General features: G+C 37.2%; 1 protein-coding gene across 1 annotated transcript; it reads left to right on the forward strand.

The window, feature by feature from the left end:
- Window positions 1–16997: 16997 nt before the first annotated feature.
- Window positions 16998–39400, forward strand: MCPH1 (microcephalin 1). The gene is made up of 9 exons (XM_018088952.2): window positions 16998–17074; window positions 17452–17879; window positions 19606–19697; window positions 22033–22151; window positions 26279–26363; window positions 26868–26988; window positions 27281–27421; window positions 29839–30837; window positions 38840–39400. Exons 1-9 carry the CDS (start codon window positions 16998–17000, stop codon window positions 38902–38904), a joined length of 2127 nt encoding a protein of 708 aa, XP_017944441.2. The 3' UTR covers window positions 38905–39400.
- Window positions 39401–62795: the final 23395 nt, after the last annotated feature.

Raw genomic sequence — 62795 nt, forward strand, 5'->3', positions numbered from 1 at the left:
CTGAACTGGAGAATATATAATCTTGGAGTCTTGGAACTTTTTTAACCACTCGTGGGATCCAGAGGAAGACTGCAGACCACCACTCTCAAACAAACTGCAGATCACCACTCTCAACCAGACTGAGACCACCACTCTCAACTGGACTGCAACCACCACTCTTCAACCAGACTGTAACCACCACCCTCGGCCGAACTGCAATCACCACTCTTGACCAAACTGCAATAGCACTCTCACCAACAGGTTTTTTCCCTCTCCCTTTACTTTGGACTCAGGGGGCCCAAAGAACACCACTCTGTTCATGCCCCAGGGTGCTGGGTTATGCATTTGTGTTTTGTGGGTTAAAACCAATTGTTTGTCTGTATAATCATACTTATTGTATTATTTTATTAAATTGTTATTCTGACTTATAATCTCTCCTTTGAGTTGAGTTCATTTCCCCTGCTGGTTTACCTTTAAACCAGCACAGTACAAAACAATCTTTGATCTAAAACTTTAAGATGTCTTATAAATGTCAAATAACAGGTCTGTTATCTGTCTGTGGGTTTCAGTATTTTCCAGTCTGTGGATCTCTACAGCTTTTCCAGCAGATCTATATGTCACTTTAAATTTTCACATCCACTGGGTTATTGCATAACAAATCCAGTTCATATTGCAAAGCCCTGCTAAGTGATCTCTGTATCTGTAGCTCACCCAACTGCAGAGCACCCTTTTATCTTGTTTTGTTATGTTTTGAACATTCTGACAGAGTTGCTTACTCTTCTGATAGGTTTCACTGTATTGTGATGATCCAAATATATTCTATCTCTGCCTTGATGAAAGAGAAATTAGAATCCAACTTCAAACAACTGAAATGCAAATGGGTTAATCTTTAGCACTCTCAAGTCTCCCATCTGCCATTTAAGTTCTTCCTTATAATCCATTCCTAAATTTTATTCCATTTAATATTAGATGGACCATATTAACTACTGGCTTCACTAGAATTGCATAAAAGATTAGTTTCATCCCTGATTACCAAAAACATATGGTGAGCAATCAAAGAAATCAAAATGGGTTTCCTCTACTTGAACATAAATGGATGTTTATCTAACATTTGTCATTTGCTCCTTTGCTGCTTGCCTACACCCTGAAACAACATCTCAGCCTTGGCCATATTGACCATCATGACTGGTCTACTCTGGCCTCCAATCGGGAGGTCTGGAGACACACCATCTATAACACTACTGATGCTTTTGAGAAAGCATGCAGGATCACTCTCGAGGAGAAAAGGTAACGCAGAAAGAATCGTGCCTTGCAGAATATACCACCTAAGGAGTCTTTCTGCTGTCCCTTTTGCAACCAGACGTGCCTGTCTCGTATCGGCCTTTTCAGCCACCAACGTGCTTGCAACAAACGTGGGTAGAGCCTTTCCCAAATCTTCGTTTGCAAAGCCTAGCCATGATGATGACAATCTACTTTCATGTGTAGCAGCACTGAGAGTTACACTTAGTTCTGCTGCACTTCTTCCACTTCTTCAATTTACTGTGATAACAGATTAGCTAAGCAGAGCTAGAGGCATGCAAAAAACTTTTTTGCAGGTCTTAGTCTAGATGCTGTTGAAACACATTTGAAAAGGAGAGGGGTGTAAGGCTTGATATGCACACAGGTAACCCCAGGCACCAGGCTGTGGCGGAAAAGACAAAAGGCGAAAGTGGAAACCCACTTTGGTGCTTTTATAACACCACCTTTTGTATGTGCAATAAAACCTAAGGCTGTGTTCTCCCCTTGTGCTCTACGGCCTGCCTGGCCCCCCTGCAGGGGCCCCTAGGCATGTCTGTGAGAATTTTATCACTTGTAGCAAGGGAGTTACCTCTCGGCAGACAAAGATACGCAGCATCCTGCATGAGAATGAATTCCTTCCCATGTTAAAGCCTTTTCCGGGCAGCAAAAGTTTCTTTGAGCAGGTGTTACCCTCTCCCTTCTCACCATTTCTTCCAAAGGTCTCTGCACCTACAGGGGGAAACCAACAAGCAGAATTAAAACAAACAAACAAACCAATTTTCCAGATCAATAATTTTATTAGAAAATACAGCACAAAAAATTATGAAATAATGAGAACTCCAGGTGACTCTATCCAGTAATTTTTATAAATATTGCGCTAAAAACTAAGTACTTTATAGCATCCTGGAAGACACCATTTCCAACGGTAAAGTATTCACAGAATTATAGAATATCCCAAATTGGAAAGGACCCATAAGGATCACTGCATGCAACTCCCCGCTCCTCACAGGACTACCTAAAACTGAACCATACGACTAAGAGCATCAACCAGTCACTTCTTGAACAGGCTCAGTGCTGTGACCACTTCCCTCGGGAAAGGCTGTTCCAGTGACCAATCAATCCCTCCATGAAGAACCTTTTCCTAATTCCAATCTGAACTCCCCCTGACACAGCTTCATTCCATTTCCTTGTGTCCTATCTCTGGTCAGCAGAGAGATGAGCATCTCCCTCTCTGCTGGCTGCCTTGACAAAGTTGTAGACTGCCATGAAGTCACCTCTCAGCTTTCTCTTCTCCAGGCCAAACAAGCCAAGTGACCTGCTTCTCCGAAGTCTTGCCCTCAAGATCTTTCAGCATGTTGGTCACCCTTGTCTGGACACTCTCTAATGCTTTTATGTCCTTCTTATATCGAGGCACCCAAAACTGCATACAATAGTGTGGAGGCTACACATTTGCAGCATTGAGAAGGAAAATGACCACCCTTGACCATCTGGCAATGCTGTGCTTGATGCAACCCAGGACACAGTTGGCCCTTTTGGCTGCCAGGGCACTGCTGACTCATATTCAACTTGCCATCAAACCAAATCCCCAGATCTCTTTACTCTGGGCTACTCTCCACATCCCTGAGGGACACCACAGCTCCTTCTAATTTAGTATAGTTGTCAAACTTAATGTACATTTGATTCATGCATCCAGATTATTTATAAAAACATTAAAGAGCACTGTCCCTAAAACTGACCCCTGAAGAACCCCACTGGTGACTGGCTGCGGGACTGATGTAACCCCATTTACTACAACTTTCATGTTGACTCATGAGCCAATTGCTTACCTAACCTATTATGGACTACTATGCTCTATGCTGGACATTGTATTCAGAAGGACACTGTGAGAGATGTATCAAAAGCCTTGCTAAAATCTCAAACCACCATATCTACTGGCTTCCCTGGGTCAACTAGATGGATGACCTTGTCATAAAAGGAAATTAAGTTGGTCTTTCCCCTCATGAACCTGTGCTGGCTGTGGTCAATGACTGTATTGTCTCTGAAGTGCTTTTCAATAACCCCCAGAATAACCTTCTCTATAATCTTACCAGACTCTGAAGTGAGGCTGACAGGCCTGTAATTACCAGGCTCTTCCTTCTTGCCCTTTTTGAAAAGCTTCCAGTTGACTGCGACCTCTCCAGACTCCCAAGTTTATTGAAAAATAAAAGAGAGAGGTCCTACAGTGACATCAACCAGCTCTTTCAGTACTCTGGGATGAATCCCATCAGGCTTCATAGATCTATGCATATCCAGCTGGAGCAGGAAGTCTCAAACAAGTTCATCATTGGCTGGGAGTTCATCATCCGCCAGTCATGCCCTTCCAACACGGAGCTCCAGGGGTTCCAGGGACCATCATCAGTGTTGAAAACAGAGGTAAAATAGGCATTAAACATCTCCACTTTATCTGTGTCCCTATTAAAGCAACAGACCAACACATCTTCTGATTCTCTTTTTGTTATTAACATATGTTAAAAAGCCCTTTCTGTTGTGCTTCACAAATCTAATCAAGTTTTGGCCACGAGAATTTTCTCCCTACAGTGGTGAACAGAATCTCCATACTCCTACCATGTTGCTTGTCCTTGTCTCCAATGTCCATATACTTTTCTCCTCTGCCAAAGTTTTAGAAGAAAATCCCTGCTCATCCAAGCCAGTCTTCTGTACCACTTGTTTGACTTCTGATATTTTGGAATTGTTTGCCCTGCCTAATCATCCTGTCCATCACAGTCATGGAGCTCATTCCACCAGGTTTTGCTCCAGCCAATGATGTCATAGCTCTGAGACAGGGTCAAAGCTTCTAGCTCTTCTTTCTTATTCCTCAGGCTGTACACATTTGCATGAGGACATTTCAAATGTGGTCCATGTACTGAACACCATCGCTAGCAGACCATCCCTCAAACATTGGCATACCACCCTCATACTTATCTGTAGGGAGCCTGGTTCAATTGGCTCTGCTAACTCCTATGCAAAGATCATTTTCCCCTTTGAGACAGGTGTAACCCATCTGTTGCCAACAGGCTTGGTGCCACGTAGACCGACCCATGATCAAAAAACCCAAAATTCTGTCAGGTACACCAGGCTCAGAGCCAGCTTACTGACATGTTGGCTCTTCCAGTTTCTTCCCTCATCATTTCCTGCAACTGGACGGACAGAGAACACTACTTGTGCTTCTGATCCCTTAATCAGTTGTCCCAAGGCCCTGAAGTCTCTCCTGATTGCCCTTGGACTTCTTGTTGGAACTTCACTGTTTCCTACATGAAAAATCAATAACAGATCTCATCGCACCTTTACTCAGGTCCAAGGAAGGCAGCAGACTTGTTCTCTACAAGATCAGGTTGCAGGTAGTGTTGTTCCAAGTGGTTTTTTCCACCTTTAGAACACTGTCCTGATCCACAGCACAAGTCAGACGAGCTTCAGCTCCTCCTTTGATAACATGGCCCTGTCCCCTGCTTCACACAGACACTGTTGCTCAGAAGTCATGTGCTGACCTAGATCAGAGAGTTAATCTGGTTGAAAATTCATAGAATTAAAGGGTATATCCAGTGGCAAGGGATCTTGGGAGTTTGTCTAGTCAGATGCAACACTGAACTCAGATAATATTTGCTTGGATCTTTGTGCATTTGGCTCTTGAAAACTTCCAAGAATGGATATACCACAACCCCTCTGCGCAACCTGTTCCACTCCCTCAGTCTCTCCTCAAAGGCCACATATTCCAGTCATCCTGATGGTCCTTAACTGAACTTACTCCAATCTCCCCATGTCCTTCTTGTACAGGAAGAACCCAAACCACACTTTATTATTGTCAGGTATCCTTCTTGTCCAGATCTAGGACTTTGGATATATCATTGTTGAATTTAATGAGGTTCCTATTGGCCCATTCAGGTCCATTTGAATGGCAGCCTTAAACACTGTCAGGAGTACTGACACTACCCCCCAACTGGAATCATTCACAAACTTAATCGATTCCTTTCTTACAGTATCAAGGCTCTCACAAGTTGGAACTTTAGAAACATAAAAATATATATTCTCAGCCAGAGTTTACCTAATCTGGTAACATATCTCAGATAGAGTCTCAACCTACTTATGGTTTTAGGATTTCCCGAACTAGGCATAACTGTGAAGTATCTAGTAACCCACTTGAATTGTGACCACTTCCGTCAGCCACAACAACCAGCTGCCAGGCGTTCCACAGTTTAAGTTCCTCTTGTGTGGAAAAAAACCTCACATTTTCTTTTTGTTTTGAATATGCCTTCTACTGAACTCTTCTTCATTGGGAAGAGAGAGTGAACAGCCTCTCCCCAATATCATTCTCCAGGTCACTCCTTTTTACACACCCACATCCCCAATCACTCCCACTTGGCTGTTTTTCAGGCCATTTTGAGGCCCACTAAACTATATGGAATCTATCACATACCTCTACTCACACCAGTCACACTTCTCTGAACCCGAACTCTACTATATCCTACTTAACTTGGGAAACAAGCTCTGCTGATGGGATATGGGCAAAGTATAATACAAGTATAGTAATAGTCCTTGTTTTGCTGTCTATTCCCAAAGAGATGGAAACAGAAGGCTCCTTTCCTGTGTGTACCACTCCATCCTTAATACAAGTTAGAAGATCTAGTCAGCAAGTAATGCACTTCAGATGCCTTCAAATGAGTTTTGGTCATTTGTGTCAGGGAGATATAAGAAGTCCACACTTAATATTGTTCTCTTTGCTGTGTGCACTGCTTCAGCAGCTGAGTCAGCTGTAGCAGATCTGAATCAGCACCTTTTCTGATTTAGTTCACAGCCTGAACTCCAAATTCACCCTCTGGAACACTTTTCCAGAGACTCACAAAAGCTGTGGAGCTCACAGCAGAGGACGGAAATCACTTAAATTGGTCTCACCTATACAACCAAGACTTGCCTGAACATATGCAACAGGACCGTGCTTCTAAACAGTACCATTTGGGCTGCTTAGCCAAGAGACAATAGGATCATGAACCATTTTGGATATTTGTCGTTAATTCTGTCTTCCATAGTCTGGATCTCCATCTCCACAGAAATGTATGACAAGCAAGCAGCCCGTGTTCAGCAGTCCAGTTCTACATTGCTTGAGAAAATCACAAAGCTTCAGCACAGAATTTCAGTACAGAGGTCAGATAAACTGTCTTTCCCACCCCTTCACAGCTGCAGTCATAGCCTGAACTGAAGGCAGTGAAAACTGTTCAGAGGGCAAATGCATAAGCTTTCCATGCCAGCATGAACAACACAGACACCTGCTTATTAGCATGTTGTTGAGTCATGCTCTCAGCTACATGATAGGCTGTTACTTTTCAGCATGGTGCTGTGTTTTTATTCCACAGTAGGCCTTCATAGTAGGGGTCATAGTGTGTCAAAGACATTGTCTTACTGGGAGAGATAAAACTCCACAAGGATTAGTCTCTATCCTATTATCAGTGTTTCACAAACTCAGAATAAAGCTGTGTTGTGTCAGCACATTAGCTGTGGATTTAAAAACAGTGATTTCTTAAATTACAGGGTAGAAAGAAAAAATAAAATTGGTGTTACCGCCTCAGCTGAAAGAAGAAAATATTAACTGTTTTTTCATTTCCTGAAGGTTTCATACTTACTTACTTCATGTCATTTTCTTAATCATGAATATCACACTGGAAAATGAACAAAATCATCTCATTGATGAGAACATTCAACAATTTTGTAAGACTACATGATCAATAATATTATACTTCCTTCACGACAGCCAATAAATGTCCCTCAAAATTTTTTCCTTGTTCCATGAAATATAAATAAGAAATGAGAGCAGCAGTAAAGGTTTTTTGACAGTGATAAATACACATCCATCTGACAAGCATACGTAACTGTTTTTTCCCAATATTACTCACAATGTAAGTGTGAGTAATATTTCTTTGTTTGTTTTACTAATATATACTAATAGTCTACATAATATATATTAAAACAAACAGGGAAAATACGAGATAAGAATTTCCTCTTGTCTGTTTAGATTAAACTACCCTGGAAAACAGAAGTGGTAAGTTGAAACATGTTTTCAAACATCGGTCAAAGGAGGAAAACAGGAAAACAAACAAGCCACTGTTGGCAATCTCAGGAGGCTTTCTTCTTATGGAGAAGCAAAGAGACTAGAATGCCTCTAAGGCTACTGAGGCGTGACTCCTGTATCTTACTTACGGCAGTTCAGCACAAGCTATTGCCAGCCTGTATGTCAGATCACTATGTGGTATGAAAAATGGCAACATGAGAGTTTATTTCACTAGTATAGTCCCAATTTTGACCTATATTAGCACCACTTTCAGCTGGCTTCCTGGTCTGTAATTCTACTATGCATCATCAAAAGTCTAATCAGCTGGAAGTGGCCATTTCTGGGCCCAAAGATGTGTTCCTAGTGCTAACTGGTCAGGAACAATTTTGCTGACTTATACCAACTAGGATAGGAGAAAGGAAAAGGCATTTAGGGGCACCATATGGCACAGGGAAGGGAAAAAACCTGTCAGTTGCATAAATCGGGATTCCTGAGATCATGCTAGCATATACCACTTTTTCATAAGAAAACTGTTTTCTAGACGGAGGTAACAAAGATTAAATCTAAGTTCCTTTAATAAGCCACCTGATATATGTTACGTTACTACTACATATGAAGAAGAAGAAGAAGGGGGTTTGTTCAAGTCCTAAATGGGGAAAGTAAATAGGCATAAGATAGATCACAGGAGAGGGAGAACTAAAGAATATTCTAATGGAGATCCTGAAGGTGCAGTTAAGACCCAGTCATAGCTCCAGCTAGATACAGTTAAGATTTCATCTTACTTACTATTTTAATTATGAGTTTGGAAATAAAAAAGTGTGTACTAATGAAATCTGCAGATGGCCTGAACGGAGGCTTTATTAAAACAGAGGCAGACCGGAATACAAAAACAATTGGATGAGCTCACATATTGGAATGCAATGAAATTGAAAACTAATAAACAAGCAGTTACGATGCCATAACTCATGAGCTGGAAATATAAGTCTATCACAGAATAATTATGTGGTTCCGAGAAAAAGATCATAGGGTGAATTATGTAAAGTGTGTCTAGCAGTCCAGTGTGAATGGCATAGTACACAACAGATACACTGTACAATTTTGTGTGCTACTTAACAAATCAAAATTCAAACTGAAACAGGAACAGACAAGAACTGCTGGGCTCACTGAGAAAATGAGGAGTCTACTTTTTCAGAGGAGACAATGATAGTGGATGTGGACACTCACAGCTGCTTTCTGGAGCTTTCTCCATGAAAGGACCATGCAAGTTGGTACCTCCTCCAAGCACTTCTTCCTGCCTCTACATCTGTAGTGGTCAAGTAGCATTTAGAGATGATAACTGCAACTGTTACACAAGTGTTCAGGTATTAAAGAAACAAATTGACTGAGTGGGATTTACTGATTTATAGGAAGTAGTGCACCACAGTTGTTTATCTGGGACATAACTTACACTTGGAAATTTAAGATTGTCAAAAAAAAATACAAAAGGTTAAAGCTGTTGTTTGCCCAAATTGGAAACACAAAGCCAACCAACCAAAGAAACAAACAAATACCACCCAATAATCAATACACAAAATTAGACTCCACTTAATAATAGCAAACCTCCTTATTTGTTCTAGGTATCTTTCATACACTTAATGTCATGTCTTAGGGAGTAAGTAATACATAGCCTGCCATCTGAACTCTGTGTCTGAGAAATGAACCTTGTCTCTGTGATATAGCCTTACAAAATAGAATCCCAAAGGTCCCTTCCAATTTATATCAATCATTTAAGAGCTGGCTGAGAAGGACTCTTGAATTAGCAAAGAAAAGACTTGAGAATACAGATCTTTTTCATATTTTACCTAGTTTTGGAAAATTACTTGCATTGTTGGGGTTTTTTTAGTTTTTCAAATTCTTTGGATGCCTGACAAACATTTCAGTATTCATAGGACTTTTACTTTTTTGGGACTATTAATTTTTTTTGATTAGGAGGTCAGTTGAAATGTAACTTTCACTGTTCCTTCCTTTCTCAAGATTATTTACCTGTAAAACTCCTTCTTGCCAGTGCTGCATTCTATAACCTGTATGTCCTAGTAACAGAATGTGCAGAAATCATGTCAATCTAATAGTTGATGTTACATTCCTAGCTTTATAGACACCATGAAATTGCATGTCATCAACCCAAACAACAAGCCTATTAAGATGGCACTTACTTAATGTAAGTAAGCTCGATTTGTTGTCATTTTCAGGAGTTCGTTATGGCATGAAAGCCAAAACAGCCTGATGTATTCAAGCTGACAAAACAGCAGCTGTAAAAATATATTGCTGCTTTCTGTAAGTACTACAGGATTATAAATGCTAAGGAGGAACTAACAGCAAGACAACACTGGCGCAAGAACAGACAGCTATTAACTACCCATGGAATTCTGAAGGGTAGTGTTACGACCCGCCCCAGGAAAAGAGAAGGGGGGGGGTAACTCAGGTTTTATCAAAAATTCCTTTGGGGTGGATTAAAGCGAAGCGACGCTAAATAATCGGTGTATGCAAATATATAAGATTTATTTCAACAGTTTTGTATCAACAGGTAAGTTAACATTTTTGGGTGCTGTCATAATCAATAGGTAAACTAACACTTTTGGGTGGGAGAAAAATGCATAGGGGAGAGAAAGGCAGGATAAGAGCCAGGGAGAGTAAGGGAAAGAAAAGCTGAGAGTAGACAGATGTCCATAGTCACCGCCCACGGGGTCCAGCGATGCTTGAGGGCGATGGTCCCGATTTGCAGGCGGTGGGGGAGAAGGAGAAACTCCCAAATTCCCAAAGTCACCAGTCAGTTTATATGCTCTAGCGCCTCCTGGCATAAGGGGTTGTTTTTCCCTTTTTTAGGAGGAAACAGTAGACAGTCAAGAGCCCGCAAGCTCGGCTCCTTCCCAGCAGGTGTGTCAAAAAACCCGAGAATGCATAAATCATTAACTATTTCAGTCTCTGACACCACCCCGTGATTTATGCATTCAATAGTTTTTCTTCTTTTGTCGTTCTCTGTGAATCTTCTTTGTGGGCGGTGCTTTTCGTATAGTGGACAGGGAGACAGAAGAGTGAAGGAAAGGAAGAGATTGCCCTAATGCATTACAATTCTCCCCCCCTTCAAAAAAAACAAGCTAATTGTATAATAACATAGTAAGCTAATTTGCACTAGTTACTCTCTCCACCCCGTGAGTAGTCATAGGGGATGTAATAGGATCTCAATGACTACAATCAAATTTCTTAACATTAATGAGGTTACAAACATACATACAAATATTTGAAATTATACATCAAAAAACACTGAGTTACTTGGGAGCTGGTAAAAGGCTTTCTTATGTTTTCTTTTAGGCCTAAATTTAGTTCCGTTTTTGTTAAATTTAACCAAATATAAAATTCAATGCCTTTCAAGGCAGAAGACTAATGTATATAATGCATATTCATATAATTCTAAATATGCATAAATACTTGTACTAACTCCCAGGTTATATTTGGTTGAGTTTCTCAATCGAGAGAGATATTTAAAAGGACAAAATGAACTTGACAAAAATCAAATTAACAGTACATCTTATACAATTTTACCAGTGAGTTGCTCACATTCAAAAGCTTCTCCCAAACTAACCTGCCCCCCAACAAAATAATAAAACAAACTTGGCAAAACGAAACTAGCAGTACATAAAATGGCTCGTCTTACACAATCTTATCAGTGAATTGTTCATAAAAAAAAAAAACAAAACCCAGATAAGTTAACAATTATTAATAAGCTGATAACACAAGTAATTCTGGGAGTAGAGGGAGCACAAACACAATGTTTGTGGCAAACTTTTACATATTGCAGACTTACTGAGACAAAAATACATATAGGCATGCATATTACAAAGTTATTAAGATAAAAACATTAAGAACAGTATAAGTCTTCAGTCCTGTTGCTATTTCGTTTTCTCATGGAATACTTGTAAGTTGATAATAGAAGCAGTTGTGGGGGCAGTTATCTCTTCTGCCTCTTGCTGTAATTGAGGTTCCATTGGTTCCATGTAGTTTGATCTCATCTGCTGGCAGGTTTCTGCAAAAGAACAAATCTGGCCCACTACGGACCGATTGTTAAAAAGAAGGAAGAATCCATCGAGTGTTTATTCGATGGTCCTTCCCGTGAGCATCTGTGGCTACCCATGTATGAGGGTTAACCGGGGTTTTTAAAGTGAGTGGCACCTGTCCCACAGAGGGTAGATTTACTAATATAGGTTGGCCTGGATAATGGAGTAGTTTTACAGGATCTTTACTTTTATTCTCCCTCGGTAGAATAGTGGGAGGTTCAGGGCAGAATGCTGTAATTCGAGGGCAACCATTTATTCCCCATCGGCTATTGATTTTGGTTACTGCATCAGAAACTCTGGAGGCCCATTATCAAAAAGAAGGAACTATCTATTTATCCAACTCCTTTTCTTATCTGGCATAATGTTACTAGGGCAATAATAATAGAGAAGTTTGGAACATGTTTTCTCCAAAAAACAAATAAACTCAAACGGACAGAGAGGGATGGGAGACCAAACACCCATTCTCTCCCTCTGGCATCTCTCCAGGCTCGACCCTTTAATAAATCTAACCCCAGGATGTTAGCTGGTAATGGCCCTACAATCATGGTAGTTTCTGGGGCTGTCTCATCTCCAGGTAACCAGCATTTCACTCGAGCAGTGTATTGGGGTTGGGATTTGCCAAAGGCATCAGTTACCCATATTTCCTTTTTGTCTGGCTTAATGCCACACTGGGTAGCAGCTTCAGTTTGGAGTGCTGAGACCTGTGCACCCGTGTCTACCACGAATGTAACTAAAGATTTAAAAGGGCCAAGAGGAAAAGTGATTACCAAATCTCCCTGGTTGTTTTCTGTAAGCTTTCTCTCACAAACCCACTGGCTATTTTTTGGCTTATTTACTTGAGGGCAGTAAGTCCAGTTCCTTGACTCAGAACTGGTCAAACTGGTTAGTCCGGTTTCTGGAGAGGCTGAGGGGATCACAGTGTTGGACTCCTTAGAGGGGCTGCCCTTAGGGGGTGCCTTGTGCTCTTTGATCTTATCCCAGTGCTTTATCAAGTATTCTAAATTAGCAGTGGGTAATTTATCCATCACTTCTCGAGGAATTCCTTTTGCAACACCTTCTCTCCACAGACTGTATCTCTTTCTTCCGCTAGATGACACATTTTGTTGACAAATACCTGGCGAGGCAGGTTTTTGGACTTTCCCTGCCCTCCTGCAGTGTATTCTCTGGCCATTGGTACCAGGGAGCCCCAGCTGCTGACCAGTAGCTATTAATTCTTGGGCTATTTCCAACCAGGTTATTCCTGATGGAGCACCCCTTCCTCTAGGTCTGGGGGTTGCCTTTATGCGCTCCTGTAATTGTTTAGCATAAACTTTTAGTGCATCAGGCAGGCCTCGAATTAAAACTGGAAATCTCTGTGGATCTGCCTCGAGTTCCATTGGGGAATTTCGTTGTGGGTCTAATAATTTTGTATGCATTAACTGGAGACATGCGGTTTTTTGTACACTTTTTACAATGTGGCCAATTGTGGGTGTTTTAATCGTGTAAGGATCTCCCCTTTCTATAGGGTCTAACCCACCTGCCCAGTAGGCAGCTCTCTGGGTCAGGGACCACGGGGCTCGGTTATCATTTGTGGTCAGGAAAACCCCTGGGCCCCAAAATCCTCTGGCCTCATCTTCACTTAATAAAATTCGGTCTCCCCCAGTAAGGGATACCCTCCACACATATTCAGTCTCTGACTCACTGGCCTTACGGCTATATTTTTCCTGAATTTTGGCCAGTGCTTCCCCCGTGTACGGGGTAGTTCGTGTGGTAGTTTGCCGATCTGCCCCCTGGCCAGTGGTTTCAGTTTTAATGAGGGGACGCATATGTATTACCCCCTCCTCCGGGTAACTTTGCTTCAATTCTTCTAATTCCCCAGAGGGGTACAGGGATTTGTTAACATCTACCGGTTTAGGGTATTTTGAATTGATGTCTCGCAATTCACAATTTTTCATTTCCAGTATTTTTTTAAGCCTTTCATTTTGTTCCTCCTCATCTTCAAGGGCTGACCTAAGCAATGAGTTAATCTCTCTCTCTTTTTCCAGTGCCTGGCGTTCAGCAGTTAACTGCAGGCGTTCTTTTTCTAATTGCTCCTGTAATGCCTTCATTGTCTCTTGAAGAGACCTTATCACCTCACCGGTAGATTTTTGAATAGCCTCTTTTCCTAGTTGGTCCTGCAAAGTTCTCATTGACTCTTGGAAAGATTTTGTCACTTCACTTACAGATTTTTGAATAGCTAATTTTTGCCTTTGCACTGCTCTAAGGAATACGCCTAAGACAGCACCCAAAAAAAACAGTTCTAAACCAAGGATAGCTATCAGGAGGGAATAATCCCCATATAACTCAACCCGGGGTGTCATCCCCTTCGCCTCAGTCATTAACCCAGCTTAGGTTAATGTCTTTCTCCCCCTTAACCCTCTGAGGGCTGGTTTGACTCTCTCCTGGAAAACCTTTCAACAGGTCCAGGTACCGGAGAACCTTTCAACAGGTCCAGGCCACACCAGGAAACCTTTCAACAGGTCTGATGTGCCCGGGTCACACCGAGAGGAGAAAAATTCTTACTATAATTTTACTGCGAGGGAACAGTCACCATTTGACTCGCCCTCGGTACCAGTTTTAGACTACACCGATTACTCCACCACATCCAAAGGATCCTGTCCGTGACGCCAAAAATGTTACGACCCGCCCCAGGAAAAGAGAAGGGGGGGGGTAACTCAGGTTTTATCAAAAATTCCTTTGGGGTGGATTAAAGCGAAGCGACGCTAAATAATCGGTGTATGCAAATATATAAGATTTATTTCAACAGTTTTGTATCAACAGGTAAGTTAACATTTTTGGGTGCTGTCATAATCAATAGGTAAACTAACACTTTTGGGTGGGAGAAAAATGCATAGGGGAGAGAAAGGCAGGATAAGAGCCAGGGAGAGTAAGGGAAAGAAAAGCTGAGAGTAGACAGATGTCCATAGTCACCGCCCACGGGGTCCAGCGATGCTTGAGGGCGATGGTCCCGATTTGCAGGCGGTGGGGGAGAAGGAGAAACTCCCAAATTCCCAAAGTCACCAGTCAGTTTATATGCTCTAGCGCCTCCTGGCATAAGGGGTTGTTTTTCCCTTTTTTAGGAGGAAACAGTAGACAGTCAAGAGCCCGCAAGCTCGGCTCCTTCCCAGCAGGTGTGTCAAAAAACCCGAGAATGCATAAATCATTAACTATTTCAGTCTCTGACAGGTAGTCACCATCTGATAACTGAGTTCTTGTAAAACCTGAAGTAACTCTGAGGTCAAAATGTCAACAGTTTAGGACAAAACTGTAAATTTGTAGGATATTTTTGGCATTGTATGTATTTGTTTCTGCAATAAAAAAGGTGGGCATTCCAAACCCAGTGTTCTCATGAGTAGTCCTAATCTGCTCCGATAATGAATTATAACATCTTCTTGCAACTACTATTCTTCATTTTCTCTACCAGTGTAGAATCAGAGCACACGGAAATAATTTTACAATTCAGTATATTTCCCTTTAGCATCTCAAAACCTGCTACTATCTTTTACATAAGGGCTCAAACACAGCCCCTGCTACTACCTTTTACATAAGAGCTCAGACACAGCCTGTGGATTTTTTACTAAGGGTTTGCAGTGTACATTTAAATCTCCCCTACCTCCACTTCTGAAATTGCCTTCAGATTAATGTTCATAGACACTGTATTAAGACTAGACTCCCTTTTCCTTGAGGCACGGTTGAGTACCTTGGTAAAAATATTACATTCTTGCCTAGCAAAATACTGTGTAACATACTGACAGAAATGCAAAAGATAGGTAAATGCAAACAAACATATATACATGTAGATTGACTGGTCACTTTATATACATAGTGAACACGAAACTGAAAGGAAGTCTATCACAGGTTTAGCAGATGAAGCACTCAAGAACTTGTTCTCAACATATGCCATAGATCTAGTGCCATATCAATGCCCTGGAAATTAAACAAACTGAATCAATACTAAAATATTATATAATAAATTAAGATATCTTAAATTGGTACAGCCATCTGCTTGGAAGACTCCTAAGGGTCAAGATTTTGAGTCTGTCCATGAAAGTAAGAATGGACATAATGGACCCAAAGGTATTTTAAGTCAGCACTGTCTCTTCAGTGGGAAATTACTGAAACAAAGAACAAAAGAAAGGAAAACACCAAAGTATTCACTGTACCTTCTCAGAGTCCAGCAATACACAATTCAGGGCTTTACTGAGGGAAAGATGGCTTTGTACACTTTTTATAGTCTTAAAATGGATTTCATGAATTTGCTGAATATGCTTCTAGAAACCATGTGGTTTACTAGCATTCTGAACACACTTCCACAGCCTGATGAAGCACAATGTGGAAATATCTCTTCCAAGAAGATGCCATCTGCCAGTCTTTTGGTGCTAGCTATCCCTCGCCGGGAATGCACCGCTCCAGGTCCACCTTCGGCATATGTTTATGATTTTAAGGGCCTCTAGCACATCCAGCTTCCACCATTCCTTTTCCAAGCTGACAAGTTTTTGTCTGAATAGTGATTTCTGCTAAGGAAATCACTCAGTATCCTTGTTTTGCATCTCTCTTGTTTTTCCATATCTGCTACATTATTTTTCAGATGATGAAATGAGGTTCGCACATTGAAGATTTCAGGACAACCATATTTGTCCAGCCATACAGCAACCCCTGAGCTGTATGAGTTGCATAATGAAGCTGTGCAGCATCATTTTCCTTGATGTACTCCTTCTTTCTCATGGCAAATCTCTTTATACTCACTAATTCTATTAATTTTTATACATTTTATCATTTTTCCTGGGGAAACCATCAGTTTTTCTCTAATTTCCCTCTGGTATCACATTTACTACACTTTAGCCTTCTAGCACCAAAGCCAGTTCCCGCTACGGTGCACTAACTATAGTTAATAGTACAGTTGCTGTCAAGCAATTTTGTAAGCTTTCATAAATACCGTCTCATAGTGCTCTTTGCTAATCCCTGTTTTGCTGGCTTTTTCACTTCAGACACTGCAGTTTGTGCCACCAGAGAGTTGAGAGGCTACTGGTACTCTGATGCACCTTTCTAGAAACTAAAATTCTTCCTGAGGACTCCTCATGGTGAATGGCAACACAGAAAATTCACTTAATGTTTGGTTGTCAAAACATCCTGGCATCCCAAACCTGCAGAGAAATAGTGTGGCCAGCAGGAAGAAGGAAATGATTCTTCCTTTGTAATGGTACTGATGGGGCCACGCCTTGAGTTCTGTCTTCAGTTCTAGGACCCTCAATTCAGGAATGTCATTGCGCTGGTGCATGTCCAGACAAGGGCAACAGAGCTGGTGAAGGGTCTGAAGCACAAGTCACATAAGGAGCAGCTGAGGGAGCTGGGGTCGTTTAGGCTGGAGAAGAGGAGGCTCAGAGGGGGTTTCACCGCTCTCTATAGCAACCTGAAAGGAGGTTGTAGCTAGCTGAGTGGCAGTCTCTTCTCCCAGGCAACTAGTGACAGGACAATATAACATAGGCTTAAGCTGCGCCTGGGAGGTTTAGGTTGGGCATGCAGAAGAATTTCTTCCCAGAATTAATGATTAGATAATGGAATGGGCTGCCCACGGCGTTGGTGAAGTCACCGTCCCTGGTGGTCTAGTTGACATCGTGGTGTTTGGTTATAGGTTGGACTTGATGATCTCAGAGGTCATTTCCAACCTAAGTGATTCTGTGACTCTGTAGCACAGTTTCCAGCAGCATTCGCTGTCACGAACCTCCGCCGGCGCAGGGCAGGGCCGGAGCTGGGCAGAGCACACACCTGTTTGTGAGCAGGACCGCGTGGAGCACGCACCACTTTGCACCCCAGACCTGTGTGGACACGACACGGCCGCCAAGTCGCTCACAGCCTCGAGCTCCACAGGCCCTGCCCGCCGGGTCCCGCTCCGCGCCGGTCACCGCCCCGCGCAGAGCGCAGGCGCGGCGGGGCCGGCGCGGGGCGGGTTGAAAGGTGGCGGCGTCGAGCTACCCGGGATTTGTGGCGCCAATGAGCCCGTTCTGGCAGGTACCGGCCCGTCGCGCCCGGCAGGGGCTTCTCCTGGCGCGGGTCTCACTCGTCCCCGATTCTCTTCCCCTTGCGGCCCCTTTCACTTACTGCCCGGGGCCCCCCCGCGCTTGCCCGGCAAACTGTCCGGGCTGTGGCAGCCGACGGGAAGTTGGCCGGGCCGGGGCGGGTGAAGAGGCTGCAGTCGCGGGCGGGTGCCGTGGCGGGGGGACAAGGGACTCCCCCTCAGGTCGCTCTGGCTTCGCCGCAAACGCCGCCCGGTGCCGGCGGGCGGAGCCGCGGCCGTCGGGGCAGGCGGCCGTGTCCAAGCAGGCCCGGCGTGAGTGTGAGGTGCCGGGACGGGCCGGACCCGCCTCGCTCGGGCTGCCCCGCTGGGGTGGCTCCCGGTACTGCGCGGCTCGGAGCCGCCATCCGCTCTTCCTGCTCCGGTCAGTCCTGGCTTCCTTCTGCATCTCTCCAAATTTCTGCCTCGCCAAGTTACCCTCTAATGGCAACTCAGCGATCACCGCCTTCTCTGAGACCTTCTAAGCATAAGTTGGCGTTTTCAGATTTCAGAGCTCTTTTAGTTGAAAAAAGCGCTTCTTCATTTTCCTTTCCATCAACTATACAAAAACTACAAAGGGCTTGGAGTATATTTGATTACCTAAAATTGACTAATTATCATGAAATATACCTTTGATCCTCCTGCAGGTGCATGGAGCTTTGAAGTAGCATCCCTCTAAATTCCTAGTGTGGCCTTTACTGAAATGTTCCAATTTGTTTTTCTAGGAGAATTATAACTATGAAGGTTCTAATATATTTCCTGTAAGAGGAATATAGTGTCTCTTCAAATGCAAGTGCAGTGTTTCTCACAATAAAAGAATCAAGGGAAAAAAGCAACTCTTGTCAAATGCTGCCCCGGTCTAGTAGTAGAACGAACCCAGCTGGTGCACTGGAGTAGATTTAAGTTCCCGTGTATATGAAGTCACAGTACTGGTAATAAGATTTTTCCCAGTGGACTGAATAAGGAAGTGGTTTATGTTCCATATTTCTCTTGTATGTCAAAAGTATTTCTAGCAGTTATAAAACTATGTTAATCTATAGAAGTACTTCTACTGTTGGACCATTGTTCTAGTTTTCATTTAGAAAGAAGACAGGCAGCACTACTTAATAGTTAATCAGCAAGGCATGTGTCGTAACTAAGACAATTAAACAATACTTGCGAAGGATGACCCTTCTAAATTGAAACTCTCAATTTATTTCATCTGTTCTGAGAGTTGTCTGGCCTGTGGTTGTATAAAGTTGTTTTTGGTGAACTGATATGCCTCTAGTTTCTGGAACTTTCCTGATTCATCAATCAAAACAGAAAAGTGGCATGGCCAGTGGAACTGTAGTTTTACTTTAGTGCCCATCCTGAAATGAAATTAAAATTAATGAAGGGATTGTTATGAGTTTTATTTGCTTATCCCTCCATGTCAGTACTTCTGTATTGATTTTTTTAAAGACTTTGTTTGGTTGTTTAAAGACCTTGTCAACCAAGGCTGATTTCATTCCTTGAAGAGTTCGTTGAACTGCTTGATAAAGGAAGCTACTTAAATGTGAATACCTAAAGTTATATAAGGCAGCTGACATGAAATTTTATTAGCCCCTGTTATATGTACCTAATTTGAGGTGGTTGGATATAAATAAAGTGAAACTTCAAGTCAATGGGAAACTGTTAAGTAATATTTCTGTAGAGTTTTCTGGGAGTTTGGGGAAGGAATAATTCTATTGTAGTTATTTCATTTTGTTCTGTAACTTGTGTTACATCAACTTGTCTTCAAATTTTTGATTAACCTGAAGTTAGCAGTGATTAAATAATGATAAGGGTAAGCAGTCATGTAAAGATAACACATTGCTTGTTAATCTGGTAGTGTGTTTTAAATAAGTGAAGTGAAACGTTGTTTAACTAGTGTTGGACTTCTAAGTTAGCTTAATTACAACTAATTTAAGGGACATAAATAGACTTACAAAAACTTTCTGCTGCTAAAAGCTGATACTCAGTTTACTAAAATGTATATTTGCAAGTGAATACAATATGTATAGAGACAAAATTTTATTAGAAAGGCAGCCTAACCAGTTTTACCATATTATATACTTTATTAGTTGTTTTTTGCTTTCTCTCTTCTTATCCAGGTGTTTCTGCATTTGTAGAAGTTTGGTCATCTAACAGAACAGAAAATTACTCAAAAACCTTTGAACAGCAACTTCTTGATATGGGAGCCAAAGTAAGGAGTCTATTTTGAAATAAATAGAATAGGAAAGCTCTTAATTACGCACTAGCTTGCTTGTTCTGCCTGTCATGTATATTCCTTTTTAGTATGAGTTTTTAGAGGGCAGGAAGGAAAGAAAATCACAGACCCGAGAGCAGACCAACATGCTGTGAAATTCTTGCTCTGACAGATGGGAAATGCATTTAAGGCCTCTCTACATCTAGAAACCTCTTTGCATATTAATGTGATAGCCTGCATTTCTTGTAAAGTATTGGGCTTGCCATGTACTGTGGGCAAAACAAATCAAAGTGTTGAAAGCCTGTGGTTTGCAAGTATGTACCTTAGGTGGTTTTGTTTTCTTTAACTTGTAGGCAGCTGCTCTTAGTAAAATATTGTGTCAAGTACCATGACATTTTACTCTTGCATTCTCTCTCCCACAAATGTTCTTCAGTTCCAGAAAGTGCTAGTAAAAATACATCTAAGAGACTCAATCTATGTCAAAATGATTTTTCCATACCAAATATAGTTGACTTGTAGGTGCAAAAGATGTTTAATTGCCAGCTGTAAAATTTCAGCCAGAGACCAAAGTCAGACTCACATCTTCCCTTCTTTCACATTATCACTGATTAATGGAGATTTTTACAGCCCACATCATGCTCTAAAAAACATTTGTGTGAACTCCCAGTGCTCTTTAAGTGGGCATGTGTAGATATATCTTGCTGTAATTAAGAAAGCTTGCTGATCTCCCTCAGTCCTCTCTGTATGAAATAAGTTGAGAGAGTGTGACAGAACAGTAGGATAACTGGTTTTATTATAAAAGCAAACGCAACTCTCAATAAATAACTCAAGTAACAAATATTTCTTGTTATTTTGTGCTGTACTATCAGATCTTTGTAATTCAATTCTGATGATAGATTTTTCTCACAGAAAATATGACAAAAGCATAGGGCTTCAAAATTCTTCAGATTGATTGAAGTAGCCAAATATGGTGGAAGGTGCAAGCAGATGATGTGGATGAGCCTATTTAGCAGATCCCTGTGACTGAAAAGGGGTGGTCATGCCCCTTCACTATTCCAGACACTTCCCTTTTATTGACTGAGCACATGATAGTAGACTGGCTTGGCTCATTGTGTCAGGAAATTAAATTCTGTATTAGTTTTTCACTAGATTGTTGATTCAGACATCTCCAGGTAAGTTCAGCTGAGCTGCAGAAGACGTCTGGGGTAAGGGAGGAGGTGGGAGGGGTGAGAGGGATGTATAAGATGGTGTTCCTCCATAATTTGGAGACAAAGCTATATCAAGCATCTGTCTCCTTAGGACATGAGCTGTCAGCTGGATACTGGCAAAAGTGAGTAAGCAATTGTATCTGGAGTCATAACTAATTCCAAGAGAGATTCATCTGTCCCATATACCTAGATACTTAAAAGTCATGGGATTTTGTCTGCTAAGAAGTCATAAATCAGCTTGCCACCAGAAATTTTTTGCAAAGCTGAATAGTTTTCTTAAAGCTAAATACAGACACAGCATGCTGAGAGCCAAGTATAGTGGTGCAGCTGAGAGAGCAACAGCTGAGAGAGCAACATTTGGCTGTGCTGAGAAGGTGCTGCTGCTGTAAAAAAGGGGTTGTATTGATCTCACCATGTCAACAGTCACAACTGATCAAGCAGTTCTGTGTAGGGTGTTTAGTCTCCACAAAGGAAATTTTGACTGTGAAGAATGGAATATCTAGAACTGAAAACATTATCACTTAGTTGTCAGTAGAAGCTGATAATTGACAATTTGATCAAATGTGGAATATAACTGTGTCCTGACTTTAATTTTCTGTATTTCTCACTTTTTAAAGCATTCAGATATTTTTTTTTTAGTGGCACCTTTAGCCTTCCCTCAAAACTAACAGCGATCTTTATTGATGAGAATTGATTTAAAGAGTGAGATTAGCTGTACTCTTTAAGCCTGAGTTATTTGCCGAATAAAAGATATAATTTGCTATTTCTTTAGATAGTGGCATCTGCTTTCTCTACTGGCTGTTGCATAAGAAATTATGTTGCACTACATAAGTAAGTGATACAGCTAGAGGAGGGAGCTGGAATTAGTAACCTAGAGAAAAGAAGTTTGAAAACAAAAGGGTACTCTAGCCCTCTAGCCTGCATTGGCTTGAAAAATGAGGCTTGAGTTTTGATTGTTTGAGGATTTTTGCAAAGATGGGAAAGATCAAAAGAGTTTTTGACATAATGTTTTGAATAAGTTTTTATGCTAATAGTTTATACACTAAAATAGACTACAGTAGCTAGTTTCATTAGCGTTTTCCTATTATCAGATTTACAGGTGAGCTCTCTGTGTACTTCTGCAGGTCTCAAAAACTTTGAACAAACACGTGACCCATGTAGTCTTCAAGGATGGACGTTTGACTACATGGAAAAAAGCACAGAAGATGGGTGTAAAAACAGTTTCTGTACTTTGGGTGGAAAAGTGAGTACTCATGGTTATGATGAATGTGGCCTTTCTCAGAGATAATGGATTCTAGTATTGTTTTATTGAAAAACTTCAGTACAGAACCTGTTTTATTAATGTACTTGAAATAGTGATAAATCCATGAGTTAATTGTAACTTTCCTATGATATTATTCCTATTATAAAGCATGTTACTTACATAAAAAGGTAAAATGTTAACTCTTAAAAAATGAATGTGTTGAAGTAGTTTCAAAGTACATTTGTTAACTATTCGGTGTTCTACTCCTTACTTTCAAATGGCATGCATAGGCAGTGAAGGCCAGGTATTTATGTTGAATAGAATTCTTCCATTTTCATATGAAAAAGTGCATTTCATCAAGGGCATTTTACTATTTCTGTACTTCTGTAGAAAGAATATATCCTAGCAAGAAAGAAAAAGATCCATATGTAGTCTGGCTTTTAAGACATTTGTCAAGTTCAGAACAGCACTACTTGAAGATTCTCTTCTACCATATGGAAAAAGTTAAATTTATTAAAAAAAGTTTTAAAAAAATTTGGCTATGCAGCCGATCAATGAGAATTCGCTAGTCCAGAACTGCCTCTCTTGAGTTTACAAAGTGCTTGTGAGACCTAACTTAGATTTCAGATGAAGTGTCAAAACACAGTTTATGAATATGCATGTGTTATATTCAAACATTCCAATCAATAAATCGATGTGATGATGAAAATTGGAATATAAGTCAAGTAAAGAGAACCTTACCTATACCAATTATAATATGCACAGAGATAGCAGTCATAGTGCAAAAAGTTTGGGGTTATATGTTTTTTTAAGAAAGGGGGGGGCAAATCTGATCTCTTCAACCACTTAATTATAGGCCAATACAACCAGAAAACTTGTGATGCAAGGCCATTAACATAAAAAGAAATTTCTGTAGAAGCAGGAGTTTTTCTTTTTTTTTTTTAAGGATATCAGATATAGAAGTTACAGACACACAGTCCAGCTTTAACACCAAGGAAAAAATATTTTAAGTTCCCAAAAATGCAGGTGAAGCAAAATTGTATTTATGTGAACGTATTTCCCTAGGACTTGGATGTGCTATAGTAAAAAGAATCTCAAAAAAGTGCAGGTGAGTAGCATCAGCCATGGAAAAAGAATGAGAGTGCCTTACAGGGGAGAGTCTTGGACGTGTCATACAGAAATACTGTCTCCATAATAGCAGCTCCACCACAAGAATCTTCTCTGCAATGCTGGAAGGCATTGAGTGGATGAACACTATAGAAAGTTGAGACATAGAGACAACCAGATATGTAACACTGTAGGAGACATCAAGGAGCTTTGAAATCCAGGAGTAAAATCCTCAAGAAACTTTTGCTGGATACCAGCAACAAAGGGAAAAAACAAGAAAAAGGATCTGGAGGGAAAACAAGCTATTTGGTAGGAAGGAGAAGGCTAGCATCTTCCTGGTATTTTTTTAAGTGTTCCTAGTATCATATTCAGACCAAGGCAAGGTCTTGGTATATGGCTTAGAAGATGAAGTTTGTTGGAACTGGGGGACTCCCTGAAATAGAGGTATTTTGTTGCAGAGGAGAACCCAAGCTGTGAATTATGATTGAACTTCTCTGTAATCTTTTTCTTCTGCCTTTTAGTTTAAAGTAAATGCCAAAAGAAGAACAGAAGAACATACAACTTAGATTGGTGCATACTGTAGGCAGAATTTATGGGAATATCATATCCTTGAGCAAAGTATAGGTCAGGAGTGGTAGAAGCTTACATAAGAGATAGTAATAAATATTCTTACTAGTCATAGGATTATGCAAATGAGGCACAGGCAGTACAAAATTAAATCAGTCTGTGCTGGCATTCAAATTTTTTTTTTTGTAATAAGATGAGGAAACTGGAGTGCCTGACTTTAAATTATATGCCTTGTATATCAGTGTCTGAGACATTGATAGGCAGAAGACAGTCTGTTGAACCCTGGGAAAATGTAAAGAGTGTGTGCCAGGAAAATAGTTGTCCTGTGTGGATGGAAACTTAGTTTAAACCTGACAACTGTGTAAGCAAATAATGCAGAGTTCCTATGAGTTGAAGTTTTACCATTGCTAAAAAAGATAGATGGTTTAACCAACTGCTCCGTTCAATAGCAAGGGGAACATTCTCAGAATGATCAGAAATGCTGTGAAACATCATTTCAGGAAATGTAATAGTAAGTGTCAACTGTCTAGTGTAGACTGGGGGTTGGGTGACTCCTATTGGAGTGCGATGCAAACCAAATATCTTAGTTATTGTTTGGTCTTAATTGGTTTGTGGACGGTTCTTCAAATATTTAAGTAATTTTTGTAAGTATGGCCACAGTATAAAATATATGTTCGTACTGGAACACCAAACCCAAGAACTTCTGTGGCAGTGCTTAAATTCAAAAGGGAATCTGCTTGAAGTGGAAGTAGTTCTGTTAAGAAGCTAAGACAGTAAAGGGAATAAAATTCTTCCTAGTGTCAAGGAGACTATTTAAAGCATAAGTCCTCTTAAGCATATCAGAGAGAAGATGAATATCACATTTTGGGACTTGCAGTAAACATTTCCATAACATTGTCACTTCAGCAGTAGTCAAAAATCATATTAAACAGAACATAAAACTTCGTGTAATGGAATGACAGCATTTTATTGTGGTTACATTTGTAATGTTAGCAGAGATGGCAATTAGCATTACTGAAGTTTTCTTATAAGATGTGATAGAAGAGACAATAATGCTTCAGTCAGGAAAAGAAATGGGAGTGGAGGAGGGAGACTCTTGTGAATACAAATGTTCATATAGAGAGGCTGAATATGAAATGAATGTATATTTTCCTTTCCAATAGAAGAATGGGAAAGCATCACATGCATACGCCTGGATGCAGATTCAGAGAAAACAGTAAATGATGATTTTCAACAGAACTCCTTGATGCAGAAACATAGTCAGCAAAGATTTACATGGGTTTAGAAAATTGCTGAAGCAATTAAATGTTTATCAAAACGTAAATACAGTGTTGTATCTGACCATGTCTAAACAAGAATTCTGTGGAACATAGGCAATTGAAGTTTAAAAAAATTTGTAACTCTAGAGTAAAGGTATTTTTAATTTAAAAAAAGTTGTTTAGTTTCCTTTGCTTTTGTCATCTTTCTAAGAATGGTAGATATGTCTCATATTAAAAACAGTGAACAAAATCATGGATTTGCTATTGTGCAAACAAATTTTAAGTTTAATGCAAAATGAGTGACAACTTTGGGATCACTGAGAAAAATCTTTTTGCATCTTCAACACAAATACAGTGAGCAACCTAAAAAAATCAAAACCCAAAACCAAAAAGAACCCTATAAAAGACAGAATTGCTACAATCTGTGTCCAAATTAGGAACACTTAATACTTCCATATTGAACCCATGATTGTGAAACTCTACCTGTATATTCTTAACTCGTCTCACCAATAAATGATAAATCATTTACATTCAGAATTGTATGCAAAAATTCTTATAATATATTTAGTGGCCAAATTTTCTTGTTTAGCATCTCTGAATCAACGAAATCTCTGAATTAGTGTAATTTTTCATGTCGTCTGCATCTATGCTGATTATTATCCAGAATTCATTAACAGTCACAAAAGTCCACCGTTTTGAATATCTCTTTTTGATGCTCCAGAGAATTCTAAATTCAGTTTGTTTGACAAATGCACATAGTAGTTCGGCTTTTTTCTTCGTTCAGAATTGAGTAACTGAGGATTAGGTTATAATTGTACAGCCACAGACTTTCTAGGAGTTTCATCACTAGGTGTCAGTAGAGCCACACTGGTGGCTGCAGGAAGGACTTCAGCCACAACTTTGGAATGTGTGCAAAATAACATGAGCGGGAATCTTTCAGTTTCAGAACAGCAATTTAGAGGGCATCATTAGCACAAAAAACTGTATCACGTATCTGGCATGTAAGGTATAGATTCGGGTGATTTTTTAGCATTACAGTAGTTACCTTAAAGTTACACACGTAGGTAGGATTGGTGTTACATTATTACAGGGCTCAGATGGCTTTTTTTGCAGTAAAGGTTCTCATTCTTAAAAACAAACAAACAAAACTAAGAGAAGAAAACCTCAGCAAACCTGCTCTAATTTGTTGTACAGGTGTCAAGAAACTGGAGTACGTGTTGATGAGTCCTTATTTCCTCCACTGAACACTAGTGAAGGATTTCCACTACTGATCAAAAAAGTATGTGATTTTTTTTTTATGTTTTTTTAAATAGACCTAGAACAGTAAGCTTTAAAGTTTGAACTTAACTTTCTGACCTCAGGCATTTGAGCTGTTTATTTTCAGAACATTCTGTAAACTGTACTTATCCATCTAAATAGGATTTTAAAGATAGGCTGTTGGTGTGATCATGTGGCATCTTACCTGAAGAAAGTATACTAAAATACAGTTTTTGTATTGGTGAATAAAAAATGAAGATGTTTCATTGAGTTGCAACAAACTCTATTTTAAAAAAAATACCTTTAAAGCTTTAGCTTTGCTGCAAACAATGAAGATCTGTTAGGTTCTTTCCTACTTCATATTAAAGTTCACTTTCAAAAATGTCTACAATTATCTGTGACTCTCAAGATAAGTAGCATAAACACCAATAATAAATACTGTGATGAAGAGATAGGCAAATAGGAAGTATAGTTACTTCTGGCAGTTTTATACTATGTAACTAATAGTTTTGTGTGTGTCTTGTAGCACAAATGTATGCAACCAAAAGATTTTATTGAAAAAACTCCAGAAAATGATAGAAAGCTTCAGAGAAGACTGGACCAGATGGCTAAAGATTTAGCTGTGCAAAAGACAACAATTAATGCTGGTAAGAACTATTTTCAACTAACATTCAACTATCTGAAGTTATTTCTTTAAAGCACTTGATGGGGTTTTGTTTTTTGGTGGTTTTTTTTTTTTAGTTTTATGCATCTCGCCATGAGAAATGAAGTTGACTTTTTTCAGAGTTCTTTGCAAGTCTGTGGTGTTAAGGCATCTGTAATGATGTTAGATATAAGGAAACTATTTTTTGTTAATTTTTTTCGAAAGAAAAATGAAACTTCATCTGAAGTTGTTATAGCATTTAAATATTAATATATAAATACAATTTCTTTGTGTAGAAACGGATGTACCAGTTTTACTCTTTGAAGACAATGGTTCACTTATATACAGCCCTGTTAATAAGATGAAAGATCAATGCAATGCAATTGAAAGAGGAATGAAGGATATGAAGAGAAAAAGAGGAAATCTTTCTCCTACTGGTAAGAAGTTAAATTTTACTTATCTATGAACAGGCACAGTTGGCTACTGTTTTTATTGCTGACTTTTTTACACACTTGTCATGTTCTCACCTTCAGAATTTTTTTTTATCTCTTACTTGATTGCATGTCTTCCCTTCTTCCCAGGTTTTGAGTAGGTACTGAACAACAGCATTTACAAATTAAATAAATTTGAATAGCCTAATTGAATAAATGTAGTTGATTTCAAAATGCCAATCCAGGTGAATTAAATCTAGATTGTAGTTTTCAAATGTTTTTTAGTGCTTGCATTATCTTACTGAGAAAATTTTAAGGTCTAAATCATTAGGTTTTGCGAGTTGTAAAAACTGTTGAATGTGGAACATCTTTTGGTGGGAGAAATCTGTAGTATTTGAAGTTTTAAGATGTCTGTGTCAAGTAGACTGTGAGTTTCTTATTTGAAAAATAATTGTGAGAGGAAAGTAAAGATATAAGTAAGGATAAAGTGATACATGGATGAAAAATTAAACTTCAGTGTAATTTAGCGTGGCTCATATTTATTTTCTCTTTGAGTTTTAGGTAAACCTTCAAACATATTGAAAAGCATTTCTACTATACCAAGGCTTTGATGCTAATTGCAAGAACTGAAATGTCTTCCAAATTTTCTATTGAAGACTTGAATTCGAAAGGATGCCTAATGTGTTTTCTAGCTTAAGTAGTCAGGTTTGAAGATAGATATAACAAGAGTAAAAATAAATTGGCCTTTTAAATATTTTATGGTTGCAGATGAATTAAAATAATTTGTTAGAAAGGTAAGACCCTCATAAAGTTATCCTCATAAAGTTAGGGGTTTGTTCCCGTGTTTTAGCATATTGACAGGATGTAAGAGAGATTATTGTGAAGTCTGTTGAGCTACATCAGTAGGCATCTTAACAGTATTGATCATGTATGCAATGGGTATGTATTTCAGACATTATGTCTTCTGTCAGTCACATGAGCAAAAAGCTCAAGTCAGATGCTGGTGTTTGATGCAAGGAAATGCAAGGAGAAGACAGCCTTTCGAATTCATAAGGAGGGCTGCTTGAGAAGTTTGCCTGCTATCTTTTCTCCCCCAACAGTAAACTGTACCTTGTGCTTTTCTGAAGTGCTATATTTTGTTGACATCACACAGGAGTTCTGTCATGTTGGCTTAGCTGAGAATAGGGGTGTTATCCCATTGCCTGAAACAGCTTGGTATGTCTTTGTGCAATGTTAGTGAAAAGTGATAGCTTAATACTGGCAGTAGCATAACTGTGCCAGCAAACTTCTTTTATTTCTGTCGATTAGTTTCGTGTTGATGAGGTAGAACATTGCAGTTTGAGAGCTTTACCTTGAGTAAGTCCATTCAACATTACAACTGCACAATGTAATTTTACATTAAGAATCACTCCACATCCTGTGACAGCATTCAGTGTAGCTTCCATCTCTGATGCTTTGTGACAGTGGCCCTTTTGTTTGTGCTTGAGAGATATATGAGATATATGGATTAATAATGGTTAAAAACTTCAAGAAGCCAGTTTTATTTGAGGACTGAATTTAAGACCTTCAACTGTCAGTTGAAAGTCTGATCCTTTCTTTTCCATATATTTCATTTTTCTTAGTGTAGTTAGCTACACCATATGTTTAAAAATATTATCTATACTTTTAAGCAAATAACATCAAGACTTCCCCTAAAATCCACAGGAGCGCTTGCAGAAATATTGCTGAAGCTTTGAACTCAACATTTGTTTAAGCAGAAGCATCTATTGCAATTATCAGATTGTAGAACAACAGGATTTTTAAAAATGTATTCTGAATAATCAGAGGTATTATCTTGTTTCAGAGGAATTTCTTCTTAAGAGTTATGAATATATTGTGTACCACCTCACACAAAATAATTTCTTGAACATTGCTACAAGAAATTATACATTTTTCCACTCTAATTATTTTTAGTACATTGTGTCGAGGTATGTGGTATGATACTATGATGTCGTATTTAATTTCTTGACTGCAAAAGCTACAAGGTGGTGCTAACGCTGTGGTAGCAAAAATGGTTAATGAGTTTCCAGTATTACTCTAGCAAGCTTTTTCAGTAAAATCTTGCTGGTTTTCTCCACAAATACAAGAGTGAAAGTGAGTTCCTCTGTTACTTTGTTTCAAGAAAGCAGAACAGGACTAATGGGTGCTTAATGACCAGGTAAGGAGATGTGATAGCTAATGCTGTCGTAGGTTCTTGTCAACGTAGAATGTGCTTTGTTTCTAATCCATTTTCTGTTTAGTTTTTGATGACTTGCTATATAATATCCAGAGAAGCGGCTAAATCCTTTTTTTGGTTCAGTAATTCCTTATATGTTTTACTGAGAAATTGATACTCTTTCTGTTTTGTTCGATAAATTTATATCAACACTTTCTGTGTTCTGCAGGAGAACAAATCGAAGACTGCTTGAACTCAAGTTATGATTATCTTTGGGGAACTGAGAAATTAAAGAGACGGAAAACAGAGATAGTAGAACACTCCTGTGATACTTGGACTGATAGTCTTGTATCCACAAGTGCATCAGTGAATTCTTCATCACAGGGCAATGAGCGAAAAAGTTTAACACCAAAACGACATATCAGAAGTAGTTTAACAAAGAAACAGATTATACAGCACACTTTGGATCACAAATTGTCTTTAGAAAAGAAACAACCAAAGTTTCCAAAGAAAAATCAGAAGAATGAAAAGAGCAAGACTACTTCAATTGCAGATGACAGTTCTCTTCTCGGGCACTTTGATCATATTACTCCTTCCAAAGAATCAGTGCAGCTAAATACTGTTCCTTCTTTGATTGACAGTCTCTCTCATTCACCTATGAAAAGTGAAGACTTAAATATGTGTTCACTGGATAAAAGCTTCCCTGTTGACAAAAATGATAGTATTCTTGAAGTCAAGAAGAGGAAGAAACTACAACCATTACCTAATTTGAAGTTGTTTACCTCAGAACTGAGTGCATCAGGGTCTAAAGGGCTCTTGCAAACAGTTACTACATATAGCAAGTCGTATTGTACTGAAGAGGCTTCTTATGAAGACTTCTTTTCATCATCTAATTTAAATGAAAATCAGGTACAGATAAGAGTGCCAGATGAATCACAGAGTCGTCCTGAAGTTTGTTGCAAAGACTCTTTTACCAGCAGGGACTTCTGTCATGTGAGTTTCTCTAAACCACATAATACTACCAAGAAACACAGGAAAAAGTCTATTTCAGTGCATGATTTTCCAGTAAAGAAAAAATTTGAACCAGCTAAACTTCCCGGAAACATGCCGTTAAATGTATCAGGTGGCACTGCAGAGGCTCTAGATTCTGGTGATGTGAATAGGCTGCCTCAGCATGCTCATGGAAAGTCCTACAGAAACAATGTGAATTACTGTGCTCATACTACTGGTAAGTTACTACCTAGAGCTGGAAAATCAAAAGATATCATACTGCATTAGATATACTCATGCAACTAAATTGCAAAATATACCAACATTCCAAAAGGGAAAATATTTCAGAAACACACCAAAAGAAGAAAAATGCTGCAGTACTGACTTTATTTCTGAGTAAAATAAATGAGCGCGTAGGATCCAAAAGAACACCTATTTGTTTTCCTATACATTAAAAATACAAAGAAGTCATAAGAGATAGAAAACTGTTTACTATATATAACAAAAGTAATGTTGAGCCTTCTTTTCTCTTAATGTTCGGTATTTTGAAAAATTTCTGCTGCTATTCAAAATCTGTTTAAGACACCAAGGTCTTTCTCTTTTAAATGTTATGGTGCTCTTGTAAAGTAGCTCCTCATCATAGGTTGCCTTGTTCAAACTATTTTTATTTCACAAGTAAAAATTTCTACTAAAATTGCAAATAGGAGCATAAAATCTATGGTGGAAAAAATACTTGAGTTAGCAATTTCTAACTTGTTCAGAGGTGAAGATGGAATAAGACACGAGTTGCAATGTAAGCATCTTCTTCAACCATGACTTTTTTATATGAATTGATCTTCGTCTTTAATAATAATTTTAAGAATATTTTTTATATTTAAGCATTTTCGAGTTAGTTTAGCTTAAGGTACTTCAATGAAAATGTATAATAAAATATTGAATCTCAGGAAGTTCCCTGCAAAATGGTCCTAACTTGTATTGGGGTAGTCATTTTCCAATTATGATATTTTGAGCTCTGTTTGTCAAACTTCCCATGGAGTTGAATATTTGTAATTATAATTGTATATTTTAGTAGCTTGTTTTTCTTAGAAAATTCTGTAGCAGTTCATCAATGAATTATATGAAATTAATTATTAACTTAAAGGGCTCAACGAAGTTGATGTCAGAGTTATGAAATCCAGTTGAAATGTTGAGCGGTGACTGCCCAATATATGTAATTAGTTGCTGAACTGTGATCTGCTATTTTGGGTTCACTACATCTGTATTTTAATACCTGAAGTGCATCATTACAGCACAGTTTAAAAATCAGTGGATGCAGGTGTGATATAAATGTACACCCATAAATGACAGCTTACTTCTCCAAGTGATAGAGGAGCCGACAAGGAGAGGTGCCATGCTGGACCTTGTCCTCACCAACAGGGAAGGGCTGGTGGGGAATGTGAAGCTCAAGGCCAGCCTTGGCTGCGCTGACTATGAAATGATGGAATTCAGGATCCTTGGGGCAGTGAGGAGGGCACACAGCAAGCTCACCACTCTGGACTTGAGGTCAGCAGACTTTGGCCTCTTCAGGGATCTGTTTGGTAGAGTACTGTGGGCTAGGGCCCTTGAGGGAAGAGGGACCAAAGAGAACTGGATAATATTCAAGGATTGTCTCCTCCAATCTGAAGAATAATGCATCCCTACAAAGGGGAAGTCATGGAAAAATGCCAGGAGGCTTGCATAGATGAACAAGGAACTCCTGGACAAACTTAAATACAAATAGGTAGTTTACAGAGAACGGAAGCAGGAAAAGGTAGCCTGTGAGGAATACAGAGAAATTGTCTAAAGAGCCAGGGATCTGGTTAGGAAAGCTAAAGCATGGGCAGAAGTAAATCCGACCAAGGACTGTCTCCATGTCCTGTTTATCCAGGACATGGAGAATGCTGACTTATTCCAGTTTTTTTGCCTCAGACTTCACCATCAAGTGCTTTGGCCACACTGCCCAAGTTGCAGCAGGTGAAAGCAGGGATTGGGAGAATGAAGAACCACCTGCTCTGGGTTTGACACCATTTAAGGAATGTGAAAGTTCCCATGCACAAGTCCACGAGACCTGACAAGATACATTCATGGATCCTAAGGAAACTGGCCAAGGAAGTGTCTAAGCCACTATCCATCATATTTGAGAAGGCATGACAGTCCTGTGAAGTTCCCACTGACTGGAAAAGGGGAAACATAACACCCATTTTTAAAAAGGGAAATAAGGAAGACTCAAGAACTACAGGCCAGTCAGTCTTACATCAGTGTCTGGCAAAATCATGGAGCAGCTCTTCCTGGAAACAATGCTAAGGCACATGGAAAATAAGGAGGTGATTGGTGGCAACCAGCATAGCTTCACTGAAGACAAATTACACCTGACAAATTTGGTAGTCTTCTACAATGGGGTTACAGCAGTGGTGGCTGAGGGAAGAGCAACAGATGTCATCTACCTGGACTTGTGCAAAGCATTTGACACTGTCCTGTATGACATCCTTGTCTCTAAACTGGAGAGATGTGGATTTGTTGGATGAATCACTCAGTGGATAAAAAATGGGCTGGATGGTCACACTTTTAAGAGTTGCAGTCAACGGTTTCTCTATGTCCAAGTGGGAATCAGTGACAAGTGGCATTCCTCAGGGGTGGGTATTGGGACTGGTGCTGTGCAACATCTGTCTGTGATATGGGCAGTGAGATCAAGTACATCCTTAGCAAGTTTGCTGATGACACCGAGCTGTGTGATTGACAATGCTGGAAAGAAGGGTTGCCATCCAGAGAGGCCTTGACAGGCTTGAGAGGTGAGCCTGTGCAAACTTCATGAAATTCAACAAGGACAAGTGCAAGGTCCTGCATGTGTGTCAGGACAATCCCAATCACAAGTAGAGACTGGGTGGTGAATGGATTGAGACCAGTCCTGGGGAGAAGGACCTGGGGGTGTTTGGACAAAAAGCTCAGTAAGCCTTGGCAATGTGCACTTGCAGCCCAAGAGGCCAACCACGTCCTGGGCTGCATCAAAAGCATGACCAGCAGGTCAAGGGAGGTGATTCTCCCTGTCTGCTCTGCTCTTGTGATACCCCACCTGGAGTGCTGCATCCAGCTCTGGAGCCCCAGCACAAGAAGATGTTGATCTGTTGGAATGAGTCCAGAGGGGGCCCCAAAGATGATCAGATGGTTGGAGCACTTCTATGACGACAGGCTGAGAGAGTTGGGGATGTTCAGCCTGGAGAAGAGGAGCTCTGGGGGGACCTTAGAGCACCTTCCAATACCTTAAGGGGGCATGTAGTGATAGAACAAGGGGGAGTGGTCTTTATCTGAAAGATAGTAGGTTTAGCTTAGATATTAGGAAGAAATTCTTTACTGTGAGAGTGATGAGGCACTGGAACAGGTTGCCCAGAGAAGGTGTGGACTACTCATCTCTGGAAGTGTTCAAGACCAAGTTAGATGGAGCTCTAAGTAACCACATCTACGGAAGTGTCCCCTATTGCAGGGGAGTTGAAACTAGGTGATCTTTAAGGTCCCTTCCAACCCATTCTATGATTCTAAAATATATATGAACGTACTGTATGTGTATTTTTGCCATGAGGCAATGTGCTAGAAGACTATTCCTAAACTATATATTTCCTAATGTCAAAGAACAGTCAATTTTTCATTTAACAACCATGGAAACAAATACAGAAGGAGAAAAATCACGGAATATTTTGAGTTGGAAGGGACCCACAAGGATCATTGAAGTCCAACTCCTGGCCCTGCAAAGGAGAGCCCCAAGAATACACAATGTGCCTTGAAAGCATTGTCCAAGCACTTCTTGAACTCTGTCAGACTTATTTGCTACATTTAAACTTAGATATGTCAGTTAATTCCAAATTTTAAATTCTAGTGATTAAGTTATGATCTATATTCTAGCATGTCATGCTTTTATTGTCATGCTGGACAAGTTGTTTAAAATAAGAGATTTTGGAGGAGAAAAAAAGGAACAGTATTCAGCAAACAAAAGTTACCTAATGTATACTTTTTATCCTTTTTGTTAGGAACGTCTGTAAGTCTCCATTTGTGTTTCTAGTGATTTTAATAGTATTTGTGATTTATCAGTGGTGGCCATTTTCCCAAATATAATATATTCAGCTTCATGCATCTGTTGTGCAGTCAAGTAGAAACTCGAGTTTGACAGCTCAAATGAGCTCACTTCAAAATGGAAGGAGTCAATAATGAAAGAACAGTTGTATTTTCCTTAATAATGTAAGTTTTGTGGAAAAAAATGAAATTCTTGTTTTAAACTTTCTGCTGTGACTCTGTATGCTGGAATAATTGATTTTTATTAAATACAGGTTAAGTATTTCCTTTTTTTTTATTAAATGCAAGTTGACTCTTGTCCCTATTAGTAAATAAATAGTAAATTGTTTGTTTTTCTGTATATTGTACATTATTTTAAAGCTGGTAAATGCAGTAAAATATTTTTACAAGCCAAAGAATTATTTTCACTCATCAGATATATATATATATACACAGTTAGGAGTAATATATACAATTAGGAGTCATATAAAATTTTATTATATTTTTATATATTTTAAATACCAAACATTTTTCTTGCCCATTTTTTTGGTTACAATTTTATGTCAGTAGCACTTTTCCCCGGTGTCTTTAATGACAAGAAGATTTTATAAGTTTCCTTTCCTATTTGGAACATTTGATTTTAAAGTAGAAGTGTAATATGCAGGGTAATCTGAAACTAACTTTTTGAGCCCTAATGCTTATGTGGCAGCAAACTCCTTTGTAGGGTCCATTCAAGGCTGCCCAGTTCTGCTGAGCAACAGAGAGATAAATATGGCTACTTCTTTCAGTTCAGTCCAAGTTATGTGACTTAATCTGCAAGCTGAAATAATAATGGGCAAGGAATGCAAGATTATGCTCATTTAAGATTTTATCATACTAAAATAATTTAGAAACTTGAATTCAGACTTAGCATTATTTCCAGTCTTAAAAATAAACTTAAGGCTTAGCTGAGTGAATTTTAGATATTTATGGTGAATGTGGGAGGCAAATATTATCTTAATTGGCCAAAAGACATAAACTAAGACCCATTGTAGTGTAATTAATGTAGTTAAGTGTTAAGATGGGAAATCTGAAATATCATTCTGTTATTTGGTGCAAGAAATCATTACATTTAATTTAGGTGAATGAGTTTTACCGGAGTTTCTAGGTGCTATGAGGCTTAATGCTGCCAAAATACTGTTTATGTCTTTAAAAGCACACACATGAAAACTTCCTTAGACTTGATGTGCCTTTTGGTTTTTTCAGTTTTGGAAAAAGACAAGCTCACTAAAAAATATTGTATGATGTCTTCTATTGACATTTTATTATGTCTTTTTGCAAGACAATTGAGGCATGAAGAAGAAAACTCTTCTTGGATTCCTTGTTTTATTTATCTTCACAAAAAATTTGATTGTAATTAATAATTAAAATAGAAAAGGACAAGTATAGAGGACTGAGGATTATTTTGATCTAGTCAAGTTTACAAAAACTGATGACACTTGTCCTAGAGCACCTAAAAACTACATAAAATTGTTCTAAACCATTAACAGGGTCTCTTTGAGAACATGAGGATCACATAAGTTTTCAGAAGACTTGAAGAAATTGTGTTCTCTGTAGTAAAAACTTGGTATTTGCCCATGCTGGATTAATATCTCCAACAATAATAATAAAAAAAGTTGTTAAATATTCTGTGCATATGTACCTGAAGGATTACTAATGGTGACAAATTCAGACTTAATTTCTTCACAGCTGGGATAAATAACTGTAGATAAGTACAAAATAGTAGATACAACATAGCTTAATTTAAGTAACACTTCAGTACAATATTTTTTAAGTAGAACATTATAGATAAAATTTTTATTAGATAGACATGATTTATTTGATTGAACAAAACTAGCTCATTGTGCCTAATCATTGCTTTTTAACTCAATGGAAATATCAAATACAATTTTGAAGATCATATTCTGGTTCAAAACTTCTCACTGGTGATAAAATTATCATGAATGAGTAGAAACTTAAATTGTAAAGTAAAATCACTCTAATTTGTTATAATACCTCAGAGAGCTGTTAATTTTGGTACCCATCACTGAGTGATGTTTTAGAAGAGCATTTAGGAGATCTAATGGACCGCAATGGCATGAGTTACCTGCATATTTCAACTTAATTTAAGGATAACAGTGAATGGAATTGTTTCAGAAAGTTCTGTCAACTTTATCTGAAGCACCCTAGGAAAAGCTACTAAAGATGAAAACTCTTTACTTATGCCTGAGTAACTACTTTAAAAAGAAGCAATCAGGGAAAAACAGACGACACCAAAGCTTGAGACCTACAGAAGGGAAAATCTGGAAAGTGCTTGAAAATTCCTGATAGTCAGGAACTAGTAAGAACTAGATTGCAAAGAATAGTCCTTATTTATGTAATGCCTAAGATCTCTGAGCTGATAATCAGAGATGAGGGACATTATTCCCTCTTCCTGCCTTCCTATAAATATGATGAGCCTATGGGAGTGAACCCTACCTGGAAAGTGGTCCAAGAATACAGGTCTTGAGACTTTAATCCCAAGCGGGACAAGAGCTGTGGAACAAGAGCTGTGGAGCATGAGCATTCAGGTCAAGAGTGGCAAAAGGAATATTGCACCACTTTTCACTGTCATCCCCCAAACCACCCCTCAAAAAAAAAAAAAAATAAATTTCAGGTATTACGGTACCTGAAATGACTTAAAGGATATTTGGAAATTACCAGAGACTGCCTGGGGTAAAGCAGTGGAGTAGATGATCTCCTGACATCCTATGCAGTCGTGTAGTTTGTAGATTTTTTTAAGATTGAAAATATATGTTTAAAAGGTCTGTTTTTTCACAAAACAGAGGTAAAAAATAGGTAAATTTTCATTAAAAAAGAGGTAAATTTCTTTTTTTTTCTTTAGTGGCAAGGTTTTTTCCTCCTACTTGCCATCAGTCTTGCTCAGTGATTGAAAATGATGGGCCTCAATGCAAAACTAAATAAAATTAACATAATTAATTGGTTCTCCCTTTATTGCATGACACTTTGTATTTAAATATTGGATTTAAATGAAAAATTGCACCTGAAAATCAGGTTTATTGTATTACACAAAAATTACTATAATAAATTTTGACTAGTTTAAAGGCTATAATTTTAAAATTAGTAATCAGTAATGGATTATTATTTGTTGTTTTTCTACCACCTCAAGGACTAAGAGTTTAAATAGCTGACAGAGGAAAAGCAAATGATTTTTAGTTATGTATGCGTTCAGGCTTGTAAATATGGAGAGTACCCTTCAGTATTTTCCAAAAGTAATCAAAGAAACCTATTTGGCAAGAGCTGAATTTAGGCTTCTTTAATCACTAATTAAATGTTTTGAACTGGTTTCATACATTTCTTTGAAATGAAAAATTAACAAATGTTCTAAAGTAGACTCCATTGAATTAAATTTGGGGAAAATTATCTCCTTAAATTTTGAGCAACTAAAACTTCATTGACCAAAAGATAAATCAAAGTTTTTCATCTTATGCAAGCAAGCTAATTTCTCAAACAATTCAGGGGTTTATTATTTTGTTCTTATAAAAGTCATCCTCACCGTGTTGAAGAATTAAATGTGTTAATTCATAAAATACATAATGAAAAATACTGCTTTTTGGCAGCTACATTAGAGTGCATTCTTATGGATGATGCCTTTTTATAAATAATAGAGTTTATATACCAGGATGTGCATGCAACCTTGACTGCTAACAGCTTGCTAGATTTGCTTGCAAATTGTTTGAAAACATGTTTCAGACCTTCAGGTCATTTTATATAGTGTGTACTGAAACCATTGGTGTTTCAATGTGAAAGGGAAAATCTAGTCACTGCTGCTTCAGACTCAAATATCTATATTCAGAGAAATTGCAAATCTGATAATGAATAGAAAGCAATTTAGCTGATTCTCTACTTGTAGTTAATATATGGTTTTCAAAATATTGGAAATTTGGAGTTTTGCACCTAGTTCATTTACAAAAACAGGTACTGAAAGATGAAGTCAGATGCTTGAAAGTCATTCTTTTTCTCTAGTTGAAATACCATGAAAAGTAACTGGTGCAAATTATTAAGTCTCTTAACTATACATAGCACTGGACCATGATAAAATAATTGGTGGCAGTTTCACAAGATTGCATATTTTATTTCAAGTTTCTAAATTTTGTTTCTAGGTGACGAAAATGAAGTTTCAGAGTGTCATGTTACTGATGGTTCTTGCAAAGTTTTTAATGAATGAAAGAATAAATGCAATGGAGGATTAAGAAAAGCTAGAAGACTCCAAACGGTCAGTTTAACTGGACATTTGGTTTGTTAAGCTCTTTCTTTCTCTTGGAGAATCACTGAACGCTTTTATATGTACGAAAAATAAATGCATTCTCTATGCACTATCAATTTAATAACTTTTCTTTTCTGAATCTCACTTTTCTTGAAATATTACACTAGTGGTCTTCATGTATAACCACAGAACTCAGCTTTCTGGTAACTTGTGGTGGCAGAGTCCATGCCAAGCTGACATCATAAAGGAGTTTAATAAGCCAACCTGAACTGTTTTGCCTGAAAAACCACTGAAGTAACCTGAAAAGATGCCTGTCCCTTTTGGAGGAGTTACTAAATGTGGCAGTGGTTTTTAATTGTTTTATAGTACATCATCACCAGTGGATGTTTCTGCAGGATAACGATTTATGCAAGATTGTCTTTTAGGTTACAGTAAAACTAAATATCTGAACTTAATATTTGAGCACAGTTTGGCTGTAAAAAAGGGAGAGAGGCTTGGGTCAGCACTGAATCTTTTTTTAGTTGTTTTTCCTTTCTAAAAGTTTTTTTAAGTAAATATAAAACTGACCAGGAAAATGAATATTAGTTCTTTTTATCATTAAGTAGCAAGTCATACAATAAGAATGAATGCTGAATTGTTTTGAGAATGGGAAGTCCTAAAGTACTAAAGTTTTACTGGTACCTATTGGAGTTTCAAAGGGACTGATCACAGATTTTGATCTTCTTTTATGTAAAAGATGTGAACAGGTGCAATTACTAGGTTCAACCTTTTAAATGTCTCGAAGATGGGATATTCATCTCCATGGACCAATGATCTTCTCTGTGTTAAAATTATTATTTGACTTCTCTGAATATTGCTACTTGTTACTTTTCTTATATATTTCTTCCCTTTACTTTCCTAAATATGTAGATATTTATTATTCGTAAAATTAATAACTATTATGTAGAACATATAAATCATTTCACTCTAGATCCACATTCTCGGCAGCCGGGGGTCCCAGCCACGTGGCACGAGAAGCTCCCGGCAGCCTGCTTTATGCTGATGATGCCGCCCTTGTTGCCCACACAGAAGCAGCTCTGCAGCGTTTAACATCCTGCTTTGCAGACGCTGCTGAGCTCTTTGGGCTGGAAGTCAGCTTGAAGAAGACAGAAGTTCTCCATCAACCTGCACCTCAGGAAGTCTTCCATCATCCCCACATCACCACTGGCGAATCAGAGCTCAAATCAGTCCAGCAGTTTAATTACCTAGGCAGCCTCATCTCCTCAGATGGTAAGATTGATGGGGAGATAGACAAGAGGTTAGCAAAGGGATACAGTGCTTTTGGAAAACTCTATAAAAGAGTATGGCGTAATAAACACTTGAAGAAAAGCACCAAGATCAGTGTTTACAGAGCCATTGTGCTGTCTACTCTCTTATACGGTTCCAAATCATGGGTCATCTACCGCCACCACCTGCGTCTCTTAGAACGCTTCCATCAACGCTGCCTCCAAACAATCCTAAACATCCACTGGTCAGATTATGTGACCAATACATCTGTTCTAGAACAAGCAGCAGTCACAAGCATTGAGGCTATGTTACTGAGAACACAGCTGTGTTGGGCAGGGCTCGTCTCCAGGATGAAGGACCACCACCTCCCTAAGATCTTGCTTTACGGTGAACTTGCCACTGGCTGCTGCAAGAGAGGAGCCCCGAAGAAAAGATACAAGGACTCCCTGAAACAACACCTCAACCTCGGCCACATTGATCATCTTAACTGGTCTGCTCTGGTCTCAAATCGGGAGGCCTGGAGACACACCATCTACAATGCTGCCATTTCCTTTGAGAAAGCACGCAAGATCACCCTCAAGGAGAAAAGACAACGCAGAAGGAATCGTATCCTGCTGAATACACCACCTAAGGAGTCTTTCTGCTGTGCCTTTTGTAATTGGATATGTCTATCTCATATTGGCCTCATAAGCCACCAGTGTGCCTGTAACAAATGTGGATAGAGCCTCCCTAAATCTTTGTTCATGAAGCCTAGCCATGTCTGACAGATCCACATTCTGTAGAAGCAGTTAAGACAGTCTACTTTTTAGGCTATAGCATCTCTCCAGAAGCGTTTCATTTCCTGGCACAGAAATCTGACTAAAGATGCTAAATGTAAATCCACAAACCACAGTCAGTATCTCTTTCTAAGGCTACTTGCAGAAATGGTGTGTGGAGATTTGTCAGATTTGTTGGTACTGATTCCTTCTTCTGTGCAATTACACTACATCAGTGCTAGTTTTGACTCATTTCTCTTAAGATCCCGACATAACTATTATATACTCAAGAGAAACAAAAACCAGTATGAAGTCCTTTTTTATTGTTCCCCTTTTTCAGACCTGACCTTGCAGTCAGAGGTGGTTCTGCTTGGTATCTGCTTGCAAAGAATGCTCTGTGAGGTGTTTAACAGTAGCAAAGCTAAGTAGGCTCTTATGCAGTGTTTTGAGATTGCTGCTTTCATCCATCCATTTCAGCTGGGTGATAATACAGTTTCACTCAAATATCAATAAAATAGCAGTACATACTTTCATTCACGTCATGAATGCTTTCTAAAACTAATTTTAAAGGTTTTCATTGTCAGTTTAACTATGCAGATTCATTTAAAGACAGTTTTTGGGGAGAGTGGGGGTTTGATTGAAAGGTGAAAAGAACTTCACAAAAAGATGCTATGTGATTAACCAGACAGTCTGGCAACTAGAGTCTTGCACTGAAAAGTTTTAAGAGGGCATTGTTTTGAACAAAACTAGACTGTATAAATTTTTGTAAATAATTAAATGGCAAAACTTCTCTAGTACCAATCAAAATATGTTCTGGAAACTTTATAAAAACAACAAAACATTATACAAATTTTTATTTAATACTTTTTTCCAGTGGCTACAACTTAAACATTGCAATGTTTTGCTAACTTTTGATGATGTGAAAGTGAAGTTAGAAAACATTAGTTTGTTTCCTTTGCCCAAACAAAAAAGTGTCTGAGATAAATAGCACGAATAAATGAAAAACTATTATTTTATTGAATCATGAATTATTATGAAGTATTTTTCTAATGTTTATTTAAATCTTAAAAGAAATTTTATGTTAAAAATACAAGTCCAAAAGAAATGCCATTTCCTGGTTATTTGAATGTACAAACATTTCCATGTGATTACTGTGTTAATCTTCAAACAGACTGTATTGCTGGAAATCTGGTGTAAGTGTAATCTGTTAAATTCACTATTTTGCCTCTCAAATTAAAGATAGCTATATAAATTGCAGTTAGGTTTTTGTCATAGAAAAAGAGTCTAAAAAATCTACTGCCTCTTTAAAAATAGTTTAGATGTTTGCTGAATGTAATTCCTGGACAAAGTCTAAACTGGAACTTTTATGTGTAATTTAGTTCTTACTCATTTGCTGTGGTGTATGCTACAGTGAACACTACAATTCTAACTCATTCAGTACATTGAAAGCATATCAATAGGCATTTGGAGATCACTATGTGATGGTAAATATTAAAAAAGCCATGGAAAAATACCTTTATGAAATAAGACTAGGTGTAAGTGTTAACATTATTTACTTTCATGGTTATTTCTATTTGTCATTTTTAGTTTCTTTAACATAAATCAAGCTGTAGATTCTGTATTTCTCTGCTTTGCTTAATGTGTTATGCATTTGTTTTCTTCAAAACCTCATGCAAGTTGAGTTTCCTGTATTTTGTTTTAGCTGAAGTCAAAATCAGGGAATTACTTTGTTCAGATGCTTGTATATAACAATTTTAAATTACAAGTACTCATAATTTCTTTGTCTACACTCTTTATATAGGCATGCTTATTGTACTCTTAACATGGAAGACTTCTAATCAAATTTATCTAAAATTGTATTGTCAACAAACAAAAGCCATGAAGACAGAGCAGTTTATAATGACGGATGCAGACGCGTTGGGGGAAGATAAGTAAGATTGTCAGGAATCTTTAATGGCTTCAGGAAGAAGCTTTCTGGATTTAAAACAACACTACCACCCCAAAACCAGGACTTTTGGTGTGTTCAAAGGCAGTGCATAAAGATAAATTTATAGAGTTGACTCTTAGTTTTGAGAGACAGCAACACTTCAATGAGGATAGTTTCAGATTCTTCTCCTACAGAGTTGTTAAGGATAAACACTGTCAATTAATGTCTGTGAATGTCATCAGGAGTCTTCCCTGCTCTAGAAATTTAAGTTGATGATACTGGATTTTATGAATAAAATAAACCCTTTATGTATTGTGATGCATTTTTTAATTATTCCATGAAATTAGATACATAGTTCTTTGTTGCTTTGCATAGGGAAGACAAAGTGAAATAACTAAAATTAATCATAAAGCCAAAAATGTATTCAAACAAGTTATTTACAATGGTGATAAACTTGGTATGAGGTTGAGTGCTCATTGCTTATTGTCACAAAAAAGTTTACATTTACCACAGTGCCTGCTGCATGTCACAAATGTAAATATTTTGTACTTTAAAAATATGACTCATTATTAATAACCAGTTAACTGCCATTTTTATTCAAATAAAAAATTTGTTTCCTAGTTTTAGAAGGATATGAGAGGCTATGGATGTCTTTTAAAGCATCTAACAGTATGATATCACTAGAAATGCAACTCAAATTTTACAGTAAAAAAATCCTTAATATACTGTTTTCTGAGTGAATAGAAGAAACTCTTTAACCACATTAAAAAACCAGTTAAATATCATGAGGGATAATTAAAACTGTATTTTCACAAAGACAATAGTATGGACTTAACTGGAATTCCTTCAGTTTTGTTTTTAAACATTCATCTTGGCTTGTATTTCTATAGCTTTTGGATTTGGGTGAAGGTACATGTGTCAACATTGCACTGATGAGATTTTTTGAGAGGAGGGAAAATTTTTGCGAAGAGTCTAAGCTTGTGCTGTGAAACAGTCGGTGTCACTGAATTTCTACTCACTCAACAAATTACATATTGGTTGTTTTTTAGAACCTTTTTTGAGAAATAGTGGCTTAAGTAGATGGAGAGTTTTGATTCTTTTGTTTGCACAGAATTAAGAAAAAAACCCACTTCACTGTTTTTTTGGGGTTTTTTTCTATAAGATTGGTAGATATTGTGATTTTTGTTTCAGAGACTATTTATGAGGTCTTACATAAAGTCAGAACGTATTTTTTATTATTACTTTTAGGCAAGTAGGAAATTGCTCAAGATCTATACATGGTGAACAGTAGATAGGGATAAGTATTGAGAATAAAATCCTGGAATCCCAGGTTACTTGAAGTACATCTATATCATCTCCATCCTTTTATTTAAAAGTCTATGCATTCTTGGATTTCATGGTGGAAGGGAGGCTTTAGTGCGAGAAATAGATGTAGCTCTTTCTGGCTCAGAGCATGAGGGGAACAATACATAAACATTGTGGAAGAAGTGAGAGCTTGGAGTCCATGCTTGAAGTGTACCTACCTCATTGCTGAACATAGGTATATATTCTGTTCTTTTCCAGTTTTGGGGTGCAGTGTTACATTTAGCACTGAGGTCATAACCATCATGCCAGAAAACCAGCCAATCCACTGGGCTGCAGCTGGTTTGACAGAGAATCAGTGTAAAACTGAAACTGTTTTCCCTCTTGGCATCAGAAACTACCAGGAGGAAAAGGAACTGCTGCTTAGATCCTCTTTTCTTTTTTTTTTTTTTAATTTAACTCTTGGAAAAATGAATGCCCAACATAAACCTACTGGTGTCTGGCATGACGCTATAGGTTGGAAATCCTTTAGTTGATACAACTGCTTTCTAAATTATAGTCTCACAGATCTTGAAAATTGTTGAAAATCAACCTGAACAAAAGACTTCCTAAACTCCATTTTATCAGCGTTTGACGTGTCTTCATTGAGATTTTTTTAATATTTTAAAACAAATATCACCATGCTTTTCTACATTGAAATTAAACATTTTATAGATTAATGGTGTGATCTTTGTAGAATTGAATTATGATCTTACAAACAAATCTGTGTGAAACAGAAATATAAATATGCAATCAGCTAAATAGGAAAAAAATTTTGCAACACATTACACACTCACTATACAAAAATCCTTTTTTTCAAAGATTTGTGTGCAAGTGTGATTAATTAATAATTCTTCAAGATGCTAAAAAATTCTTTTTTTTAATTATTATTCTACCCTTCCTAATATTGCTGTTGCACTTCAAAGCCTGAAATAAGTATTGTTCAGTTGTTTACCATATTGTCTGGAGTGCTGTATAGCTTTAACTCAGGTTGTTTACTATCATCAACAAGTGGGTTACAATCTTGTCAGAGAATTATTTAGTGAAGTTTACAATCTTGTATCTTAACACAAAGTTAACATAAATCCTGGCTTGACTCTTTTTGGCTGAAAACATGTTCAGGATTATATTCACCTCAGATTCCACTCATTGCTGCATAGCTGGCATCTCCAAAAGGCTTCAACTATCCAAATTAACATCACACTGTTACTTATTGTGCAAACCCACCATGTAACAGTTGGGGGGATTCAAAATTGTTCTTTCCCTCTAAAAATGGTTCCATCCCTACAGCCTGCACAATGGAAATTTGTCCGTGCCTCAGTTGCTTCTGCCCAATGACCTGTTGTGAACAGAGTTAATAAGCCAGTGATGTCTGCAATGAAGTAGCTGAAGCAAACATCATTTCTAATGAACTTTCCATGGTGAGTGGCAACCACTATTACCAAAAATCAAATGAGTGGCTGATGAGGTCTTAAATATCAAACCATTAATTTTGCTGAAGCTACTCTACTGTTGCCCACTACCCTTGGGCTTGTTTTTTATCTTGCAGTTACGGCACAGCTTCTCATTTGAAGCTTTATGAAGTGCTTTTAGTTGGTCATAAGTCAGCTGTCCAAAGAGATTGTTCGCTTCATTGGATCATAGTGAAAGCATAAACCCTTTTTAATGTCTGAACAGATGAAACACATTCACTCCCACGTGATACTTAATTTTTTGTTGAAATTATTTACAGAAGGTTACAAACTAATTTTGTTAACCATGGTGAAGCTGGGATTTGGGGAGAGAAGTTCATGTTGCTTAAAATTTCAGCGGAAACTGTGTGACTTTCTCACAGATTATTTGGGAAGGTGAGTATACATTGGGCATTATTTGGTACTAATGACAGAATTAATTTGTGCCTTAGTGTTGTCTTTAAAATGTTTCTTCTTGCCTATATGAGTTTTCTCTGTAACATAGTGTTGCCCTATGATAGCCCTTGTTCCTCTTTCTCCTGTCTTGTGACTTTTTGGGGTGAGCGAGTGCCCTTCCTTCACCCAGTCTTTCATCTTCTGTTAGAATCTGAACTATAAAGTAACTTTCTCCCACTCTTTGCATCCCACTTCTTGAAATTCACTTCTGTCACATTGTCTCTGTCTCTTTCTTATATTAGAAAAAGGTTCTTTACCCAGAGGGTGGTTGGGCACTGGAACAGGCTCTCCAGGGAAGTGGTCACAGCACCAAGCCTGACAGAGTTCAAGAAGCATTTGGACAATGCTTTCAGACACACAGTGAGATTCTTGGGGCTATCCTGTGCAGGGCTAGGAGCTGGACTTGATGGTCCTTGTGGGTGCCTTCCAACTGAGGATATTCTATGATTCAGTGATTCCTCAGGTTTCTCATAATAAGGTCTAGAGATGAAATTTTCCTAGTGAAAGACAGTTGAGAACTGGACTGCTGCTTTTCCTGAGCAGTGGACCAGGAAGCCAACCCCTAATTGGTACCTGTTGGAAAGACTTAAGCTTCCCATCAGAATGGGAATCACTGCTGCCTGTGCTTATAGAAATGATAATAAAACTTTTCATGTCATGTTGATTGACTTGGAAATTTTTTTGTTGCAGCCAAAGGACTGGAAAGAAGCATCTGCTCTCCCCTTAACCTTTGGCTATTCTAATAGAAAAAGTCAGTCTCCAGTTTTGCTAACGATCGCAGGCAGGTAAACATGTCCCTTAAACTTGCAGAATGCTGTGAAAGCTATCTCTTGCTACAGAGATTTTGTATCCCCTATGGTTGACTTTTTTCTCTTAAATATAGTTGTTAGCTATGATTGGTTGTATGTGGAAAACTGAAAATGTCAGTAAGTTGTAAACTCTGACACTGCTAGTCTGAAAAGTCTGAAACCACTCATCATCTTTCATCTTGCAAACAGAAGTTCTAGGGGTTGCTGTGTCTGCAATTACAGGATTTCTCATGTTTTCTAGTATTTGGCAGTGAAGGAAAAATGGTGCCCAGGCACCTGTCACATCATCTTATTTTTCTGTCTTCTAGTAGCCTACTTTGTTTTTTCATCTTTCCCCATGGCAGGATTGAATTTAGTTAGAATGGGTGCATTTTTTCATATCTTTCTAAGACCAAAGCAGAGGTGCTATAGTTGGTTAGGAAATTACAGTTGAAATTGACTTTTGCAGCCAGAGGAAACTGGAAAAATGTCAGTATCAAAGGACTGATAAGAGGAGAAAGGCTAGCCAGAAAGTAAATTACAGCTTTGAATAATTGCTGTTTAAAAAATACTGAATAATAATCATTCATTACAATTACCAATTATTTTCAGCTATGAGCCACAATTACTTGAATAAATTAATGTATTACAATTTATAGATTGTTTATAAAAGCAGACTTAAGGTTTTGGATCCAAGTTACAACCTTCCTAGATAAAAGCAAAGTGAAATTAACCTGATTGTTGAATATTCCTATGCTAAACATGGCTCTGTCTTTTGGCTCATGTACTAGTAGGACTGAAGGTTGTTACTTCTGAAATACTGCTGTAAAGATCAAAAGTCAGTATAAGAGTTCTAAACCAATTTCAAAACCATCTGATGGACTTAAAATAGCCAGAGAAGAAGGGATTTGAAGTATACAAACAAGATAGGATAATAATCCTGTACTCTCCCTTACACTGTATTTGCACACACATGCACTGCTTTCCCCTGCCTCCCTCCTGGCCTCCAAAAAGGAGGTATATTGGCCAAATCATATAGGGCAAGTATCTTGTTGAGTCCTAAAGGAGAAGGTCTTTTTTTGCTCCATCAAAGCATATATCTGAGATAGAGAGTACTCTGAGGAATATTTCTTTCAGAACTTCAGTCAACTTTAAGGCACAAGAGGAGCATTTGGACTAATATACAATTCAAAAGTGCTATTTATTGGTTGAAATCCTTTCTTGAAAAATATCTGAGGCCTAGGTTCTTGACTCAAAGATAAAATGAGATCTAAAATACTTAAGCTGGAATTCAACCAGTCACAGATATAAAATTATTATTATCAAGTTAATTCTTTATGTGAATGTACTTTATTCTTGAAAACTGACCTGGAAAAACATTTTATGGTCTAATTTCCACTTGTCACTTATGAAACAAAACCCATGACGTGCTTAAGGAAGGAAAATTTGAGCTCACCTTCTTGAAAAGCAGTTTGTACAAAACGGGACTTTTTTCTCCTTGTCCTTCAGCTCCAAGAAACACCTGCTCAAACTTAGAAGGAAGAAAAAAATACGTTTTGGACACCTTCTATCTGGGATTGGTAAATTAGCATACAGGAAGTATCACGTTATTTTTTAAGTACTGGGGAGATTTACAAATACTATTTCCTCTCAGCTACTGAAATGCATGTTTTATATTTCAGATGACTTAGAAAAATCTTTCTTTCTTGGCAGACTGTGAAGAAGTACTTAATGCAACTGTGCTTCTAGAAAATATATAAAGGAAAGCTAAACTATATAGTTTATGTAAAAGCTTATATTCCAGACCTCAAAAATAATTCAGAAAGAAGTATGTTCTGAGTCAGAGTACAGATAATGCCACTCTTCAGGATTCAGAGATTAATGATAAATAAAAGGACCAGTTAACTTAATACCACCTTTTCCAGTGTTTTATTAATAATAATCCTGCTACAAACATGCATTAGAACTCACAGTGATGCTCAGCAGATGTCTTTTTGCTGGTCAGAAAAGAAAGTGCTAACTCAATTTTTTTTGGTTGTTTTTCTTTGGGTTGGGTTGGGTTTTTTTGCAATAAAAGCAACATAAAAAATAAAACAGACACAAAGAGCACAGAAGAAAAATTGCATAGCGAGGGGGGAAGCAATTAACTTGAAAAATGTAGAGCTGAAAATTAGAACATAGTTTGGCTAAGTTTTCCACTTGGTAACTGTAATTAAAGAGAACTGCTTGTCTTATTGAAGCAATAAAACAAAATATTGTCTGTTTAGCAAGTGACCTCTAACTTGGAAAAATATGCAGTTCTGAATGCAAATGAAATAACAGTTTGGAAGAAATTAAATTTATTACAATTTCTATGTTTTGTGTGCGTTCTTCTGCATTCTGAAGTCTTTGAATAACTTTTAAGTGCACTGACAGGACATTTTTTCAGAATACTCCCTGTATCATCATGTGTGCCATGTACTGTAGCCTAAAAGCCACAATTCAAAAGCTGACTTTGCAGGGTAAGGTCAGGACAGGCTGCAGGTTTCCTCATTTGTGTGGATCCAGTATTTTCACTTACCTATAGACAAGGTATTAAGAAACTGTTAACAAACATTTCTGCTCTCAAGCTGAAGAAGCAGCTGTAGGATTTCAAGCTGCTCTGGTCCTGGTTTATATTAATGTTTTTTTTTTTTAACCCAAGTTTTGGCAAAAGTAGTAGTATGATTAGTGATACTTTCATAATGTATAAAAATTGCAGGGAAGGATATTCAACACATCAGGATCTAGCTTTAGAGTTAATGCTATGCAAGGAGCCACAAGAACCTAGTGGAGTTCCTTTTTTTGGATTTAACTCCAAACTTTGACTAAAAGAGCTTAATTTTGATAGCAGTGAGCCTTGGCTTTACATGCTGAAGGAGAACATCATGATCATGCTGAAACATACATATTTGACTTAGATGAGTTTTTCCACACAGAAAGATTGGACAGAGAAAAGCAAAACCTTGCTTTTAAGCCTTGGTTTTTGCCTTCCCAGGCTGTCACGTCCCAGAATCCTTTAATGTTCATGATTTTTTGCAGATCCCACAATATGTATTAAGACAGTATGAAATGCGTCCTCATAATTGTATAATCTGACCCCATGTCTGATTTCAATCATCTGACCTAACCTGTGCAGTAGAGTGTCTAATATTGCAGTCCTTTCACCACAAGAACCATTACTTAATTTCTTACTAGATGTCTTTTTTGAGTGTTTATTCTTAAATTCTGAGTTTATGTAACTTAATATTAATACTAATTATAGTCATGTTCTGATAGACATATCTAATATATATTGTTGCATTGTTGTTATTTTTGCACAAACTCTTTGTTTGTAAAACTCCAGTGTAGAATTGAGTTGGAACTTCCAAGAGCAATTGAATGTGACTTCTTGCTTGGAGCTAGAAAGTAATGCAGTAGAAAGTCTTTTGGCTAAGAACAGAACAAAATTTGATTACAGATAAGTTCACTTTATCCTCTCTTCAATGGTCAGGCTAGCAGTAGAGTAAGATATCAGCACTAAGTATTACTGGCAACAAGTTTGAATTCAGAAACTTACATTTCCAAAAATACTACATTGAATTTCTCTCAAATATTTCGATATAAAAGTTGCATCCTTTTGTCTTGAAGTTTTATTCCATTCTATTATTGATTGGTTTTACATTTTGACATTGTATACATTTTCAGTTCTGAAGTATTGTAGACCTTACATGTTTATCATGAATTTAAAAGATTATTGAATATGCTGCATTATGTTGCTTCTGAAGACTTAAATAGATGTGGTTTGTGGTTTTCAAATTTACCTACCCACAGAATGAAATTACCATGTGTATGTTGAAATGACTCCTTCTTATGTTATCTTTAATATCTGCCTTGTCAGTGGTATCTAAATTGTGTTCTGTTTATGCAAAGAATGTTCATATAATGAACAGTCATGGTGCACATTATTAGTCTACATCTGTAAGTCTAATAGTCTACACAGGTAATTCCAGCTCCATTCTTAAATGTGACAAATTGCTTGATTGCTCGATAGAGAACAGTTCTGTACTGATAAGAGAAGCTGGAGTTGCATCAGGGTATGTTCTCTCTTCTGTTCTTTGATTCATTAGTGGGTAAAATGAGTTATCCTCAAGTCTGTTTTTGGCCTGTACTAGCAATTCAAAATATTTTTGTGGTCTCAGGTCAGTACACTACTCGAAGGAAACTTTGGGAGCTTATTACTTGAGTTGTGGCAATATATTGGAGTGCAGAAGTAGGAATTATTTTTTCTTGTGGACCAATAGTAATCTGGAGAAATAATTTAAATTCATAAATTGATTTTGAAAATTAGGAGTTGTTTGAAATAATTTTATAAAATTCGGTCAATCTGCTTTTTTCTACAAAATTAAAATGATTATGTATTTGTGTATGTTTATGTAGCTACAAATAATTCTTAGCTAAGGTTTTCAAAAAATCTTCTTACATGCATTTTTTGATGACTATGTTCTGTTTAATTATGTATTTCTCTGATTCTGCTAAAATTCATGTTCTGTGCTACCTTTGTGCATGTTGGAGGCCTTCATGGTCGTTGCTGATGAACTCCCTCCTTTCCTGACTTCTATAATACTAATTCTTAAAAAGCTTCTTTATAGTCCATATGAGGCAAACACTCCTGCTTTGCACATAAGCTATGGCTGGTATTGCAGAGGAAGGCAGGGGTGCTTTTTAAGGTGTTTCAGAGTTGCTGGTTTGAGGATTGCTGTACTCTTTGAGTATCCCTTGTGTGTTACATTACGTGAACAACTTCTATTTACTAGAAAATATTGAAGAGTGAAGGAATGTTTACTTAACCTGAACATCAAATACTGAAGTTATGCCAAAAAAACCCCACTATACTGTAAAAATAAAGTCATAAAAATTATATTTTTTAATAAATATACTCTTGTTTCTGCAGCATCTGGGCTAATCTCTGCCTTTCTTTTGGAAGAAACTGGAATTTTAAATTACAGGTTTTATTTGTTGTAGGTGAGCTGCCTTTTCCTTTCCATCTGATCAGAAGGAGAGGGCAGAAGACAAATACTATCCTTTTTTCTGTGGCATCTCAGACTGGAAATCCTTCGCTTTTTGTTTTTGCTAATGAAAGCTTACACTGCTGTCTTTTGCTATATCAGATTCTTTGATACAAGACATAATGGAAATGGTTTCCTTCCTTCCTTGTCTTCAAAGTTTAATATTTCTATTATATGTGTTAATTAACTCAGACTCTTCTCCAGGTAATATTGTAATTATGAAGTGGTTTAGTCCTTTTAATGGAACAGTTTCTAATTGAATTTTTTTTCAAAGGGGAATTTTTTTCAGATTTTTGATGTTTTCTTGTCTCTTTCACATCTCTAGCTAACAAGGATACTGGTTATGACTGGTGTCTTCTAATTGTTAAACTTTCTATTTATTCAGCACACAGTTTAAATTTGAATGTCGATAATCTTGTTATGTGTATGCAAAATTTTGGGGCTGTGCACTTTATTTCATTCTGTGTTCTGGCTAGAAATCCGTACACACATGTATATGTCACTGCTGTTTGCACTGTGTATGTTTCTGTTGCTATGGTGCAGACTGAATTAGTTCCACAGGTGAGCTCAGCAGGGCTTCAGAGCAATAGAACTGAAATTTTAAGCAAGTTTTGAATTTTTCTGAAGGAAATGTAAATAGTAGTTGTACGTAGTAAATGGTTCAGCCCAAGACTTAGGTTTTCCCCGTACATTTTAATTATTTATATTTAAAAAAATCATAATCTAAAACATAAGTTTAAAACGTTTTCTTTCATACAAATAGTTGCAGAGTAAATATCAGTTGTAGGCTTTTTAGCCCCTTAGTTTCAAAATATTTGAAGCAGCTGCCACTGCATATTTTGGGAGAGAGTTAATAATTTTCTGGCATGCTCTTATCATTCTCTTAAAGGTCTTACAGCATAAAGAACATCCAACAAAAACACAATTCCATATTTTATACTACACTTGCTTACAGTTTTTTAATTCTTTTTCAAAACTCAAGATATTTTTACTATCCATAAATCTGTTTCAGGCTTGATGTACTTAAATCTTAATGGTTATATAGATATAAGTGCTCAGAAACAGCATTTAGTGGCTGTTCTTTCAGAAGTTTTATGTAAATGGTTGTCAATAGCTATTAACAAGTATATATGTCAGAAACATAAAATGTAAGTAATACTTTTCTGGTACTTAATGTGACTGGATGCTAGTAACACCAAGTTTATAAAATGGTCTTTGCAAGTCGTGCACTACAGGATCACTGTGGAGGAGGTAAAGATCACAGCTACAGTGCAGATAGTAGGGGAAAACAGAGGCTGTGGTCTGCCTAAAAGAGAACAAATCCTGGCAGAGCTGGGGAAAATTTCATTTTTTATAAAGAGGTCATTATCTTATTATTTCTTTTATGTTGCTTGTATATTGACATTTCCCACTAGCCAATTATCTCATTAAATTAAAATATCTGGTGATAACAATTGCTTTTCTTCAGAACCTTTTTGTCAAGACTGTGCTTTTGGCTGACTACAGCTGTAGGCATACATCAGCTTTTAAATGGGTGAAAGGAAAGGGACTGCTTCCGAAAGAACTAAAGAACAGAAAATAGTCCTCCAAAATACAACCCAGTGGTCAAAAGCCAATTTTACTACCCAGTAACTACAACCTCAAAAGTGGTTCATTAGAATTTACATTTTAAGATGCATGAGTTCAGTGGTTTCATGGCATCATGTTTTGAGATTATATTAAATGCTGCTCACTGATTCACAGGCAGCAGCTACCTATTTTTCTGATTTACAAATCCAGTGAAATTTTGCTGTAAATTTTCATCCATCAGTTTTTGCAGTTGACTCAAGTATAAACTGGTGAGTTTTCTCTGCCATTTATAAGACATCTTAGATTCGAGTCTTGTACAACAGGAATTTTTCATCTCATTATAAGGAATTTTATGTAGACATGGGAAAGAACTAAGACAAGGTTCAGGTAGAGCATGGAAATACATCCCCTGAGCATGCACTCTGGGTAGGACCAGCCACTGTGGGTTGCAGCGTTGTGAAAACATTCACTTGTAGGCTATGTCAAGTTAAAACTCACAAAATGTAAAGGGAATAGTAAATATTCTAGTAACAAGCAAAGCCATATAGCCAAGGCTAGAATTCACACTGGAGTGGTCAGTTGTTTGATTTTTTCAATTATCTCAGCATACAATATCGCCTTTTAATTTGTGTGAAATTAGTTTGCTACACTGTTTTTACTGTTAATTTATTTGTTTTAAACTTCTTGAAAAATAGATTGCTCCAATCTCTATGAAGAAGTTTTTGCAGTTTTCTTGGAATTCCACTAAGTAGTTTGTTTTTTTTTTAGCTGGGGTACTTTGGGAGTTTGTAACAGATTTCCTTTCTGTGGGAATCTGGAAATGTAGTGAGAATGAAGTAACCACAGAGTCTTCTGGAGATGCTCTGAATGCTCTTGCACCCTGAGTGTCAGTGATTAATGTTTTACCTGAAAAGATCACCAGTGTGATAGATGTGACTGTGTTCAATGTTGTGCTTAATTGCTTAATCTTGTGTCAAATGCTCTGGATGTTTCAAAGTCAGTGGGGGGAGCAGAGAGGCCACCAGAACTTGGCTTTCATTTACGGATTCTTTAATGATCATTTATAATTGTAAAAATAATGATTAGTAAGAACAGTAAATTGTTCTCTTGCAACAGCTTTTCTTTAGTGATACCAAGATCTTACTCTTTTCAGAATAATATATTTATGTGCTTCAACACAGCTATGTAGAGACCTCGAATTAGAATTCCAGTTATAGGTGGACATTCTGGAATTTATATTTAATTTTAATTGTATTTAAGGATAAGTGAATTTTTAATTGAAACATTTACTCAAATCTGTAGGTAGAAAGCCAGACAGAACTTTAGGATTTCTCTCTAAATTTAGACACAGCATATTATTCAGATGCTGAAAATCTCATGCTTCCTAATGAAAACCTGTTAAGAGTGCTATGTCTAATGTTTACATTTCTTGGTAATACTTTTTTGATAGTACTACAAAAGCAACCAAGAATTAGGCTCTGTTGTACTGGGCATTGTACACAAACAACATATTAGATAATTCTGCACTCAAAAGCTTTTATTTAAACAGACAAGATAGATGTGGGGGACAAAAGGGCTTTGAAGTGCAAGTAGATATGACTGTATGATAACAGAAAAGGGTCTGTTTGGACTCTGTTGAGAGGGTAATGAATTCAGGGCTACCAAGTGTGTAGAGGCTTAGTGAGAAAAGGACAAGAAATTATTAGTGAGGAAAGAGATGAGTTTGAGTTAATTTGTGTTGGGTGTATATGCTTTTATAATTCTGTAAATTCACTCAATGTTGTTTGGGGTCTTTTTTTCCTTTTCTTCTTTTTAGGAAGCAGTAAGACAGTAATTCAGGTGATGAAAAGAACTTGGAGACTTTTGTTCTCAAATGATGTATGTGGAACAAGAAGTCATGTAGTTACTGGGGATCCTCATCATACCTTGAATGTTATGCTGAGAATTGCTCATGGGTGTTGGATTGTTTCTTATGAATGGGTGAGAAGTGCTTTTTAATTTTACTACACAATAACTTAAACTTATTTTGTATAGCTGAAATATCAACTGTGCTTGGGTCTATGTTACATACAATGGTGCAATGTTCAGATATTCAGACTTACCTAGAATTAATTCAATTAGATGAAATTTGTCTGTGTGAAGCTCTGTTACTGTGAGTTACAGTCTTTCAGCGCTTAATCTAACCAAAGAATTTCTGTATTGTACCTCATTATGTATTTTAGGAAGGCCTGAACTTTTATCTCATGGATGAGAAGCTCATCTCCTATGTGTTATTTTTGGACAGACTAAAGGCTAAATAAACCATTTCTGCTCAACGTTAGCCAGCTCACATTATTCAGATTGAATTTTTTATATCCTGATAATATATTTCTGTTCTGTTCTGAAACATGCATTTTGTTCAGCATTTGGTAAAAATTAAGGGGAATTGTTAGATCCTTTGCTGCAAGTAGGAAAAATATAAAATAAAAATAGCAGTGACTGGGTGGGGAGCTTACCTGTCAGCCCAGGCTTAAGCCATCTCAGTTGCTCCCTCTGATAATGGAACTATTTCTGGAACTATGAAACATAGCTGTTGGAACTTATATGGAATTAGCCCTTCATCTTATACAGAAAAGGTTTGTTGAATAATTTTCAATTTTGTAGTTTCCTTTTTCTTACAAATACTTGAAAATTTAATTGTTGGGTTGAAAATAAACTCCTATTGCCTTTTTGTTTTTGAGATGTCTGACACTTAGCAGTGTGTAGCTTGTCCTGTGTGATATATATAAAGTCATCTGAAGTTGTGGTATCCTTCAGGGTTTTCATAAATTCTTGGTGATTAATTTCCCTTGGAATAGAGGGTTTGCATCTTTCGTCACCTTGTGGATCCAGTAATGTACCTTTGTGGCAAAAAAAAGACGAATAGCTGCATTAAGCTTGGCTGCATTAAAAAGAACACATTTGAGCCAGGGGTTTGGAAAAGAAAATCTCCAGACATCCTTTCCAGCTGCAACTACTATATGATTCTTTGCATCTATGAATTAAATACACTGAAATATCTGTCCCACACTTGGCTTTGTATGGAGCATTTAACAAGTCACAACGTAATTGCTATAAGCTATTTTTTCATAAGAGGGTAGTCAAACATGAAAGCTGCATTTTATCTCAGAAAAAAGCTTCAAATAACTACTAAGACAGTAAAGATGTAACCAGTACAAAATAGCTTCCTGTGTTTGTACATAAGGCAGTATTTGGATAATCAGTATTCTGACAATTGCTGTCCTGGCATTTCACAGCCCATTTTATACTCTGAACTTATGTGAACAAATTCATGGTGAAACCATCTACCCATACTTTTCGTAGACTGTATTGATCAGTAGTAATGCCAAATTTTGTCCTCCTATCTTACAGTCTACCTTGTAGACTTATTCCCTCAAGTAATTAAGTAATCTCTTTCACTGAAATAAATTACTGCTTTGAACTTTTTTAAAAAAATTATTTCTTAACTTGGTTAAATCAATGAATCTTATAATGTAAGAGCTTTTTTGTCTTATTTCTAATTGTGTCACTGGCATAATTTTTGCCATCTTTTAACCCAAATTAATTAACTGAAAAACTAGAGAAGAGAAAGATGAAGCCTTACTTAACCATCATTCAGTAGATGGAATTCAGGAATTCAGTAGAAAATTAGTTAGGAGAACTTCATTTAAGCAAAATAATCTTCTCCTTTTATTGATGCTACATTATTGAATCCTTTGAATGTAATCAACCCTATCATAAGTACTTTCATTGGTAAAATAGTTCAAATTGGATAATTAAAATAATTGATCAATCTGGAGAAATTAGTTACACTTTTTAAACAAGGTATTACTTTTGACCAGTGATGATTGTCTTTTGTAAGATGTCTCTCAACATTTTGAGAAGTCATTTACATCTGCATTTCGACTTGTAACATGGAGATAGTTTAGACTGAAATATTTTTTTCTTCCGAGAAAAACTTAAAATTATATTTTTAAAGATGGATGTTGGAGAAATACCAGATTTGCCATCAGACATTTAATCTTCATAGCACTCTATTTATATATTCCAGGATGAATTATTTGAGTACAAATACCATATGATCATTCAGTGTGCTATCTGGATGGGTAAGAGACCATAAATAATGACTACTCAAACAGTGTGTTTTCAGATCCTTGAGAACTTGATGTCTGACATACCGTTCCCTATATGATAAGAGAACATAGCTGATATGGATAAGCAGAGGAAAACTGCACCAAGGCTAAACTTTTAGCTGTATAACCTACAGAACACTTTTAGAGCTCCATGCCATACCAGTTGTCTGCTACTGAATTACTTGAAATAGCCCATACTTGAGGATGAAGTAACAGATTGATCAACTTGATTCGAGAGTCCAAAGCCAAAGGAAAACATTCTTTAAGGTTGTAAGAAGTCCACAGAAAAAATAAGTTTTTCTCACTCTCTTCTTCCTTCTCTGTTTTCTCCTAACTTGGGTCCTCCATGATCAGGAAGACTGTATTCTACTAGAATCTGGTATATTCTCAATATCTCAATGTTATCAGCTGTATTTTCCTAACTTCTGATACTCCTATATCCAGCATTCTTACTTGATCCATACAGTACTGCTTTATCATTACAAGTTAAATCTTCTGTAACTGCACATTTGAAAACTTCTAGATAACCCTTTCTTCTCAATAGAAAAGTGTTTATATTCTGAAGTATTTCAACTAAGAATAATATTGCAAATCATAACTTGTTTTTGTCCTACATGAATTTGAAGCATTTTTTCTAGTGTTGCTGTGAATATATACTAGTTGAAAATTTGTCAAAGGCAGAAGCAAACTTTCAGTAGTTTGCAATGGAAAACTCTTGTCTTTGTTTTCATGAAAACTGAATGTTTTAGTGAATGGTGACCTAATTATTTGCTCCAGGACCTGTTCATGAACTCAGTATCTAATTTTCTTTTTATCTAGGGACGTAGATACAATGCCTTTGTACTCAATTCCAGAACCATGATAGACAAGCATTAATCCATCTTTTGTTAAGACAAACAGAATTCATTTCTAAACAAAATTCTGTAAATACTACAAGGATTGATAGATCTGTTGCTGTAGAATTGGCCTGGAAAAGAAAAAGGGATTACTTAATCATAACTAATCTTTTGGGTTTATGTTTTAATCTGCTTGAGTTGTTGTCCAGCTACTTTTGGTACAAACATAATTTTGGTACTATAAGGACATGATGTACACATTACACAGCATGGTACATCTGTTCCTGCTGAAGATTATTTATGAAGAATTTGTTTTCATGTAGCATGTCTCTGTGTTAAATTTTCTTGGTTCAGTTAAAATTGATCTATACTGGAATTAAAAGAGAAATGGCTTGGATTAACAAGTTTTTTATTTTCAATAAATATACACAACTATAAGTATAAAACTCACAGACTTCAATATTCTTACTTTAAATTGCTAAAAGTAATTGTAAAAAATACACACAGCTACCACTTTAAAATTTATAATTTACAATCCTAAGTTGCAGACTGTATGTTTTTAAGAAGTTACTATACTTAGCTGAACACAGAAATGCATTATTGAGTTTTGAATATCTGTTAAATGTCACGGATTTATTAATGTGCTTAACTCTTATTTTTATGTTTGGTATGATATAATGACTGTAGAAATTATTTTCTTTTTTTGTATATGCGTTGCATTTTCAAATATTTGGTTGTACATCTTCTAAAAGAAAACATAATATTCTTTGGAATTCTGTGATCAAGTTCAACAATAAGTTTGAAGATATGCTGCTTTTTATTACCAGCAACAAATCACTGTTCACTTCTAGTCACCTGCAAAATTAGATACCTCCCCTCACAAGTCAAACATGACTTGTCACATCACACAAAGCACCAGCTTTTGTAGCAGTTCACATTAAAAGTTGCTGGTTTCCCTGGAAGTCGTGAGACATAAGCTGCTTTCAACTGAAAACTATAGAACTTAATTTAGAAAATAATTTTTTAATCAAAAACGAGTTTGGAATTTTACTTCATGTAGCAATAGATTTGGGGCAAAAAAGTCCTTCACAGAAACTTATTTTCCTACATACAATTAGGCCATTTTATAAAGTTATGTTGCTAGTTTATAATCACTGTTCAGCTTAAAATTTTTCATCAATGAGCTTTAACATTGTAGAGGATAACTTTACCATGCTCAATATCTACAATGTCAGTTTTTATCCAAGTGGAATAGCTCACAGACTTGTTCCTAAATTTTATGAGGTAATGTTTTATAATTAAAATTAATAATATATGGATTTGTATGGCATCTGCCAAAAGAAAGAAAAATACAGAGTATTTCAGTTATTGTGAAACACGAATGGGAATAATTTCATGCACTGACGAAATTCAGCTTGTTCTAAGGTGAATAATGACAGTTTAATGGTGCCTGGCTGTCCTAACAGTAAGAAACAGGCATCATCTATTTAAAATGGTGAGAGAGCTATTTAGGGTAAATGTGACAGAATTATTCTAAAACAGGGATTTACTCTCTGGTAAGTTCCATATATCCCATTTTGGGGGTATATGTATGCTTGTTGTTCCCTTAATACTGTCTGTTGCTCTAGGAGAGCAGGGTAGGTACTCATAGGTAGCATTGCTTGCTTTGGCTATTTAAGAGATGCCAGATGGCAACTGCTGGAAGGATGTTGTGAAGCTTAAATATCTTTTAAAGGGAAAAGTTGTTGAGTGGAATGAGTGGGCAAAACTGGCAAAGAATTTACCAGTCTTTTACCTATATAAGAAGCTTTATGGCTCACCACTGATAAAATCAATGAGGAAAATAATCTTGTCTTCCATCAGAATGTGCTTCTAAATTTAGACTATCTACAAATTAGTAGCAAAATGTCCTTTATATGACTCAAGGACAGAGCCAATGTGGAAACTTCACTCTTTTTCATCTTCTCATTAAGATGATGCTTTTACCAATTGAGGGATAGTATCTAAACTCTATCTGGGGGCTTTTAATATTATAGTCTACCAACTGCAAATTATGGTAAATTGTTTTGAAGAACGGTTTAGAAAATCAGTGTGGAAAAATATGCTGGATGAAGCAGTTTTGGGAAAGTTTTACCAAAAAAAATAAAAATAGTGTCTTTCAGAAATTAAAATACAACCATTTTAAGTAGGTTTTTTCTGCTAACAGTTTTGTGATGGCGTTGATGGGAACAAAAGTCTGAAAGTAGTCCAAAGTGTCAGGATTGCTAGTCTCCAAGGATCATGTTGATCCAGTGTTTCAGAGCTCAGTTGAACACAAATGATTATGTATTTTCTAGAGAGTCAGTGTTCTGCGCCTTTTTTTGTACTCTAGAATGTGACATTGACAGAGGAGGGGACCAAAGTGAATTAAATTGAGTTTTTCTTATTTGCAGGCTAATTTACATATGTAATGTATATTCTATGCAATAGTTACATAATCCTTGTCACCATTGTTTAACATCTTCATTTATGATCTGGATGATGGGGAAGAGTGCAACCTCAGCAAGTTTGCAGATGTTAGAAAACTGTGAAGGAGTGTTTCATACACCAGATAGGTATTCTTGAGAGGCTGGAGAAATGAGCTAACAGAAACCTCATGAAGTTCAATGATTAACTGAACCAAGAGAACAGAACTGATATAGTATAACTTCCCGTTTGGAATCTTTGTTCTAATTCTATGTATTGTGATGAAAATAAGTTGACTTTTCTAATACCCTCACAAGGTTTTAAATTTTAATGTAGCTATGCATAGAAATATGGCTGGTATTCTAATGGTTTGTTTCAGTTGTAAAATTTGTATCTTCTCTGATTGCATGATTTTTCAGCATATCATTTGGTTTGGATAAATGAAATATCAAACAACTGTTGCAACAGCACTGTTACTTCTAATTACACATTCAAAGAGTTTATTTTTTTAGAAACTATAAGAGCTCTACTTACTACCTATTTAATTCTAGGTTCTGTGGTCTTTGGAACTGGGCCATTGGATTTCAGAGGAACCATATGAGCTTTCGTCCAGCTTTCCTGCAGCTCCTGTAAGTTTAATGGTCCTTTAAGCTTCTGAACCTTCTTTTGTTTATCTGGGAAATTACTGGCCCTCTAAACAGGTTTTGGGAACAAGAAAGCCTACTAGAAAAAAATATTTTTTAAAGTAAATACTGTAAGGAGTTATTTTCTCCTTTGTCCACTACTTTTTGAAGTGTGTGCAAAAACTCTGGTATGCGTGGAAAATGCAAAAAAATGATCCACCAATTAACATCTGAATAAACCAGGATCTTATTGAAGTATAAATGTACTTTAATTTTATTTTTACCTGTGCTTGTATATAAAATGGAGAGGCATGCTATTGCCAAATAGAAAGATTTGCAGGTCCTGGACTCAATTTTTTTGGTCCAGAAATTTCTTGGCCAATGGAAAATTACTGTGGCCTTCTAGAACTGCTAAGTAGGAAAAAAATGAAGCATTTTTCCTGCCTGTAATGATCATTCTCAAATACTGAATCAGGAACAAGTGCAAAAGTGTGCATGTCAGGGGCATTGTGTACCTGTGCAGATCTGCGAGTATCAGTACTTCATATGTTCTAATTAATTAAACAGTAATTTTATTTTTGTTATAAATCAAGTGTTTACTGTTATTTCATTCCTTCTGAAATGTTTCCTCTCATTTCACTTTAGTGTTTGCAGTTGAAGCCATGCAATCCTCTTTAGATAAAATGTCATTTAAAAACATATTCACTCTAAAATTTCACGTTTGTGTTGATAAATTGCTCCATTTTCCCCCAAAATGAAAAAGTCTCATTAAACAGGTGATCTATTCAATATCTACATCAATATATTTGATCACTTTCCCAGAATAGTCATGAAAAAGTCTTAAGCTTTAGAAAGACTTGTTTTCAACAAATCAAAACTAGCCATGCAATATTAAATTATTTTTGTCATACAATGTTTTTTTCCAAAATAAATAAAATTAATGTGAACTGGAAGTTAACACTATTTTCCTCTGCCAAGTTGAGCATTCATACTCTGCCAGATTCCATCATGGTTTTTGAGAAGCTTTTTGGGGGTTGGTTTGTTTGGTTTTGTTGGCTTTTTTTTTCCTTGGTGTAGATTATTGGGGTGGATATGCTTAGTATCACAAATATTGGGAGCATTTTCTTTAGTTGTCTAATTAAAGGCAGCAAAGCAGGAAATGCAGGAATGTATACTCA

This window comes from Manacus vitellinus, unplaced genomic scaffold (genome assembly GCF_001715985.3).
Source record: "Manacus vitellinus isolate BGI_N305 unplaced genomic scaffold, ASM171598v3 scaffold_11_pilon, whole genome shotgun sequence".
NCBI lineage: Eukaryota > Metazoa > Chordata > Aves > Passeriformes > Pipridae > Manacus > Manacus vitellinus.

What these genes read in the sequence shown, in the direction of transcription:
- MCPH1 (XM_018088952.2), top strand. Translation starts at nt 16,998, where the DNA reads ATGGAATGGGCTGCCCACGGCGTTGGTGAAGTCACCGTCCCTGGTGGT. An exon ending in TCTGTACTTTGGGTGGAAAA is followed by an intron (nt 22,152 to 26,278) that starts GTGAGTACTCAT and finishes TTTGTTGTACAG; the next exon opens with GTGTCAAGAAACTGGAGTAC. An exon ending in TTACTGTGCTCATACTACTG is followed by an intron (nt 30,838 to 38,839) that starts GTAAGTTACTAC and finishes TTTTGTTTCTAG; the next exon opens with GTGACGAAAATGAAGTTTCA.